At 40.7% G+C, this 72,089-nt stretch overlaps 3 protein-coding genes and 1 long non-coding RNA gene across 6 annotated transcripts in view; 2 read left to right on the top strand and 2 right to left on the bottom strand.

Moving 5' to 3' along the window:
- Positions 1–21,376: 21,376 nt before the first annotated feature.
- On the top strand, positions 21,377–39,636 carry LOC138980636 (putative amine oxidase [copper-containing]). Of its 3 annotated transcripts, XM_070353557.1 has the most exons (11): positions 21,388–21,479; positions 22,889–22,936; positions 29,758–29,939; positions 31,863–32,015; positions 33,361–33,730; positions 34,130–34,519; positions 35,068–35,416; positions 36,088–36,435; positions 36,630–36,828; positions 37,479–37,997; positions 39,113–39,636. In XM_070353557.1, the coding sequence occupies exons 3-11, from the start codon at positions 29,808–29,810 to the stop codon at positions 39,389–39,391; spliced, it is 2,739 nt and encodes a 912-aa protein (XP_070209658.1). In that variant the 5' UTR covers positions 21,388–21,479; positions 22,889–22,936; positions 29,758–29,807; the 3' UTR covers positions 39,392–39,636. The 3 variants fall into 3 exon arrangements, with proteins under 3 accessions (XP_070209666.1, XP_070209658.1, XP_070209654.1); XM_070353565.1 differs by lacking the exon at positions 22,889–22,936 and having other exon boundaries at positions 21,377–21,479; XM_070353553.1 differs by lacking the exon at positions 21,388–21,479 and having other exon boundaries at positions 22,789–22,936.
- Positions 39,637–42,057: 2,421 nt separating this feature from the next.
- LOC138980726 (aquaporin-10-like) lies at positions 42,058–59,015 on the bottom strand. Its single transcript, XM_070353634.1, has 7 exons — positions 57,820–59,015; positions 47,394–47,520; positions 46,577–46,714; positions 45,986–46,104; positions 43,774–43,991; positions 43,104–43,264; positions 42,058–42,582 (listed from the first exon to the last, which is right to left on the bottom strand). Exons 1-7 carry the CDS (start codon positions 57,898–57,900, stop codon positions 42,548–42,550), a joined length of 879 nt encoding a protein of 292 aa, XP_070209735.1. The 5' UTR covers positions 57,901–59,015; the 3' UTR covers positions 42,058–42,547.
- A 6,328-nt stretch (positions 59,016–65,343) lies between these two features.
- Positions 65,344–72,089, bottom strand: part of LOC138980714 (aquaporin-7-like) — a 23,134-nt gene continuing 16,388 nt past the window's right edge. Inside the window, exon 7 of the mRNA XM_070353624.1 lies at positions 65,344–66,844. Coding sequence (XP_070209725.1) covers positions 66,753–66,844 — 92 coding nt within the window. The 3' untranslated portion in view covers positions 65,344–66,752. The remainder of the gene's footprint in view (positions 66,845–72,089) is intronic.
- LOC138980736 (uncharacterized) lies at positions 67,890–70,907 on the top strand. The gene is made up of 2 exons (XR_011460430.1): positions 67,890–69,851; positions 70,440–70,907. It is a non-coding gene; the product is annotated as an uncharacterized lncRNA (long non-coding RNA).

Raw genomic sequence — 72,089 nt, 5'->3', positions numbered from 1 at the left:
ATATACAATTTATAAGTAAAGTAATACACAATACTTGTACATTATTTTTATGAATAGGACTAATCAGTTTATACCAATAGCAAAGCATTCTACATTTCATATTAACATCTAGTGGATATCTTCCAAGCAATCAAATTAATGTAATAAATAAACAATGATAAAATTGAAGTGTATCGTTCTCTTGTTAAGTTGTAAACTGTTGTGTGTGTGTGTGGGGGGGGGTGTAGGGTGTGTGTGTGTGTGTGCGTGTGGGGGTGGGGGTGTGTGCGTGCGTGTGTGTGTGTGTGCGTGTGCGTTTGTGTGTGTGTGTGTACGTTCAAGCATTCTGTGTCTGTATCTGTTTCTGAATCCACACTTCCCCATCCAATGTTTCGTGCGTGTGTACAAGCCTTAATTCCCAGTGTGTCACAGCAGCTGTGCAACAAGCAATACCATTGTCGTAATTAAGCTTTTGTTTCTGTTTCACTGATCAGCCGATACAGCTAGTATCTACCTTAGTATTAAAGATACCACGCTTCCCGTGTAAACCGTATTTCATGGCACGGTTTGGGTGCAGTGTGTGTTCCTCATAAGGTTAACGTTTCACTTTTTGCTTTCCATGTGTGTGGCATCTCAATTCCACTTGGACATATATTGAGAATACTACATGGCTTGCTGTGTCGTACCAGATTTACACGAGATGTTTTTTAAAATATTGAACTGCGAGCGAAAGCGAGCTGTTCACTATTTGAAAAAGCAACGAGTGTGAATCTGGTACGACACAGCAAGCCATGCAGTATTCTGTCTATCTTACATACTGTACTTACGTTTATTTTACTGAAAATGTCCTGCAGTCGAGGCAGCTAAATTGAAGACGCTTGTTTTGGAACCTCCATCTCTTCTAAAAGCCTCGTGCAATCTATTACGTCAAAGCAAAGAAACGTCACTCTGAAAATGTGGCGTGACGTGTTAGTTCTAAAAATGTATCGAGGGTAATTTGCGAGCGCAATTTTTCTTTCTATAATGACGATTGTCTCGGTGACTTGGGCATCATAAGCAGTGGAAAAACAGGTCCCTGCCAGACTTGCTTGACATGACCTCATTTACATGATATACACACGTGTGATTTGAACGATTATTATCTCACAGGTGTCTCTCTCACGTATGTAGGATAAACCAACACTCCACACCGTGATTGCTTCCTACATGTGTAGAGTTGGACTTTCTGTCGACTTCGTTTCGCATCTTAAGCCCGTGTCATGCTGGAATATTAGTTCAGCACTCACGCACACATTCTCACTAAGCAAAAAAAGCAGCCAAGATGTTGATATTTGGTATGTGATTAGGTGGAGTTCAAGTTTCAAGTTCAAGTTTTTTATTAGTCCATAACCCCTGGGGGCATTTTGAACAATAAATACAATCAATACAATCATGATATATGCTAATATAATAAATAAATAAAAATTAAAAAGATTATGAAAAACTGTTACAGATTCTATTAATAAAGTCCAAAATATTCTTTAGCAATTTCTTTTTGTTAGTAGCAAACAACTTTTTAAATTTAAGTGCATTAGGTTTTTTCCAATAGTAAGGTGGTAACAACTCAGCTCTTTCTTCTTTGAAAAAATCACAGACAAATAAATAATGGAATTCATCACCTATGTCTTGTGATACACATTTGGTGCAAGTTCTTTCTGACCTCGGGATGTTAAGGTAACGTTCTTTCTGTACAGGCAAATTGTTGTTTAATGTTCTGAACTTCATCATTGCAACACATTGCTGATATGGCAGGTGTGTGACATAGTCTTCACATGCAAAAATATCTTTAAACATTCGATAATTCCAAAACATATTTTTTGTTCCAATTTCTGTAAACCATTTATGGATATACTGGTCATACAAGCTTCTTTTTACTTTCTGTTTAAACCATGCGCTTGAATATTGAACATTTTCTTGAGAAGTCCAAAGGCCAGGGAGACCAATTTCATTTAAGGTTTTTTCAATAAAACATAAATAATCAGATTCAATCATCTTGTTGATATACAATTTATAAGTAAAGCAGTACACAATACTGGAAAATTTATTTTTATGAATAGGACTAATCAGTTTATACCAATAGCAAAGCATTCTACATTTCATATTAACATCTAGTGGATATCTTCCAAGTTCACCAAATATCATAGCATTTGGAGTTGATTTTTTTAGTTTGAAAACAATTTTATAAAAACGTAATTGAAGTTTAGTAGCAAGTTCGCAGGAACCAAAACCCCATACTTCACATCCATATAGTAAGATTGGAGCAATCATTTTATCGAACAGGTCAACTTGTATGTCCACAGGCAGTGACAATTGTCTACACGTACGCAAAAGAACAAACATTGCCCTTGAGGCACGATCATATAAATTCTTCTGTGCGACTGAAAATTTATTATTATAATTAATTTTAAGGCCCAAGTACATTACATCAAACACTACTTCGATTGAATTGCCATTATATGTAAACAATGGTTTATTTCTAATTTTACCTCTGGAAAAAACTATAACTTTCGTTTTGTTTACATTAATATTTAGACGCCATTTTAAACAGTATTCGTGCATTTTGTTTAGACATTCTTGCAGGTTTTTTTCAGACTCTGAGCAGATCACAGTATCATCCGCATACAGTAATAAAAACATTTGAAACAAAGCATTTACATCAGTATCTTCCATTCCTACCACAATAGCCTCCCTTGACATAGTTTGTAAACCATTACTGTTTTCCAACAGAAAAGGCTTTAGATCATTTAGAAATAGAGCAAAAAACAGCGGTGACAAGTTTTCCCCTTGTCTAACTCCACACAAACTGGGAAAATATCCAGAGCACTCACTATTAACTTTAACGCAAGACTTGGCATTTTCGTACATATTTCTTACAGTTTTTAAAAACTTCCCATTAACATCAGAACTAACTAATTTCTCCCATAAAAATGCACGGTGGACTTTATCAAACGCTTTTTCATAGTCTACAAAAGCACAAAACAGTCGCTTCTTTTTGTTGAGAAAAAAATTTAATATACAATGCAAAGTAAAAACATGGTCTAGTGTTGAAAAACCTGTGCGGAAACCTGTTTGTTCTTGACCTAATTTATTATTACTCTCCAAAAAGTTTGATAACCTAGCATTTAAAATTGCACTGAAAAGTTTTCCGAAGCAACTGAGTATAGTAATTCCTCTATAATTTGTGGGGTCAGCTTGGGAGCCTTTATTTTTGTACAATGGAATAATTTCGCCTACAGCCCATTGTGTTGGAACCTTTCCTGACTGCAAAACAACATTAAACAACAATACATAAATATCAATCATTCGATCATGTGACGCTTTTAAATACTCATTAATTATTTTATCTTGACCGCATGCCTTATTGTTTTTCAGCTTGTCTATACATTTGATAACTTCCTCCTTTGTAAAAGGCGCATTAAGAAATTCATTACTTGCTTCATTTAAAGGTTCATTACTATCATCCGTTTCATTTTCATCACACTCTTGTAATTTATTGAAATGTTCGAAAAACTCCGAACAAGTTGGATAGTTAGTTTTGGAATTATTTTTTTTATTTTTATTTTTATTTAGAAGATTCCAGTATGCTTTCGGGTCATTACTTCTTAATTTTCTCAAAGTTTTAACGAACTCATTATGATACAACTTGCATTCCTTTTTAATTGTCTTTTTGTATTCATTAAAAGCACTCTTTTTTTCATGTTCATTGAACGCATTTTTAAAGCGTCTTGCTTTATTTTTCGCATGTAAAAATATTTTTCTTTTCTCTTTGCATATTGCACTAAACCATGGTTGTTGGAGTTTGAATTTCTTTGAACGTGTTTTTTTCGTAACTTTTTGTTCTTTAATTACACCGATTTTCTCAGCAGAACAATTTAGAATATCACAAATCTTATTAGTAACACTATCAACGTCATCTGTTGTCGTACTCTCACTTGTAGCTAGCATATCTTGTAATTTAGTTTCAACAGTATAAATATCATCCTCATTCAGATTAACTACAAAAGCTAACTTGGTCCCATTGTTATTATCCCATTTTGGTTTTGTGTACTTGTTGCCCTTTTCTCTACTTTTAGACAGCAAATCTTCATTTTTGGTTTTTTTCACATCGTCTGCTAGGCAATCATTAGCGCGTACTTCATTCTGTTTTAATAAATGCAAAACAACAGGACAGTGTACGTCAGAATAAATTTCACAAAATTCCATCACAGAAAAATATTTAACTTTCGAGAACAGATCTTTTGACAAGATGCAATAATCAACAACGCTCTTATCCTTACATGTGCATTTACCAACCCCTGTATCATCGCCAACTCTACCATTAGCAATAACTAAGTCAGTCATTTTACAAAAATCAATCAATTTAAAACCAAGGTTATTAGTATTATTATCCTGTGAGGCCCGCTCACCTATTAGAGTACCAACCTCATCAGAGTCAAACAAGTCATTATCAACAAAACCTTCTGAATGCTGATCATCTTCATACAACAGTTCACTCAGATGACCAGTGCGGGAATTTAAGTCTCCTAAGAGACAGACATAATCATTATCTACCCCAAACTGCATGTACACCTCTTCTAATTCAGCATAAACATCTTTATTATGGTAAGGTGATCCTTCTGGGGGAATATATAAAGCACAGAAAAGGGTGTCACGGCCAAGTATTTTCTTATCTAACTTAAAAAATAGCGCATTCTCACACATTTCTACATCCAAAAATCTATACCATATTTTCATCTCTTCTTTTATCTTATGTGACAGCTTTTTTTCTTCAAAAATAGTTATATTATTAGCAAACACTTCCCGTATTAAAACTAATACACCACCTGATTTTCTGCGAAATTTTCCTCTATTCTTATAAAATGCTATGTATCCTGGAATGTTAATCTCATCAACATCATCAAGTTTGCTCTCGCTAAAACAAATAATGTCATATTTAGCAATAAATTTTACAAATTCAGGAAATTTTAGCTTTGAAGTGATTCCACAGACATTAAGCGCTAAGCATGAGAGTATATCAGGGTTATCCTCAATACTATATTCAGAACTAAAGGAATCTCCAATCTCACTATTACCATTATGTACATCTATTTCAACAGTAGATTCGTTACATACATTCTCAACATCTAACGAGTCAAAGTGCACATCAACATCTGACATTAAAACAACATTATCCATTTCATGTGCATTGCCAACATCCAGAGAGTCATGCAAAATATAAACATCAGAAGCATTTGCATACACATCAACAACATCAACATCATCAGTATCACCACAGACCTTCACCACTCTCTCTTCGCCTCCCTCTTTACCGCCATCATCACCCCAGTCACCGTTAAATGCTAAGTCATGCACATGATTTCCAATTTGGGGTATTCCTGCAGCACCATCATTCACACGACCGTTATCTGTAAAGTCATGCACATTGTTTACATCTTGGTACATGCCTACAGCATCATCCTTCGCACAACCCATATCTGCAAAGTCATGCACATTGTTTTCCTCTAGGGACATACAAACAGCCTCATCACTTTCACAACCCTTATCTTCAAACTCATGCACATTGTTTTCTTCTTGGTGCGAACACACAACATCATTCTCACAATCATTCTCTAAATCATGCACATTATTTTCATTTTGGGGAATAAACCCAGCATCATCATTCTCCCAGCCCTTATCTTCAGTAGCATGCACGCTGTTTTCATGTTGGGTCATAGCCACAGCAACATAATTCTCGCAACCCTTACTGTCAGAATCATGCACACTATTTTTATATTGGGTCATACACACATCAGTATCGTTCGGAGGGATGCTCGTATCCAACTTACAACGTCCGCACACATCTGTGCCGGTGTATGCAGCATGAGAAGATAGGTATCTTTAACCTTTATCTATACAATTTCCACTTTCTCCTATTCTTTTGTTGTACGAGCGAATAAATGATATTTGGTGGAGCCGATGATATAAAAGATATACGCGTGCCATCTGTTACGTGGGATCATCAATCAAGAGGACTGCGCACGTTCGACGTTTACTTTCACGGACTGTTGGTTTTGCTGTGTACGGTGTATTGTGTGCTATGTATATTGTTATACTACTGTGCCACCTTTGGTCATGATGCGTACTTTTGTCATGTTGGGAAGCCTGCTCACAAATTAGGCGCCGTGAACAGCACTGTGCAGTGCATAATGCTTGATATTTGTTTGTGCATGTATAATTAATACTTCTGGTGTCGTTAATTGAGAGTTGAGTCGTTGTAAAGAACAGCAAGTTTAACAGTATTGATCACAGAGCAATTGTGCTTTTTGTGTGACAGAGAAGGACAGTGTGTGTGTGAGTATGAGTGTGTGTGTGTGTGTGTGTGCGTGGAATGCTACGAAATGGAGTTTTGGATACGGACACAACCGTGTTTTTTTGTGCTTTTTATAAGCATATGACGTGCACGCACACACAGCACACACGCCCTCACACGAAGACACAAATAAATAACACACACACACACACACACACACACACACACACACACGCACACACACACACGCACGCACGCACGTACGCACGTACGCACGCACGCACGCGCGTGTGTGTGTGTGTGTGTGTGTGTGTGTGTGTGTGTGTGTGTGTGTGTGTGTGTGTTTATGCGTCCTTGTAAAATAAAGTTCAGTGCAGTTCAGTTCAGCTCGCGGCGAGCATTGCCTGAGAAACGCTAATTCCTCGCCACACTCGCCAAATCTAGCGTCTAAGAAACGGAGGACTGGCTGAACAAGAGCAGTAGACAACATTGAAAGGAGGAAGGCCCAGCGACTGTGCTCTCTCTGCCTGTGGATTAGGTCAGCACGTTTTTCGCGTGGAATTGCGTTAAGTTACCGCACACACGTAGGCAGTCTCCAGTTATACGGAAAATAGCAGATCGCTATCATATGCACACACACACACACACACACACACACACACACACACACACTTCTTATTCCTAGCTGAAGGAAAGCAAGTTAGAGTGCACACCGTTCAGTTCACTCCTTGCACGCATATGAAAGCCGCTGTGCGGGTTTGTTGCTCAGGTTTGATGAGTTTAAATACAGGTTTTCTTTTGGGAGCAAGTGCCCTACATTCTATTCGACGGATGACAGATTCTGTGTAATTTATTAAAGTATAATACTTGTGAAAGTCCCCCCCATGCCATACCTCTTTCAACCGATACCCCCATCCCTTCTCCCCGTCGCAATCCCCTCCCCCATCTTAAACTTGTTTGACGAGTTCGGGATATACCGTATAGGACATTGCTCTAAGAAATAACATCTTGTTTATTGTACTAATTTAAATGGCGATAATTATTTGAGACCCCTCCCAGCTTGACAGCTTGTTACACAAACATTCTTTAATCATAAAAGCATTCTTTTTTCATCAAGTCAAGATCAGTACAATTCGAAGTTGTGAAAGTTTGAAAAAAGAAAAGCCCGGAAGCAGGGTCTCGCAAGGGTCGTAGCAGACGACGGTTTATGCATATCGCCGTTCCTCTCAACAGTCAAAAGCCATCGCTAGAGTTCTTGTGAACCACAGCCGTTTGTTTCTTGCATAAAAACGTGCTATTGTAGATAAGCTCACATCGAGTCGCATTCAAATGACTAACTGACGACTACATTGTGAAAAGGGGAAACTGGATCACACGGGTTCACGATGGCTCAGGTGTAAGATAAACCACGCAAAAATAAATTCTTTGAAAATTGTTCGCTCTTTACGGAGGGCACCCAGGATGTTCTCAATCGGCGAGTGTTTAAATGAAAGGGTGTTTGTACTGTGTGTAAAAGCCTGACCGTATCTATGATGGTTTACGGGAGGCTTACTGTGCCTTTGAGTGATAAAGTAGAAAGGGACATTTTAAAGGCACACTCAGCTTCCCTTAAACCATCAGTTTCTGGTCACATGACACCGTCAGGCTTTTACACACAGTACAAACACCCTTTCGTTTAAACACCCACCGCTTGAGAACATCCTAGTTGCCCTCCGTAAAGAGCGAGTATTTTTCAAAGAATTTATTTTAGCATGACCAGCCGGATTGTCTAGTACCACAATCGGACGCCTCGTTTTGACGCTAGAACTAACTTTTAAAAACTAAATAATAAATTGACAGCTTGTAACACAAACATTCTGAAATCATAAAATATTTCTTTTTTCATCAAGACAAGATCAGTACGTGACAACTCGAAGTTTTGACAGTTTTAAAAGAGTGAGCCGGGAAGCAGCTGCTAGGTCACGCAAGGTCGTGCTGCAGACGAATGTTCTGCACAGCGCTTGCTCTTTGAATCCAACCCCCGCCGATAAGTTCGTGTGACTCGCAGTCGTGTGTTGCATTTTAGATTCAGAGGTACACATTTACGTGCTATTGCGGATACAGCGAGTAGCATTGAAATCACAAACTGACGACAACATAGTGAAAAAAAAGAAATCGTGTGACACGGGTCCACGATGGCTCAGGGGTAAAATAAACCACGAAATATGGTGTGTGGTTTACGCAAGCTAAATAGCCATTAAAACGAACTGTGTCATGTAATGCTGTTCACTGCTATTGCAAGTGTGTTCCATAAGGTTAGAACTGCGAACATTTAAATCGTTCTGTAAACCATTTGAGGCAGACTGGGCTTCTATAAGGTACAGTTCTCTCTCCGTAAACGATTCGGCCAACCATCTGAGATCTGTCCAGACATTGACTTCGAATAAAACCATCGTTCCACTTGGACACATACCAAACGTCCACTGCCTAGCTTCATTCTGTGCAGGGTGAGAAGTGTTTGATGAATTATTCTCGCAAGTGGCTCTTCTGTTTCCATGCATCTATAATAGTAGGTGACGATGTGCATACACAACAGATGTTACCTGTTTATCAAAACAATGTGTTTGCTTGTATCTCTTTGTTTGTCTCTGCATCTGTCTCTGTCTCCCCCTAGCTGTCTCACTGTCGCTCTCTATCCCCCTCTCATCTTTCTTTCTTTCTCTCTCCTTCACCCAACCTGTCTCTCTCTCTCTCCTTCTTTCCCAGCTCTGTGTGTGTGTGTGTGTGTGTGTGTGTGTGTGTGTGTGTGTGTGTGTGTGTGTGTGTGCGTGTGTGCGTGTCAGAGAGTGTGTGTGTGTATGTGTGTGTGTGTGTGTGTGTGTCAGAGTGTGGGTGTGCATGCTTGTGTGTATACATGTGTGCGTGTGCGCGTGTGTGTTCGTGTGTGTTTGTGTGTGTGCGTGCGTGCGCGCGTGCGTGCGTGCGTGCGTGAGTGCGTGCGTGCATCACAAGTGTATCAGTCTATAGTTCTGCATATGCATCGGTCCTTTTTGTCGGTATCAACGTTTGTGTGGCACTGTTATAGATGAATGGCGGTAATCCAGCATCATTCTGTGTACTAAGCTTTCATTTGTTGTTTGCATAATTAAGTGTATATGTTGTTGTGCACCATCGATTGTACCTGCTGACTTGTACGTGCATGAATGCAGACAATTAAAACACGCGATCTCGCACACACAGGTTATTTAAATGAGCCCATTGACATAGTGTTTTACTTACCAAATCGTGTGTTTTTCTTCTCCTTTTTATCCTTTTATTTGTGTTTGGGGTTTTGTGTGCTTTGTTGTTGCTGTTCTTTCTGCGCTTTGGTGCATATGTTTGTGAGGAGGAGGAGGGGGAGGGGGGTCCACTTGTTTTTCTTAATACTTATACAGCGACAAGAACAAATGCCATGCAGAAAAAAGCGCTTGTACTTATTGATCATGATATTGAAGCTTCATGAAAAAAACAGCCTTCTCGTTTCCATTAGAAAAAAAGTTGTTTCATACTCGCTGACAGAGATAAAAGTTTGAAACTCAAAATGTGTACAAAATATTTTGTCTTGCTGAAAATGACATACTATCGAATAATTCTGTCCTCTTTCAGCTATGTAGACTTAAAACGGAGCATGCACTCTACCCATGGACTGCATGGAAGAAAAAAAATACCTTTAAAGTTTAACGGCGCATTTAGGACAAAGGCGTGAAATCGTAACCGTCGCGATATAACCTTCGTGGTTGAAAACGACGTTAAACACCAAATAAAGAAAGATAGAAAGTGAAATCGTAAAAGTTTAAATGCACACACATGTAGCAAGCTACCCTGTGTTGAAAAAGGATTGTGAAGTGTAAGTTAACACTGGCACATTCCTTACTCCTGTGTAACCGGTTCAGGTCACCAGCTCAGATCTGGCCAGGATTTTTACACAGGATGAGACCATCCCTCCACTTTGACACATATCAACACTGTGACCCTCCACCACGAAATGAGTCGCATGTCACCTCGCGCGGTTCTGCGCTAGGCTTGATATAAGTCCGGAGAGTGTCTGGTAACAGTGTGAGGGTCACCTTAGTCACAGGCTTATAACTCAAACATTTTTCGCTCTTTTCTAAAACGGGTTTCACCACTGGATAGAGCATAAAAAACTCTTTAGGAAAATGTAAAAATATGAAAATCATGCAAAGGTGACATGCGACTCATACCGTGGTGGAGGGTCACAAATACTCTGCCACACTGCTTCCAGTGAAGATTGGACATTGTTTTCCTAATTGATTCCGCAAATTCCAACTAGTTTCTGGTACGAAATTGATTGGTCAGAAGATGTCCACCCTGCACTCAACGCAGTCAGAGTGCTGGTGTAGGTGTGGTGTGTGATCTAGTGGGTGGATGGTCTTATTCCATGTAAAAGCCTGGGCAGTTCTGTGATAGTCATCCTAAGTTCTGTGATAGTCATCCTAAGTTCTGTGATAGTCATCCTAAGTTCTGTGATAGTCATCCTAAGTTCTGTGATAGTCATCCTAAGTTCTGTGATAGTCATCCTAAGTTCTGTGATAGTCATCCTAAGTTCTGTGATAGTCATCCTAAGTTCTGTGATAGTCATCCTAAGTTCTGTGATAGTCATCCTAAGTTCTGTGATAGTCATCCTAAGTTCTGTGATAGTCATCCTAAGTTCTGTGATAGTCATCCTAAGTTCTGTGATAGTCATTTCACGGGGAGGACTGTACCTTTAACTCAGAAACGACCCAGGTGTCGCCGCATAAACGTGGAATTGCTCCCCTGTAAAAAAAAAAGAAAAAAAGAAATAAGAAAAACGAAACAAATGTTCAAAGAGGCCTTGTGAAGTGTGTGTTGAAGGGGTGCTTGTGAAGGAAGCGCCCACCTGTCCAAGCATGTAGCCTTCTTCATTGGATGTGGGAAACAAGCTAGGTTTGCTTTTACATCTTCCAACTTTTTTTTGTCACAAAGACTATCACTATCACAGCTGTGGAAGTACTCTGCATGTAAGTTTTGACATTGTTGTAGTTTCTCTGCCTTTGTGCTCACACACAAAAGGGGATGCACGTGTCTGAGGGTACTTAAGACATGGCAGTAAATCTTAAAATACGGATATATATATATATATATAGGGAGTCAAAAGGTGCAAAGACACACACAAAGGAAAAAACACCCAGACGCAGAAACACGAACTCACACACACACACACACACACACACACACACACACACACACACACACACACACACACACACACACACACACACACACACACACACACTAACACACACACACACACACACACAAACACACACACACTGACACACACACACTGACACACACACACACACACGCACGCACACACACACACACACACACACACACACACGCACACACACACGCACACACACTGACACACACACACACGAACACTCACACACACACACACACACACACACACACACACACACACACACACGCACACACGCACACGTGCATGTTTAACACATCTCAGCTTCAAAATGTATTATGTAAACATCTGTGATCTTCGGTCTTTCTTTCTAAAAGGAAGATTACGGCTTCACAGTTCACCCGGTATGTCGCCATGCTTTATGATCAGCGAATGCTGTCACATTCTCTTTTGATACAATCACGTTCTGAATGTTAAACATTCTGCAGACGCCCTTGGGTGAACTCTTCCATTCAACGTGACTATTATAAAATAAGATAATTCAATTGTTCTTATTATCTCACTGGATTCTGTCTTTGTCTGTCAGTCAATGAATTGGATTTGTAATGAGCGTGTGTGTGTGTGTGTGTGTGTGTGTGTGTGTGTGTGTGTGTGTTAGTGTTAGTGTTAGTGTGTGTGTGTGTGTGTGTGTGTGTGTGTGTGTGTGTGTGTGTGTGTGTGTGTGTGTGTGTGTGCGTGCACTACCAACACCAAGACACTTACCATTTGACTTTATACTTAAGTAAATTGCGAAATATTGTTATGCTCTTGTGGTATCTACTCACCTTTCTTCAACCCAGTTTAAAGCAAAATAGAGTTTTCTAACGAAATCTCAAGAAGGACACATCTATTTGACTTTTCCTTTGTAAACTTACATCAATTGGCAAACTAGTACTTACCGGCAACTAAAAAGACAGATAGCTTAAGTAGAGCGACAGTGTAGAAAGGTAGACGGCAGGACAGAAATATGGACGGACAGGTATGCACACAGACACAGAATCTGTCTGGTAGTCTCTTTTTTTATTTTTGTTCTATTTTTCAACCTTTTTTGTTCTATTTTTCAATCTTTTTTGTTCTATTTTTCAACCTTTTTTGTTCTATTTTTCAACATTTTTTGTTCTATTTTTCAACATTTTTTGTTCTATTTTTCAACATTTTTTGAAGCACTGAGGATAGCAACGATTATAAAAAAACCGAGTGTTATGGTAAACAGCAGCCATTAAGCAACAGGAAAACCCTGGCAGAACACAGTAATTCCCCTTGAGGAACACTTGAGGAAAAAGGTGCTACCATTGTATTTTCGTAGAAATTCAAATGCATTCAAATTTAAACATCTATTTGAAGTTATTGAATTGGATGTGTTTTGTTAAGAATATTTTGAAAGAGTTCTGATTAGTTGTTCACGTCTTGTATTAAAACAAACACGAAAACAGAAACAAATATAGTCCTGTTAAAACATTTATGATTAAAATCATTTAGTTATGAATTAAGTTTAATTTATTTCCGGTTAGTTTTGAAGTGTTGTGTCCCATTATTACATATCTTTTTTGTTGTGTTTATTGTAAAAAAATAAAAATTAAAAAAAATGTTATGTAACCCTAGGTTGTTTTTTAAATAAATATTGACTTGACTTGACCTTACTGTGTTCTGCCGTTGTTTTTAACAAACCCAAGTTCCAAGAAAAAATCGGCGGAAAACAGTAAGTCCACTAACTTGCTCATATTTTTTTTATTCAACCACTTTTTTGAAAATGAAATACAGATAGAACTGCAGAAAGCAACCCGACGCTTTCTTCCCGTAAAATGTCCAGTAAAATGTTTTTGTTTTGAATATAAAGCTAAGAACAAAAAATCTTTTGGACTGGTTTTTTTTTGGCCAGAGGTGGGCAGATCTTGTGTCACTTTTAATATTTGTATATACTGCATATAACAAGTATTGCTCGAATGCGACAAACCTCGCTGTACATAATTAACTTTTCTGTTGCTGAAACACGAAAACACGCAGTATACAGCAAAATAACGATTGATGGAAATGTTCGATGGAATCAAAACAAAACACTAAAAGGACAATGAAACTGTATTGCAAACATTGCTTTGCATTGAACAGAAAGTGTGGTGCATTCGGTTTGTGTGTGGTGTTTATGATAATGTTCCGGTTACAACCATAAACGAACCACCGGCTGGCAATTTGCAAATCAGAGGCAATTGAGTTTGATAGAATTGTATTTTATCAATATCATTAAAGTGAGTGTAAAAGCTCCCCCCCAAGCCCCCCCCCCCCCCCCTTTCGTCTATCTAAGGGAAAGTCGCCAATCCTGGAACAGTCGGCCAACTGGGAACACCTCAATATGCGATCAACGGGGAACAATTCATGAACAATTGTTTTACAGAAATGTCTAGTGACATTCCTTGATATTATTCCAGAAACAAAATGACTACCGCGACAACAACAAAAAAATGGTACGTTTTTTAAACTTTTCTTCCTTCTTCTTCTTATTTCTACCGTCTACAATTCGTATTATTACTCTTTATCTATATATGCGTTCACGTATAATGTTGATTGCTGTGATAAACCTTCATAGATTTGCAATAACTTGAACGGAAAAAAAGATTTGAAACGTCACGTGTATCCAACAGAAAAACGCGAAATCCATGCAGATGCCATGCGGCAATGATGGAACACATAAGAGAGGCAAACATGGAACAGTGTTCCAGCTTTGCCGCATTCTGTTCCATCTTACCCTCATCAAACAAGAAACAGAACACTGCTGTTTAATTCACGTATTCAATTCTCTTTTCGGTTTTGTTGTGTTTTTCCTTTCTATAAGTTTTATTGAATGAATGATTGATTTGTTTGACAGTTTTTTGAGACCCGAACGGTGGTGGTTACCAGAAGAAATGGGATGCGCTTTGTCGGCAGTTAAAAACGGAGATATGGGTTTGCGTTGCGCATCAAGAGCATATGGTGTTACTGTCACAACTCTTAAAAGTCATTTAGAAGGAAACAAACACATTTGCAAAAGAAGAAGTACATTTCACAGGAAGACCTTCTACATTAACACCGGAGATAGAACAAGAACTAATCAATAGCATTCTTGAAGCTGAAATAAATTTGCCAACGTCACCCCCATCGTTGTTTTGTACACTGTACATGGAGATTCTGGTCATTATGATTGCTTGGTGTCAGCAGCAAATGTAAGCTTACCTGCTGCTGATGTCCTGCAACGCACAACCACAAGCTCGTCGAAGAGATCATCACGAAAAAAACAATCTTCTCCTTTCAAGCAAAAGCTGGAGATTTCACTTGCAAAAAAAAGCGTGCAGGTCAACAGAAAAGAGGAAAGAATGAAGCTACAAAATCTTCTGCTCAGAGAAACAAAAGGGGAATATCTTCTGATCAGAGGGAAAAAAGGAGAACATTCTCGACGATGCGTTCTATCCCCTAGGGAAAGCACTTGGTACTGCTTCATGTGTGGCACCAACTCCCCTGAGAACATGATACAGTGCCAGAGGTGCACACAGTGGCCACACGAGGACTGCGCTGACAGCAGTGGACAAAAGGACTTCGAAATCTGTACTTAGCAATTTGTGTGTGTCTGCAAAATCAGTTCTTAAATCTGTTCTTAGTTATTTGCTTTGATACTTTATGCGTAATGATTTTTACATTTAGCCAATTGGGCAGGTAGCCCTTTTATATCTATTTGTCAACAGAAGAGGGGTACAAATGAAGCTGCGAAATTTCGTGGTACTGCTTTATGTGTGGCACCAACTCCCCTGAGGATATGTTATAGTGCCAGAAGTGCACACAGTAATCACACGATGACTGCGCTGACAGTAGAAGACAAAGGACATTGTCTGCGAAATCGGTTGTTTACCTATTTTTTCCTTCTTTGTTTTTAAGGTTTTGTTTTTCAGTCCTTTTTAGACCTAGCCCTTATTTATCTTTTTGTTTTACATTTAAGGCTTAAATTGTTATCCGATTTATTATTTCCTTGGTAAAAATCAAAATATGATGTTGAAAAAAAGACATTCACATAAAATGGCTTAATCAAAATGTTATGACGTATTTATTTATCTTGCAATTGTGTGTGTGGCAATGTGTCCTTGTTTGTGTGTGAATGAGAGTGTGTGGGTGTATATGTGTGTGTGTGAGACACAGACAGAGCTAGAAAGAGAGTCAGGGTGTGTTTGTATGTGTTCCGAGTTTGACAACACAGTGTTCATCTTTACACACCCATGCGTCCAACCTGGAACAAATGCAGACATTTTTATTATGATCAGTCTGATGAGTTGCGTGACTTTTATTTTATTTCATGTTGTTCGTTTATTTACTGATAGAGTCTAGTATGTGACAATATAAAGAACGCTTTGCAATATCAATTTTTTTGTCTGGTACGGCTGTTTCTCCTTAACTGTTCCAGGTTTAGCGACTTTCCCCTATGTGTCTGTCTGTTTATCTAGCTGGCTGTGTTGCTGCATGACTAGTTGTCTTGTCGCTGTGTCTTTGTCTATGTATTACTGTCTCTATTTATCTCTCTGCCTGTCTCTCTGTCTCTGTCTCTGTCTCTGTCTCTCTCTGTCTCTCTGTCTCTCTGTCTCTGTCTCTGTCTCTCTCTCTCTCTCTCTCTCTCTCTGTTTTTTCTCTCTCTCTCTCTCTCTGCCATTTATAATCATACAATTGGAAGGACAGGCAATACATTTTTTCACGAACGGAAATGATCCTGCAGACTTTGTTGTTCAGTCGTCTTTGAGTAACATTTCTGTTGTTGTTGTTTCGAGCCAGGTCTGTCGCGAAAAACGTTTATTTTTGCCGTCTTTTCAGCACAAGTCACGCGACGTTTTGGTCACGTTGTTGACAGTCACAACATTCATTCCACAACAATCTGACTCATCTGACTCGAACTGACAAGACAAAACAGTTTAATTCAGGGTTGGGGTTCAATACAGAAAGAGAGGCGGTGATGGGTGAGGGGCCCTCGCTTCTGATGTAATGGATTGTCTTTTAAACCTTCCTAAAGACACCCCCCCCCACCCCCGCCCCCTTGAAATAAAATAAAATGTCCAAAGATAATAGTCCGACACAGACATATTTTCTGTACTACGAACCCACCCCACCCCACCGCCATATCGTTATTTAAAGTGCTTTTGGTGATAGCACGTCTGTTACTTTGGTCCGTCTGGCTATTTTTTAGACTAAGAAGAGTGACGTTAACAGTAAAGCAAACCCTTCAACAGTTCTACAATGTCTACAATTGGCTTTGATTTTTCTATCTATCTATCCCCCTTCACCCACCCACACTTTCTCCCTCTCTGTCTCTCTGTCTCTCTGGCCCTCTGTCTTTGTCTCTCTGTCTCTCTGGCCCTCTGTCTTTGTCTCTCTGTCTCTGTCTCTTACTCTCTCTCATTCTCTCTCTCTCTCTCTCTCTCTCTCTCTCTCTCTCTCTCTCTCTCTCTCTCACACACACACACTCTCTGTTTGTCTGTCTGTCTGTCCATCTCTCTCTCTCTCTCTTTCTCTCTCTCACACACACTCTCTGTCTGTCTGTCTGTCTGTTTGTCTGTTTGTCTGTCTGTCTGTCTGTCTGTCGGTCCGTCTGTCTCTCTCTCTCTCTCTCTCTCTCTCTCTCTCTCTCTCTCTCTCTAGGGGCTAAAACAGAACCCTCCAATTACAGGCCAATATCTATTTTATCGGTTTTATCATAGTTTGTGCCGTTGAATGTTAGAGCAGGTTTGATTGCAAATAATGTATGCTGGTGTAGTACACCTGTGTTGATGTTGTACCTATTCAAATTGTTGATTTATGCGCTGGAAATGTTTGTAGGTTAGAAAGAAAGAGAGAGAGAGAGAGTCTGTGCCGTGGAACGATAGAACATGATTGAAAGCCGATAATGTATGTTAGCACTGTAAACTTGTTTGTCGTTGCACCTATCCATATTGTTAATTCATGCGCTGGATATGTCTTTATGTTTAAGAGAAAGAGAGTGAGAGAGTGAGAGCGTGCGTGCGTTCGTGTGAGTATATATGTTAGAGAGAAAGAGATAAAACCGGGTGATTGTCCATAAATACAAACACACGGCATGTATTACTGACCCCCACCCCCCCCCCCCCCCCCCTCCCCGTTGAAATGAACCTTGTGTGTTTAATCAATAAAATGTCTTACGTCTTACGTCTTACGTCTCTCTCTCTCTCTTACAAAAATCTAGTAAAGCAACACTGCAAATACAAGATACTTCTTACACCAAATCAAAAATAAATAATGTTTTATACAGCTTCGCTTTCGGAGCTCCCGTGCACGTGCGCGTTTGCGTGCGAAGAGGTGTCACATATGTTTTTCGTGTTCACATCAGTGCTAATGAATTCCGTGATGAATATTTTATATCTATCCCGGCAACAAATGAAGGGAGATCAAATGATGTTTTATTTATGTTCTTGCGTTTTATTTTGTATATTGTAATGCTGTGATACACCACACCTGAGTTTCTCGTTCAGATAATAAAGTGTTCTATGTCTACGTCTATGTCTATTTACTTTCCCAGCTTCTGGTATATGGAAGTTGTGTACGTGTAGGTAGGCTAAGTATTTTTTATTAGGGAACTTGCTGTAAAGGTTGGATGGTCTGTTGCTCGTTCAATTTATTTGTTCGTTTGATCGTTCGTATGTTTGCTGGTTTGGTGGTTCGGTCGGTCAATATTACATTTGTTTGTTCGTGTGTTCCTTCGTTCGTTGCTTAATTTCATGTTTTCGTTCGTTTTTCTGTTACTATGTTTGAATGCGTGCTTTTCTGTTTCTTTCCGTCTTAATGTCTTTGTTTTTGCTTTTTGTTGTTGTTTGCAACTGGCTTTAATAAAATTATTATAATAAGGCTTAACAAATAATTGGCTTTGACGCATTAATTTCTCTCTCTTTTTTCCCCTCCTCTTCCTCCCCCCCCCCCCCCCCCACCCCGCCCCCCCCCCCCCCCCCATCGCTCTCTCTCTCCATCTCGCTCTCTTTTTTTTCTCTCTCTCTCCATTTCTCACTCTCTTTCTCTCTCTCTCTCTCTCTCTCTCTCTCTCTCTCTCTCTCTCTCTCTCTCTCTCTCTCTCTCTCTCTCTCTCTCTCTCTCTCTCTCTCTCTCTCTCTCTCTCTAGGGGCTAAAACAGAACCCTCCAATTACAGGCCAATATCTATTTTATCGGTTTTATCAAAGCCGTTGGAACAACATATCAACAAGTTTATTCTGTCACATTTTTACGAAAATGCTTTATTTCACCCAAATCAGTCCGGGTTCAGAACTCATCATTCATGCCACACAGCACTTGTTTCTTTAGTTGATCAGTGGTTGAGCAAGATCAACAAAGACAAATTATGTGCTGCTCTCTTCGTTGACTTTGCTAAAGCATTTGATGTGATTCCTCATGGCCTACTTCTCAGGAAACTCGCGCTGTACGGCCTCAGAAATGAAACAATATCGTTAATCAAGTCTTTTGTTTCTGATCGAGTACAAGCTGTGTGCGCCAACGGCTCTATGTCCAGCATGCAGTCGGTAGGTTATGGCATTCCTCAGGGATCTGTACTCGGCCCTCTTCTCTTTACGATTTACATTAATGACCTTCCCCTACACATAAGCAGTAACTGTGAACTCTTCGCTGATGATACCACTATTCACAATTCCCACTCAAATGTGAAGGTATTGTCAAAACAACTTCAAGAAAGTGTTAACGAGCTTTTAGCGTGGACCGAATTAAACCACATGGCTCTTAATCCAGACAAAACAAAAAGCATGCTTATTACCACCAGACAAAAACGCCAAAACTTAAAATCTAAACTTCCACCTTTAACGATTGATAATCACATTGTTGAAGAAGTTAATAAACACAAAGTTCTAGGTGTTATTCTTGATAACGATTTATCGTGGACTGATCACGTTACAGGAGTTTGTAAAGTACTCTCCAAGAGGCTTTACTTGTTGTCCAGAATAAAACACTTCTTGAACAGGCATGGCAGGCAACTTTTCTTTAACGCTCACATTCAATCGATCATTGATTATGCGTCAACACTATGGGATTGTGCGAGTGCAAAAACTCTGAAACCTTTATTTAGTATACATAAAAGAGCAATCAAAGTTATTTTATTACAAGTCTCGGTTTCCAACGAAGACTATAAACTTTTAAACATTCTTCCTCCTAAATCAAGACTCATGTACAATAAAGGCGTTTTGATGCATAAACTCATAATTGGAAGAGCGCCTGCACCTCTTTCTTCTCAATTCACTTCCCACAATTTAAGAGACCCGACAAAAATGTATGCTCCTCGGCCTCGTATAGATCTTTTTAAGTCCAGCCTACTCTTTTCGGGGACTAATCTTTGGAATTCACTTCCAAGCGGTCTCAAACATTCTGTCAATGCCAAGACTTTTAAAGACAGATATTTATCATTCCTTATACATGGCACATTTCGTTCTCATTTAGCCTGAACATGTATATTGTTGATGCCTTATTTGTACATTTTACACGTTTCAGTAGATAAATGTACATAATTAATTTCATAACATGACTTATGTAACGATGCTACATGCTATTACTTGCAACGTAGTTGCTTCATTGACTCCTCAGTTTCACGGATTTTTTCTTCCCTCGAAGTTTCACACGTTTTTTGTTGCTTGAAACAGTTTTCATTATACCTTTGACAATAATATGTCATGTTCGTTTGCATGTATATTTTTGTTAGTTTAGTCTGTTAATCGTTTGCTTGTTTGTCGTTTACTTTTATTACTTCTTTAATTGGTATTCCAACATTTTTAAAACGTATTATCATCAGATTAAACCCTCCCATGGGCGAGGGCTGGATGTAAAAAAGCACCTGTTTGCTTATGCCATTACCCTCGTAAATAAAGAATTTGTCATTGTCATTGTCATTGTCATTTGTCTCTCTCTCTCTTTCTCTCTCTCTCTCTTTTCCCGCACTGCCAGTCTCGGTGGTCTATTCATTAAACGTTTATCTATGGCTGCTCATCTCAGATCGTATACACAGACAACAATATCTTATGCGTCCACGTAAGTAAATATTAATGTTCAAGGTGTGCACAACAGGACTTCGAACTACAAATTCGGCTGTTCGGTTGTTGTTGTTGTTGTTGTTGTTGTTGTTGTTGTTGTTGTTGTTGTTGTTGTTGTTGTTGTTGTTGTTGTTGTTGTTTCTTCTTCGCTTTGAAAAGGTTTATTTTCACGACACAAATTAAAATATGTTTTGAAAAAAGTACTGTGATTCACAGACTGAACTCTACCTGTGCTTCCAAAATAACGGACAAAAGCGCAAAGGAATACCGTGTGAGTTTACATTCTCGAAAACGGAGGCTGTAGGTTCCAATAATATAACAAGTCACTGGACACGGACACAGGTAAAGACAAAAGACCAACACAAGGTAATGTTCAAGAATAGTGATCCAAACTTTGGGAGGATGTCGCAAGGTGAAAATACACACCTTGCAGACAGAGAGAACTGCGGTAGTGAGTTGAAACTGAGCCAAACTCGTGGGGAAAAGCGATAATTTTGACGTTGAAGTTTTATTTTTCCAACTTTATTTTCATGTTCAAGGGACATAACGATACATGGTGGACTGTTGAATATTATGTTACCTCTCTAGTTTTACAACTGCGCTAATACCAACAACAACACTACTCGCAATATGCAACCACCTTAATATGGCTACTCCAGCATTTCACCAATAAACTCGTCCCTTGGTTTCCAATACCTGTGGTTCGTACGATATCCGCGTGCACATGGTCTGCGCATGCTCCAGTGGAATATATGGCCCTCTGAGACCTGAAAGAGCAGATTTCCAAAGCTTTTATTGTCACCACTGGGTTCACATTTGTGTCAGCTTGCTTCCAAATATCACAGTAGATCACTCCTCTGTCAGAAATCATAATGAACGCATCTTCCTTCTCAGGTAGGCTAATATGGAGCATTTTGGTTTGGGGAATGCGAGGCTGCCTGTCTGTCTGCTTGTCTGACTGCTTGTCACGTCAACTTGTCTGTCTGTCTATCGGTCGGTCGGTTTGTCGGTCGATCGGTCCTACTTTCGATCTACTGTTTCTTTCTTTCTTTCTTTTTTTCTTTCCGTCTTTCGTTCTGCATGTCTCTATGTCTGACTCTCTGTCGTCCTTTTATTTGGTGCTGTTTATCAATTGACCGCTTGTTTAAGTGTGTATTTCGATTATCTTCGTCTATTCGTTATTATTTTATTTGTTGTTGGGATTTTTATTTGTGTGTGTGTTTGTTTGCTTGTTTGTTTGTTTGTTGTTGTTGTTGTTGTTGTTGTTGTTGTTGTTGTTGTTGTTGTTGTTGTTGTGTTTTCGTTCCTCTCTCTCTCTCTCTCTCTCTCTCTCTCTCTCTCTCTCTCTCTCTCTCTCTCTCTCTCTCTCTCTCTCTCTCTCTCTCTCTCTCTCTCTCTCTCTCTCTCTCTCTCTCTCTCTCTCTCTCTCCGCCTTTATTTCGTCAGTAAAAGTATTTATGTTTTGTTACAGTAAAGATTATAATATTCTCCTTTTCAAACGATGATTCGCTTTCTTTGATTGTTTTTGTTTTGTATTCATGTCTTTTCTCTGTTTACGGTGGATGTTTATATCTTTATCTCTGGAGTTTTATTATAAGGATTTTTTTCGACCCTTTGTGGTTGTTTCTTTCCCCTTTTTTTTCATTTTTTTTCATTTAAAGTCACAGCTTAGCGTGTTCAAACACAAGTAAAGGGAAGTTTAAGCCATAGGAATCTGGATTCCGCAAGACATTACTTAAAGGCACAGTCCTTCCGGTAAAAACTGTTCTGCTCACCACGATGGTCAAAGCTTTGTAAGAAATACATTCATAAAAACAACGCTCTGCACAGAAAGCAGCCCGGCTGTTGGTCGAGTGTATGTGTCCAAGTGGTGGGATGGCCACTTCCTGCGTAAAAGCCAGGCCAGAGCCGAGCTAGTGAACCGAGTCGCTTCCGCGGGAAGGACTGTGCCTTTAAAAATGAACCCCTGCAGACTTCTGAAGCTGAATTGTTGATACCTTGACAGTTATGATTTTCTCCGGTCAATAAAGCATATCTCCTGTTGACAAGTCGAATTGTCGATTAGATTATACCCTGCGGGGACATTTATCGCCCCAAAGATGCTTTTTGTCTTGCGTCTCGTGTCTTTCGTAATGGTCTTTTGCACCGCATGTGTTGTGTTTGACTTCAAGTTGGGACGTTTCTAAAAGGTTCTGTCACGAACCACACAGGAGAGAGAAGCTCAGTACTTGTAAGTGGACATTTGTCTCGGTGACAACACAAGGAGTAAACAAATTTCAGTAACAAAAATATTTTGATTTCAGCACAGTGAGGAAGTGTGGCGTTTTCTTTGGGAATTAGCACAAACACGGGTAGGTGACATTTTAGTCAAAATCTGTCTTTGTTAGAGTACAAGAAGGAGAGGTAAAACTGAAAGTGAACATGTTGTCTTGCTTACGGCACTGAAAGGAGAAGGCAAATTTCCCCTTAAAAATGTGTGTTGTTAATAGCAAAGGAAGGAGAAGCAAAATGTCCAATGAAGATATGTGTTGTTCATAGCTGAGGAAGAGGAGAAGCGAAACTTCCAGTGCAAATGGTGTTTGTTGTTTATGTGAACAGCTCAGATCATGGGTCAATAAAGTGTTACACAGATGGTCAAAATTAAAGTACAAGATATTGCACTGGAAGTGGTACTACACTGTTGCTTAGTGTCTGTATGAAGCTACAAGGTGAACATAGAAAAAGAAAAACACGATTCTTGACTTTGATGGGCTTTTTCTGCTCGTAAACACACATTCTTCTACTCATCACAGCATGCCCCATTATTGAGTTTAAAACACCAATTAAATTTGCTTTGAATAAAACTCACAATTTTACAATAAGAATTTAGAGACCTGAATCAATAAGGTATATCATACTTAGTTTGACTTTTGCAAAACTAAGTAATTACACATTTAATTGAATCAGTCAGACCGACGGAGACATAGAGAGACAGACAGAGGGCAAACAAAAATCTGAGAAAGAAACCCCTTTAAAAATGTTACCATGTTTGAAATGAAACATCGCAAGGTGAAGCCATAATTCATCACCTTTCAGTATGACATCATGAGCGTGTTCCACACTTGAAATGACGTGCTTTTGGAGCTTGGAAGTATAATTTCCATTCAACGATCCGAGTTTGTTAAGTTTGAGCATATTTTCAACGTCAAACACCATTAAACTATAAATATTTGGAATCAGAAAATGATAAGGAATAGATAGAAGTTGTTTTTGAGTGTCTTTTTTCATAAATAGAAATAGTGGTTATTTATCGGTTTTCTTAATTTTTAAGCATAATTATCAATACAAAACAACACAACTATATAGTTTTAGATACAAGACGCAATAGGGAATACACCAATATAAATTTTCTGTTTTAAATAATAGTTTTAAAAAATTTGAAAAAATGACATATTTCGAACAAGCATTTCAATAACAAAACTTTAAGTGACCAAGCTGAAATGCAATCCCATAATCTGGCCTAAATCTGAGATTGTGTGATAAGAAATTCGATCAAATTGATGAAAAACTGTAACTGTGAAAGTGCTGCCTCGACCTTTTGGCAAACGGTAAAATATGACGTCATCAAACTGTCCTATCAATAAACGGAAAAACCTTCTATGAGAAAATCCAGTCAAAAATATCCATATCAAATTTCATAAAGATCCACTCAGTAGTTTTTGAGATATGATCTGCAGTGTGAAAAAAAACAATCTCACGCCCAAAACGCAAACTCATTTGGTCGTGTTCTGCCGATACTATAATGTTTTTCTTTCCTAAATCACACTATAATAGTAGCCCTTCCCAATGTCTATGCTAAAACTGACTTGTCTGTGTTGTCAATGATTTTGCTACAGCGTGAGAACAAAACGTCTAAAAATATCTCACGCCCATAACGCTGTGACACGAAAACTCATTTGGTCGTGTTCTGCCGATACTATAATGTTTTTCTTTCTTAAAACACACTATTATAGTAGCCCTTCCCAATTGCAATGCTAAAAATGACTGGTCTGTGTTGTCAATGATTTTCTGCGAGAATGCGATCTATCTGTTTGTCGCAAAGACCGTGTGACAAGAAAGTTATGAGCGGAAGACAAATCTGCTGAGTGCAATTACGTTTCAGAAGATAGTTGTAAGTTGTTAAAACAGTTTATCACTCAGACACACAAAGGAACACTATAACTTTATTATTCAGGCCATATTTGCTTTCCTTTGTCATGTATGAAAGTACTGGCATTGGTTGAAGAAAGTGACCTGTCGCTGTGCAAGAAATTTGTCGCCATTTTCCGCCGTGTTTTGTAAATAAAACGTGTTTACTACCCACACATACAAAACGATGCTGTTGGTTCTTTTTATTTTCTTATTGTTTGATTCATGCTTAGCAGTTTAGTATGCTTTGTTTTCTTCTCAATTCAATGGATGGCTATAAAATAAGCATTTAAATGTGAAGGTGTTAAAATTACCCATGATCTGAGCTGTTCACTTTAAATAGTAAGTAAAAAAAACAAGCAACATTTCCAGTGAAAAATTATGTTGTTTATAATAAGCCTGCAACTCTATTGCAAAAAACACCATTTGCACGTGCATTGGGTTGCCCCTAAATAGACAGTGTTCGGAAATAACTATGTCGGGTTTGTATGGGTTGTGAAAGAGGGAATACTCTTGCTTTTATTGAGGCAAACTTTCCCGCGTGACATTAAAGGCCTGTCACTTGCGAGGGGTGTGTCTGAAACACGTGGACAAGGAGCACGTTTGGGAAACTTGCCTCAGTGAAAGAAAGAGTATTCACTCTTTTACAACGCATACACACCCGAGTTACATCCAGAATTCGTCTATTACACTCGTGATTCCGTCGATATGATGACGACAATTCCAACATAACAACAACAACAACAACAACAACAACAACAACAACAACAACAACAACAACAACAACAACAACAAAAGTAATACAATCAAGCCTGCAAATATGGTGAAAACCATGTATTCCCAACAACAACAAACATGTACATAAATTATGCACACGTCTGCTGACGAGTTCTTACGTGTCAGTGCGATAGAGGAGGGATCAAAGGTTTAAAAGACAAACAACAACAAAACCTTTCTTCTCGTAGGCCTATGCGTATGCCCGTCCAGTCCTTGACATCCCTCCACGTGGACACATACCATAAATCAGCAGGCTGTGCGCTACCTGTGCAGAGCTAGTATTTTTGATGAATTAAGTGCTCCGACGTGTCAATTACAACATTAACTCTGCAAAATATTCCCACCCTTCACTGAACGCAGGCAGACTGCAGTGTGTTGATGTGTGTCAAGGTGGAGGGATTCTCCCGTACGCCGGCCGGGGGTAACGGTTATTTTATGCCCTCACGGTAAAACCATTAAGGGCATGTTCCCGGGGTGAAACCCTGATAGTAGTTGTGAAAAAGAAAAGAAAAATCGAGGTGGACAGGATCGAAGAAGAAGAAAAAACTGTCTATAAAACCACGCTGTGACTGTTGTAGTTGGATCGAGGCTATAGTGGTTGTAAGTTGGATCGAAGCTGTGGTTGTTGTAGTTGGATCGAAGCTGTGGTTGTTGTAGTTGGATCGAAGCTGTGGTTGTTGTAGTTGGATCGAAGCTGTGGTTGTTGTAGTTGGATCGAAGCTGTGGTTGTTGTAGTTGGATCGAAGCTGTTTATTTTTTAAGTTGGATCGAAACTGTGCTTGTTTTTTGTTGGATCGAAGCTGTGGTTGTTGTAGTTGGATCGAAGCTGTGGTTGTTGTAGTTGGATCGAAGCTGCAGTGGTTGTAGTTGGATCGAAGCTGTGGTGGTTGTAGTTGGATCGAAGCTGTGCTTAATGTAGTTGGATCGAACCTGTGTTTTTAAGTAGGATCGAAGCTGTGATCGTTGTAGTTGGATCGAAGCTGAAGTTGTAGAAGATAAATGGAGGCTGTAGTTGTATTTTGAACCAAGATGTAGATGCAAAACGTGTTCGTGGTGTGTATTTGAAGACCTTGACCCAGGCTGTCCTATGCCAGAGAAAGCCTCAACGAATTTATGGTGATGTAGAAAATGGTCTATACCATTATGAAGGTAACATCTAAAACAAAAAAAACGCGAGGAGCTGTTGGCTGAGATAAAAGTAGAACAATAATGACTGCGCGTGAGAGTGAGACATGTCAAATGAGGTAAAAGTTATTAGCTTATAGAGTAATTGCATTTGTTTCCCCGACAATCTGTTACCCGTTTTATTTGTGAGTAGCCACGTACGCGTTAATTAACTGTCTCACGAAAAAGCACATTTTGTATTGTATGCCGTGTGATTTGTTCAGATATCATACGCAGACGCGTGGCTCAAATGTACAATTCCCGCAAACACATGTCCGAGAAATATTACTTGCAAATAGTGTAGTAGGGAATAAAATATTCTACGGTTGAGGGCAGGTGGTTAAAAGAGTAGGCTGTTGAGTGTGTGTGTTTTTTAATTCAGCTGTTAGTGTTTTGGTTTGGTTTTAAATTTGTTTTTGTTTTTTGCTTTGTTTATTTATCTTTTATTCATAAAGGGAAAAAGCTCGAGAGCACAGAATTTCAATATAGCTCAATCGCTTTTATTAAAACGGTTAATTAAAACCAGATGATTTGTAAAACAATTGTGACGTATGTCACTTTACTGATAATATTGCTTAAACCAACCCAAACAAATATAAACCCTTGGACCCTTTTCATTGCTATTGCTCACCTAAGCGCCCCTTTTTTTCTACAAAGATAGAGAAAGGATAAATGATCATGGTTTCAGCAGATAATGTAAAAACATTATTTCAATCATAAGGATTTTCTAGAAACAGAATGTTCGCAAACAGAAGGGTTGTACATGTTTTTGAGAGCATGCGTGTGTGCGTGCGTGCGTGCGTGCGTGCGTAACTGCGTGCGTGCGTGCGTTCGAGTTTGTGTGTGCGTGCACGCACATACACACACTGTTGCAAAGTAGCGTTTAACGGGAATAAATACAGGAGGAAGCAGGGGGGAGGGGGGGTTGCAGAAAAGAATTCCGTGATGATATGCTTAATTAGATATGATCATGTCAATCATGTTTACTTTTTTGCTGTTTCATACAACTGTTGAAATGTTTAAAACCTCCTCCGAAAATCCACATGCACAAACATCTTCCTGAATTTGTCAAATTCAAACTACGCTAAAGACAGAATCTAATGAAATTCGACACAAAGGTATCCAGACTGACATTTAAGGCACACTCTCTTTTCATGCGATATGTTAATATTCTGCATTTTTGAATTAATAATTTAAGATTGAGGTTTGGAAAACGCGACACAAAAAGTACAAGATTTAAGTGGGGAAAATCGAGTTTGTTGAAACAAGTGTGCTAAAATAGAGATAATTGCCCGACAGACCTTATGATACAGACTTTTGAATATGATGACATGCCGAGAATCAGATAAACGAGGGTCTGCTAATTAGATGGGGCATCTGAGCGATTCATTACAATCACAGAACCTATTTTTAAAGTGGTGTCAATTCCTTTTGTGGCGTTTGTTATATTGATGTGTTTCTATCTGACATTGAAACGTGTCTTTCCGATATGGCAGATAAAAGCAAAATTATATAACGGCCTAGCATATTCAAAAAGAACATACATTTGAGCGCATACATTTGCGTGAATGGACTACTACACCGCAAACACAGAACGAGCAATGCTGTACGTCATCATTTCACCTTCGACCTTGGTCGGTAACGATGATACAGAAGACGATTATGCTCCACTCGGACCGACAGAACAGCTGGTTTAACAACAAGCCACCAATCATCTTATGTCAGTTACTGATATATACGGAGTTTGTTAAAGGAAGGCATTTTCATTATCGCCGGTAACGTTAGAATTAATCCTTTTACATTTGTACGCGATCGGATCTGTACCCTCCTGTACTTGGGTGTCTGATTTATTGGTAGTAGTGGCAGGATTTATGGCAGTAGGAAATTGTCATGTCAGGAGAGGTAGACACGTGTTGGGGGAGGGGGCAAGGTGTCGGGGGTGGGTGGGGAGGGTTTTCGAGGAGAGGGATGAATAGTAGCTGGTTAAGCATGAAACAACAACAACACTACACATCGTTGGAACACACACAAACACACACACACAATTGCGCGCGCGCGCATGCACACACACACACACACACACACACATATATATATATATATATATATATATATATATATACATACACACACACACACACATATATATATATATATACACACCCACACCCACACACACACACACACACACACACACACGCACGCACACACGCACACACACACACACACACACACACGCACGCGCGCGCGCGCGCACGCACGTACACACACACACACACGTAACGCCTGTTAATGGTGTCGGACAAATAGGCAGGCAGAGAACAATCGAGGCAGGCACACAGGGAATATTATTTCCATATTTATCCCTGTTCTTTGCCAATGAACCTTCTTAGTATCAAAGCAATACAAATGTCACTTGAAACAATTATATTCCTGTATCGGTAGGTATAAGCATAGTCTGAATATCAGTAACAGTATTATTCTTTTGTATTAGTTTATTGATAGTATTCTGTGTTTTAAAACTGTTGTTTGGTGGTGTGTTTTTTTTTAGTTTGTATGTCTGCTTTTCAGCTGTCAGTGTGTCTGTCTCTCTGTACGTGACCGTCGGTTTGCATTTTTGTCTTTGTAAGTTTATTTACATTGTTAACCATTTGCAGAGATGATTGAATGCTTAGGGTGATTCGGTTTGTTTCTTTCCTTCTTTGTGTGTTTGTTTGTGTCTTTGTCTTTTTGGTTGTTTGATTAGTTCAAACAGGATTTATTTTTTCTAATTATTCTGTGCCTGTCTGTCTGTCTGTCTGTCTGTCTGTCTGTCTGTCTGTCTGTCTCTCTGTCTCTGTCTGTCCCTTTCTCTCTGTCTGTCTGTCTGTCTGTCTGTCTGTGATCTCTCTCTCTCTCTCTCTCTCTCTCTCTCTCCTCTCTCTCTCTATCTCTATCTCTCTCTCTCCCTCTCTCTCTCTCTCTCTCTCTCTCTCTCTCTCTCTCTCTCTCTCTCTCTCTCTCTCTCTCTCTCTCTCTCTCTCTCTCTCTCGGCTGAAAAATATAGTTTGACTCTCATTTTCAGACTGAACCGACTAAAGCCCTGATTAGTGTTGCGCGTTGTGACGTCACAAGATGGCTGCCAGACGGCCGGAAAAGCAGGCCCTGATGGTCGGATCGGAGTCCGGCTCGGATTCTGACGTCACAGAGTTTGGTCCACCGTCAAGAAAGGGTCAATCTCGCTCGGCAAGAAACGGAATAGCCTCTGTAAGTCTGAAGGCAATCATTTTAAAGTACAGGCCTTCTTAAGCATTTTCATATTTGTGTATGTTTTGGTCAGGGTCTTACATGGGTCAAGGCCATTCCTCTGCTTAAACACAAACCAACGCTCAACAGTCCAAATGCTGTTTGTGCAGTGTGGCATATAGATGTCTGAAAACACACGCACTGATATACTTAGCAGAACGGTTTTAATAGGAAGAACTGTACTTTAAAATGATTGCCTTAAGACTTACAGAGGTCTGTGGTTTTAAATAGGCTGTTCGTTTTGCTCAGTGTCTCGGTTTGCGGTTTTCGATGGGATAAAGCCATTCCTGCGCCTAAACACAAACCAAAGCTCAACAGTCTAACAGCTTGTTGTGCAGTGTGGCATATAGATTTCTTAAAAGCCACACACTGATATACTGAGCAGGTTTTCATAGGAAGGACTGTACTTTTAAATGTTTGGACACACATAGAGAATACTACATGGCTTGCTGTGTCGTACCAGATTTACACGAGTTGTTTTTTTAAATATTGAACTGCGAGCGAAAGCGAGCTGTTCACTATTTGAAAAAGCAACGAGTGTAAATCTGGTACGACACAGCAAGCCATGTAGTATTCTGTTTATCCTACATACTGTACTTACGTGTATTTTACTGAAAATGTCTTGCAGACGAGGCAGCTAAATTGAAGATGCTTGTTTTGGAACCACGATCTCTTCTAAAGTCTCGTGCAATCTATTACGTCAAAGCAAAGAAACGTCACTCTGAAAGTGTGGCGTGACGTGTTAGTTCTAAAGATTCATCGAGGGTAATTAGCGAGTGCAATTTGTGTTTCTATAATGACGTTTGTCTCGGTGACTTTGGCATCATAAGCAGTGGAAAAACAGGTCCCTGCCAGACTTGCTTGACATGACCTCATTTACATGAGATACACGCGTGTGATTTGAACGATTATTATCTCACGGGTGTCTCTCTCACGTATGTAGGATAAAGAGGTTGTTCGTGTTGCTCATGGTCTCGGTTTGTGGCTTTAAAGATTTCTATATCCCACTCTGCACAGAAAGCAGTTGGACTGTTTGTTTGTTGTTTGTTTGTTTGTTTGTTTGTTTGTTTGTTTGTTTGTTTGTTTGTTTGTTTGCTTAACGCCCAGCCGACCACGAAGGGCCATATCAGGGCGGTGCTGCTTTGACATATAACGTGCGCCACACACAAGACAGAAGTCGCAGCACAGGCTTCATGTCTCACCCAGTCACATTATTCTGACACCGGACCAATCAGTCCTAGCACTAACCCCATAATGTCAGACGCCAGGCGGAGCAGCCTGTAGATTGCCAATTTTAAAGTCTTAGGTATGACCCAGCCGGGGTTCGAACCCACGACCTCCCGATCACGGGGCGGACGCCTTACCACTAGGCCAACCGTGCCGGTTTTAATGTGTGTAAGCGCAGGACTGGCAGGACTGGCCTTATTCCATATAAAACCCTGAGCAAAACATCCAACAATATATAAATGTTTAGTCTGACAGCCTTTGTTTTCACAAACGTAATTAGGACGTTTAAAAAAATATTGCTGAAAACTAATTCTTTTATGTTTTTTCTGTGATCTACTTCTACTTACAGTAATGTTAAAAAAAAGTTTTAAAAAATTAAAACAAGTCATTTGCTTCATTTATACAAAGAGTTTCTCACCTTACTTTTTTCTGCAAACAAAGAAGTATGAATTAGGTTTCTTTTCTCTGATCATCAGACATGAATTACCTTTATCAAGGTCATTTTGGAAATATTATGTAATCCTAACGTTATAGTAGCTGCAGAATAAGAACTGTAAAGACATCGGTTGCAGATAGAAGCAACGAAAATAGATAACAAAATTACACGCCGGTTCACTGATGCGTATTAATGAGCATTTAACGTTTATTCTTCTGCAGAATCTCCGAGGCCTTCACAAGAGTGACGGAAGCAAAATCAATGGACAAAACACAAAGACGTTTGCACTGGCCGTGTCGGTGATTATGAACATCGTTTTTGTCATCCTGCTCATCGTCGCCAGAGCTCAAAGACCACCATCCATTAATCACACCGTAAGTATTAAAACCTGGGCAGTCTGGTAGCTTAGTTGCTTGAGCGCAGGAGACTCACAGGTCAAATGTTCGAATCCAGGCTGGGTCGGATACGGGTTTACTTCATATGTTTCTTTGAGAGATAGTATGTATGGTCCACCACAGTTGCATCAAACGTGGTACGTGCAAGAGCTTGGCGAGATTGCCAGAAGTGCAGGTGGCTGGTCCCACTTAAACACGCACGCAGGGAAGGGGGGGGGGGGGGGGTGCGACCCGAATTAACATACATTGGGATAATAATGTGTGGAATGTGATGAAGGAATAACATGAATGGTTGTTTAGATGTTTGCTTGCTCCATCAGATTATGTGTTAGTTTGCTTGGTTCCTTCATTCCTTCCTTTTTTGCGTAATTCCTTTCTTGATTCCTTTTGTTCTTGTGCTCGTTCGTCTCTGTGTGCGCTCATCCTTACTTAATCCGTCTATCTGTCTGTCCGTTCGCTCCTATGTTTTTCATTTTCAAAACTATAAACTCTTACACTCGCCACACTAAAATACACACACACACACACACACACACACACACACACACACACACACACACACACACACACACACACACACACATACACACACACACACACCATTCATCCATCCATCCATCCCCCCATCAACATCACCGTGTTTATTTCTGAATCCTTACCCAACCTCCAACCAAATCCCCACCCTTTTTTCTGTCATCGACGTGCCTTCCTTCCCGTTCAAACTACGCATTCCTGTCGTTTTTGCTCATCCCTATGTATATCTTATGATCTAGGCTAAAGGTTATAAATCGATCAAGTGACACATGCAGTGACAGTAAAGAAGATATCGGGGTATGCATGTCATACCTGTGTCCGCCTCGTTTCCATGGGTCAGTGCACTCAATGTCTCCGCATTCATTTTTTTATGATCACCAAAAGCAACACCTTAGATGGCATGTTTGCAAACCATGTGTTCTCGCGGTAAGAGACTTTCCCTTTCTCCGATGTATGAATATTTAATTTGTCGCTAACTTAAAAAGTGAACATAACTGTTGAAGTCTGTCTATTCAGTTGCCTGTCTGGCTGGCTCGCTCGCTGTCTGGCTGGTTGGATGCCTAGCTGGCTGACTGGCTGTTTGTCTGGCTGGCTGGCTGGCTGGCTGGTCGGTCGGTCGGTTTGTCGGTCAGTCGTTAGGTTGGTTGTTTGTTTGATAGTGTGTTTGTCCGTTTAATTTTCTTTTAATTGCGAAGTGTTTCGTAATTATAGATAGGTAGCCGCAATGTTTAGAAGCCAAAAGTAATGTTGCCTAACATCATTTCTTTCATTTTTTGAATCTGTTTCTCAGATTCCCCCTAACAATGAGAATCAGCAAGGATCTCCAGGACACCACCAAAACACCTCCAACTCCACAATGAGCAAACCGTCATCACCATTGCACCACACACCATCACCACCCACATCAGTTGGCACACCAAAACCGGACCCAGAACCATCAACGGATCCTGGCTTACCCAATCCGCCGCCACCCAACCCGGCGAAAATGGATTGTGTGACGTCATCAGTCACGTGTGGTAAAGCCAGCGAGCACGTGCCACCGCCCGTGGATGACGGTTACGTCAACGTGTTCAAAGATTTGACGTCAGAGGAAATCCAAGCTACCCAACAGTATTTTCTTCGTCAGCGGTCGCTGAGTATACAAATGAGTAATAATCAAGGTAAGCATTTTATAATAATAAGAAGTAGAAAAATTTGAAGAAGAAGAAGAAGAAGAAGAAGAAGAAGAAGAAGAAGAAGAAGAAGAAGAAGAAGAAGAAGAAGAAGAGATTATTATGTCAGATCGGATTACTTTGATGAAAAATTATGCATTGATAAAAAAAATCGTGGTGTGCTGGTCTGCAAGACTAATTCTCTGAATAACTTACATTTTCTTTTTGCTCTCTTTCTGAGCAATTGATGTGTCTAGGAATGTTTCAATGAACCTAATATTTATCAAAACAAAAGACTATGTTAGCATTCATCAGTGAACTAATGCTCCGTGAACTTTCAGAACATGTTTATTTTTTATGTATAACTATCAAAACTCTCCTTACATCTTGTTTCCATTTTTTTTCAAGGAAACTACATCGCCAGCGTAGAATTGTACGTCCCAACCAAAACCTCCACCCTCGATTTCCTCGATAATTCTCGCCGCCAGCCTCCCAGAGAAGCGTTGGCGACCGTATTTTTCGCGAAAAACACGCCTCCAGTCGTCCGGCAGTACGTCGTAGGACCGCTGCCTCGCCCCACGTACCACAAGATCAACCCTCGTATGACCAAAGACGTCCCTGCTGCCAAATTTACGGTGTATCGATTCGGGGAGGCGAAACAGTTTATAGCTCAACAGACGGGTCATCCGGAGGTGCAGCGTTTGCTGTGGGAGAGTTTTGGTGCCATGTCTAACTGCACCGGGAGCTGGAAAGACCCGTGCATTATGTTCTTAGGACAGAAGATCAGCTTCGGATTGAGTGAGTGTTTCTTGTTTATTTAATGTAATTCATTGTACTTTGTCTTTGAAAATCAGAAATGTGCCTTCATGCTACAGTTGCAACCGGTGGAGGTTTTGTTTTTCTTTTTTTGTATTGAGTCTTTCTACATTTAAATGTGTTACTTTGTGGAATAAACGTCGGGAATCTAGTGATCATTTGAGCAGTCGTCAGACGTGCTACTATATCTCTGTTGCCATTCAAATTGAAAACAAGCGAGAAACCACTTACGTCAGTGACTTCAAAATACAAAGAATACATAATAATAAAAAAAATATACTGCCTCGCTTTGAATGTAGCAACGGAATGGAGCATGTGTATCAACTGGACACACTAGACTGCTGTCGTGCTACTGGTCAGAGAGTAACAAAAATTGAACTTCACACCCGATGCATTGTCGCAGCAAAATCCTGATTTTCAAGTCAACCTTTTTACCACTTCCAACTGAATGAAACGTTCTTCAGACGCTGACAATGTTTGGAATTAGTACAAGATAACAATGCGCCTACTCTTTTGCTTTCTTTTTACAGTGAACAGGACATCCTTCTGTTTCCCTGCCTACTACAACGCAGAGTTCCCAACGATCCACCCGGTGCCTCTCCAAATTGTTATCGGCGAAACGCAACCCGGACACTTCGCTGTGCAGTTCGTCTACTACGCTGGGTCCACTTTCTCCTCCTTTGCTGAATTGATCGCCCGTTATCAGGAGGGTAGCATCCACAAAGTGTCAAGGAGGTACCCGGTTAATGTACCCGGCGAGAGCTCTGTGGCCGGGTCTCTGAATCTCAGGGGGGACCCTTTTCCCAAGACACCGCATCCGCCGCCGAGACAGTACGAACCGAAGGGGTCTCGCTACAGCATTGTCGATCAGCATGTCAAGTAAGAGTTATCCCGCTTGTTCGACGAGAACTAAAATGGTGGCAGTTTTTCTTGTTGTCCAGGCCGTGGTGGTGATAATAAAAGTTGAGGTTGTCTTCGCAGTATTTCTTCTTCTTTTTCTTTTCTTTTCTTCTTCTTCTTCTTCTTCTTCTTCTTCTTCTTCTTCTTCTTCTTCTTCTTCTTCTTCTTCTTTCGTTGGTGTAAATTGTAGAGAAAGATACGGTGATATTGAGTTTGATTCCATGCCTTGGTGCTGACTATTGTTGTCCAGTTTTCGGCAGCTATATATGTGGTGAGCTCAGAACCTATTGTTTTAGAGAAGAGAGAGCAAGAGGAGAATGTCAGAGAGAGCGAGACAAAGAAATGGAGATATAAACTGGAGAGACAGTGAGCGAGATAGAGAAACTTGCGGGCAAGTCAGCGTTCGTGTGTGCATGTGGGATCAACTGAAAAGGTCCATTCCTTGAGTGAGAAATTCAAGTTTTACGCCCTCACGGCAAAGCCATTAGGGGCATGTTCCCGGGTTTTAACCCGACTTTAGATGAAATACACAAGTGTATGCGTTGTGACCGCAAGTTAGATGATTATACCTGTGATATATTCTAAAGTACCTTAAAAACTGAATATTTCTTTGACCTTCCACTGCAGTAAACCCTGAACTATCTGTGCAGGTACCTGGAATGGTCGTTCAACGTGCGAAACTCAGTGGAATCCGGGCTGCAGGTGTGGGACGTCACTTGGTCAGGGGAGAGAATTGTGTACGAGCTCAGCTTACAAGAGATTGCCGTTCTTTACGCCGGGGCAAATCCTTCCTCCATGTTCGCGCATCTGTCGGACAGTGCCTTTGGTCTTGGAGACAATGCCAGGAGTTTGGTTCCAGGCGTGGATTGTCCGGAACATGCAAGTTTTATGTCCACGTGGATCCTCAACTCCAAGAGCCGCGTACCCAAGGTGGAAAGAGCGCCCAACACTGTCTGTGTTTTTGAGCACAACTCCGGCATTCCTCTGCGAAGACACAGGTTGGTGTGTTTTGTTGTTGTGGTGTTGGCGGTAGTGGTGTTGATGATGGTGGTGGTGGTTTTGATGTTGGTTGATAAATTGGTTGGCTGTTGTTGTTGTTGTTGTTGTTGTTGTTGTAAATGTTTTGTTTTCTTGTTAATTAAACGTTCCAAAAATGTAACCTTTCTTGTTTTTTTAATATTTTTGTGCAAAGGTTTGAAAATGACTGGAAGACGTATGGTGGATTAGTGGACCACTACCTGACCGTTCGCACCATCATCGTGGAATACAACTACGACTACATCGTCGATGTCGTCTTCCACGCCAACGGCGCGATGGAGACCCGTGTGTATGCCACTGGCTACATCATGTCCCAGTGGTTTCGCTACGCAGAGGACCCTTTTGGCTTTAATGTGAGTTGCTGATTTGCTTGGGGGGGGGGGGGGGGCCGGGGGGGGCGGGGGGGGGGGTGAGTTGAGGAAGTGTTGATTGTGATGTTGGTCTTGGTTCTTTGTTGTTGCTTTTCTGTCTTTCATCACCAATGTCCTGCCTTTTTTTCTTCTCCCTCTCCTCTTTCATTGTTTTTTCACGACTTACGATCACCATAATCTGTTCTTCGTCTGGAATCTAGTTTATGGGAGTGTTAGTTATTACACCTGCAGTGCAGAACATGAACAAAGTGAGGAAAAACATTGTAAACGTGATGATCACGGTGTTGCTATTACCGATGATGGTGGTGTGGTGGTGGTGGTGCTGCTGTTGACAATGACGACGAACGTAATGTTGATAATTGTTACAACAACGTCGCAGCTGCCAAAGACGGCGATCTCCCAAGTTAAACTATGTTCAACACAAACAGCTGACTGATTGACCAATGAGTTTTACGTCATCTTAAGGCCTATTAGGACAAATGTACATCCTTTTAGGACCAACTGGACAAACAGCTTACATCGTCATAACAGCAATGGTATCATGTTAAAGATGTATGATCTATTTTTAAGATAGTATCCGTTTTATTCTGTTTCATTTTGAAGATTGTATCCGTTTTATTGTAACCGTACAGGTACACGACGATGTGGTGGGGTCAGTTCACCACCACCTGTTCCACTTCAAGCTAGACATGGACGTGGGCGGCGTTAGCAACAGGTACGAAACGCTGGACTTTGAGGCAGACGAGCGAAACTGGTCGTGGCTGTCCTCTTTTAAACCCTCCGCTCTCTCCTCTTCTGGAAAATTCCAGCAAATCTCCTACAAACATCACGTCAGAAAGACCGAGAAGGACGCTCTGTACCACTACAACTTCGACACTCCCAAGTACCACGTGTTCTACACGGACAAGGTGAAGAACACGTTCGGAAATCCTCGGGCATACAGAGTTGAGGTTCGTGGCTTCTCGAAGCAGTTTTTGCCAGATGCGCATCCCGCTGTGCGCAGCCGGAAGTGGATGCAGCAATGCATGGCGGTAACGAACCGGAAGGAGGAAGAGTCGAAAAGCAGTTCCGTGTTCTCTATGTACGACGCTGACGATCCTGTGGTCGACTTTGAAGACTTCTACAAGGATGACGAGAGCATCGTAGACAAGGTGGGTTAACTTTTATGAGAAGAAAACGAGACTACGACTACGACGACGACGACGACGACGATGATGATGATGATGATGATGATGATGATGATGATGATGATGATGATGATGATGATGATGATGATGATGATCATTGATCATGATCATGAGTATGATCGCTGTGCCTAAAATAAAGTGAATTTAGTGTTGACTATTGAGTCATAACTTAAGCTGCCTTTATCTAGCATGTTCCGTCTTTTTGTCCTTAAGAGCCGTTTGAGCCTAGCTTAATAATTATGAGGATGTTACGTGATAGATGAGCACACAGACACATCTCCACCAGAAAACTGCGTCCATCCTTCAATCAGCATAAAGCTTAAATGTCCCAGTGAAAGAACTAGTACAGTGGCGTAACGGTTCTCCCGAAACATAATTGATCTCTTTAAGGCCATAAGAACACCTGTTAAAGGTTGTTTTAGTCCTATGTTCCGATGCGGGTATTTGCGTTGCGGACCAATATGAGATCGCCGCAAGGATATACTGGCAGCGCTACCAATGCAGATCTCATACCGGATTGCCAAATATGTGATCGCATACTGATAGCGCTACCAATGCAGATCTCATACCGGATTGCCAAATATGTGATCGCATACTGATAGCGCTACCAATACTGATCTCATACCGGATTGCCAAATAATTATGAGATCGCATACTGATAGCGCTACCAATACAGATCTCATACCGGATTGCCAAATAATTATGAGATCGCATACTGATAGCGCTACCAATACAGATCTCATACCGGATTGCCAAATAATTATGAGATCGCATACTGATAGCGCTACCAATACAGATCTCATACTGGATTGCCAAATAATTATGAGATCGCATACTGATAGCGCTACCAATACAGATCTCATACCGGATTGCCAAATAATTATGAGATCGCATACGGATAGCGCTACCAATACCTGCTCGAGCCGTTGGTCGTATCGGGTCCGCCCGGTTTATGGGTATTGGTTTTGAAACAATTAGCTTTTATGGTTGTTGTTATAAAAAAAATGTAACATGTTTTTACTTTGTTTACGTACATATATAACATTACAACATTTTAACTTATAAATCTCTGATTTCAGGATCTGGTAACCTGGGTGACGGTAGGCATGCATCATATCCCTCACACGGAGGATATACCCAACACACCCACAGTGGGAACAGAGGCCTCTATCCTGCTCCTCCCCTTCAACTATTTCCCAGAAAGCCCTTCCATGCGGTCACGTGACGCTGTTCGCGGGAAACACGACAGCCTAGACGGTGTGACGAGATTTGAGACCTACGGGACAGAGACAGACTTCACGTGCTTGCCTCCTGTGTATAGTTGGCTGAAACAGTCACAATCAACGGATTATCCATAAAAGAAAGAAGAGCGATATTTAAAGATGGATGGATGAAGCAATGGTGGTAGTTCGGTGGAGGTAAGGGATTTGTGTAGAGCATGAAAGAGAGAGAGAGAGAGAGAGAGAGAGAGAGAGAGAGAGAGAGAGAGAGAGAGAGAGAGAGCTAGCTCGCAAGCAGCAAAATGACATGGCGCCTGTAATTATGACGTGTGTGTGTGTGTGTGTGTGTGTGTGTGTGTGTGTGTGTGTGTGTGTGCGAGCGTGCATGTGTGTGTGTGTGTGTGTGTGCGTGTGTGTGTGTGTGTGTGTGTGTGTGTGTGTGTGTGTGTGTGTCTATGCGCATGGATGTGTGTCTCTGTGTGTGCGTACGTGCGTGCATATGTGCGTATATATGTGTGTGTTGGTGTGTGCGTGTGCCTGTGTCTGTGTCAGTCAGTTCTATTTAATTGAAAGGTCTTGAATGTAGATGTGTTCTGTTATAGTACACTGTCTTCCAGTTTATTACAAATTCTTATTCAAGATGAACACAGAATTATCTTTGCCTTTGCCACTGGTGAATCAAAACTTCATGGCTCAAATGTGCAATTTGTTTGATCGCGTGATGTGTATTTATTTTCTAAGACGTGCTTTGGGAATGATGCTTTAGGTTTTACCTTTTAATGTTTGTGACTACGATATGTATTAATCGTGAAATTGTAATTACATGCTGATTGTACAATTTGCACAACTATGAGCGATACACAAATGTAATAAATGCGATGTTGCGGTAATGTACAGGCGAATCAAAAATTATGCTTTGCAGGTTAACTTTGAATTAAAGATTCGCTGATTTGTTTGATAGTGCAATGTATGTGTTCTGCGCGAACTTAGAATCCGGTTTCATTCTAGAATGGACCGGGTCCAGGTTGGAATTCTAACCCTGCGCAAGTACAGGGGTGCCATTCTAGAATGAAACCCTTGTTGCTGGTCCATTCTAGAATCGGCCGTGCGCAAGGTTAGAATTTGGGTCCAAGTTGGAATAGTCATTTCAGTTAGACTATCACACAGCCAAAGCCACAAATGTGGATTTTCTGTTTGTTTTTGTTTTTTGTGTGTTTGGTTGGGTGTTTTTTTCGGGTTTTTTACACTTTACTCAAAGACATCGTGAATTGGGATTGTGATGTTCTGAAAGTGATTACGATTTTGAGAGACACTCAGCACTGATCGCTACGAACGGAAATTTCCGGACTGACAGTGTTTTGCCGATCTCGCTTGTAACTTTTAATCTTATTCATATAGGCCCTACATGAAGTTGGTCTTCTGAATTGTGAAGATATAATGTCAACTTTTTTTTAAACCTGTGACAACAGCTCTATAACTCACTCTGTCCTTCTGTTGGTCTGTCTGTCGGTTAGTCGGTCTGACCGTCTGTCTGTCTGTCTGTCAAAAAAATTGTCAAAAAACCGGACATTTCCGAGAAGGAGACAGCGCTGACATTGCAAGCGGCCGCAACCGGCTCTCATCACAAAAACAACTGCCCTGCAAACATTACCGCCCTGGTAGTCCCCCTTGCTATGGTCTGCCTTTGTCTGCGTACTCAGGAGTGTCAACTTTCTTGACATGACATGACATCGCAAGATCGCCAAAGGATTTTTTTCAGGGGTAGACAAATCAGCCCCATTTTATCAAAGGGAAGGTGCAGGTGGAGATAATTCAAGAGAAGACAACTCTGTCTTACCTACAAACATTACGGCCCCCTTTATTCAAGGGTTTCATTCTAGAATGGCACCCCTGTACTTGCGCAGGGTTAGAATTCCAACCTGGACCCGGTCCATTCTAGAATGAAACCGGATTCTAAGTTCGCGCAGAACATATGCATTGTTTCGATGTTACAACAGGGAACATTTTATGCAAAAAGTTACGTTTTGAAAGTGATACGATTGTAGTGTTTATCGTAACATATTCATGTTACTACCTACACAGTGTGAACAAGTATTCCGCGAGTTAGAAAAAAAAGTGATTCAGTAAACTAAAACGGACTCGGAGTAAATGATTCAAGCAATGTATTTGTAAGTTAATGCACCTCGGAATGATGCAGAAAATCAGTGTTCAAAATTCCTTCCTTTTTTTTTTGTAGTTTCACATGAAAAGTGTTTCAAGGATTTATATAATTACGGTTCCAAAGCCATCATGAAGGTGATGAAAACTTTTCCTAGCATTGTACTTTGACTTAAAATAAAGGGCTTCCGACTCGATATACAAGTATAGTTGTGTTTGCGATGGAAAGTGAGATGTATTGTTTGCTAGTGTTAACAACTGCAAAGTCTGACTCTTAGTTCTGTGAGTGGACAAATGCAATAACGGTTGTATGTATTTTTTTGACTAGCCAGACATTCTTGATTTAAGAACGATTTGAGTTACTAACACATGCTAAATAGACCTTTGTCGCACACACACACACACACACACACACACACACACACACACACACACACACACACACACACACACACTGTCTCTCTGTCTATGTCTCTGTATGTCTCTGTCTGTCTGTCTGTCTGTCTGTCTGTCTGTCTGTCTGTCTGTCTGTCTGTCTCTCTTTCTCTCTTTCTCTCTCTCTCTCTCTCTCTCTCTCTCTCTCTCTCTCTCTCTCTCTCTCTCTCTTTCACTGCACTTACTCGTTTTAGACCCTTGTGTCAGTGTCGTTCCAATCCCACGAATACATTTACTAAAATAAAATACACACTGACAATTCCGCATGACCACTTGGCCAGTACAAATGTCTAACCACGTGTCACACTGTCCGGACAATACCTGTCTAATATGCTTTGTTATGTCCGTTCCAAGATCTGGCAGAGTTTCACCCCAATCCTTCACATACAATATATTCATGAATATACATGTCATTTCACGTAATCGCTGGGCCAATAGAATTGTCTGCCCTTGTTTAAACACCGTCCGTGTTTCGTATTCATGTCCGATATGTATTGTTATGTTCTTTCTAAGATTAGGAAGAGTTTTATCCTGATGCCACACATACAATAGATGTACTAAAATAATTTGAGTTTTACATGACTGCTGGCCCAGTAGAGTTCTCTGTTCATTTTGAACACCGTTCGTGTTTCGAAGTCTTTCCGATATGCACTGTGATTGTCTGAAGCGTTGAAATGTGGTTCAAACTCTGACATGCGTGAGTTATGAGTAAGACTCCTTTTCTGATGGGTGCAACTCTGCAAAACAGAAAGTAACTGAAGTAAGTTACAGCAAAGCTGCAAGTGCATGTTTCCCATAAAACAAATCGTCTCTGTTTACGGTATGGTCGAAAAACTGAAATACCTTTGCTTCTTTCAGCGATTAGAAAATGGTTAGGTTATGCAAATTTCAGATATGATTATGAGAATGGCTAGTGAATTGGAGAACCGGTTGGTTGGTTACTTGTCTCCTTGCTTGCTTGCTTGATTGATTGAATGTTTGCTTGGTTGCTTGCATGCTTCACGCGTTTTTCGGTTATCAAACGGCTGTTGGTTGATTGGTGTGTTCGTGCACAGTTGACATTCATGTTATTTGTATCGCTTTAGTTCGTTTAACTCGTTTAACGTGCAACAAAAACTAGGGTGAGGCCCTAAAATATGCGCGCAGTTTGTCAACACCTTCTTATACAAACATGCGACAGTCAACTACAGTTTGACAAACCCAGTTGTCAAACAAACAAAGAAACACAAAAATGATGACCAATGCTAAGCCCGCTTACCTATCAATCGTTTTCTAATGGGTTCTAGTTCCGCTTCCGGTGTGACGTCATCAACATCGGGCCAATGAAGGCCGACAAAGATCTGATAGAGATGGGCACCCAGTAAAGCCCCGATATGTGGCCCCACGATCGGAACCCAGAACCAGTTGTAGTTTCTGAAACTGAAACAAAAGAGGAGAAATGTATTGGTACAAGAAAAACAACAATAGCTCAGGGACATTTTCAGTGCACAAATAAATAATTGACAAAAATCGGATTGGCGATGAAGTTATTTTGTTCGCAGTAGACTGAATCAGAATTAAAATGCGACTTAAAGGAAATTGATATAGTAGTCGTTTGTTATATTCTGACGAGTGGGTTTTATACACGAGATTAAGACTTCGTTCTGTGTGAAAAAAACAAAGAAGGATAGTTGTCCACCACGTCAAAATGTTGTCTATGAGAGCATATTTACTTGACTGACCGACAAATAACCTAGAATAAGAATGCACACAGATATAAAAGGGGAAAAAACGCACAAATAAACAAAAACAAAAAGAAAGGAAAAGACAGAGAAAGAGAGAAAGAGAGAAAGAAAGGAAGTAAGGAAGGGAAAGAAAGAAAAACAGAAAAAATGAAATAAATTGAGAAAGAAAAGAAAGAAAAAGAAAGAAAAAAGTTTGACAGGAACCTGAAGGGTGCGCTGCCCCATCCAGCCAAGGCAGTGAATGCTCGGGGCGCCAGGTCACGTGCGGGGTTAAGGGCATACCCACAGTTGAGGCCAAAGGTCATCCCTATGACGACCACCACGCCCCCTACACAAAATGGCGTCAGAGCGGAGCCCGGTCCGAAGTGACGCGAGTCTGTTAGAGCCATGACGCAGACCAGCAAAATGGCCGTGCCAAAAATCTGCGATTAAAAATTATAATCATATTGGAAAAAGTAGTGTTAACTAATGTGAACTCGACGCGTTCCTCGTTCGAACAAGTTAAAAGTTTGCATGGGTAAGACGTATGTATAGAAAGTCATATAAACGAATAATGGAATGCTAATTACCTGTCAATGGCTTTGGGGCTACCAACAATAGACAGTTTGATCTTTTTGGGACACGAATCTGCACCAGCAAAATATGGCTTTCCCCCAATATTTGCATAGAAAAGAAAATATTAACAGCTATTGTGTTTTCAGCGTAGCAATAGGGTCCGATATTTAGACGAGACAAGTATAATGCCGACGAGTCGAAGACGAGTCGCATTATACTTGTTCGAGTCTAAATATCGGACCCTATTGCTACGCTGAAAATACAATAGCGATTATATAGCCTTGATTTGCTGTTCCAAACTTACAAAATGACAGTTTTTGCGTCGATGCGTTGATCTCAGGTTTTGATAGCAGACGCCGTTTCTTATGCGCATTAGTTTTGCGCAGGCGCCACACTGACTTTGGAAAAAAAACCTCGATTTGACAACACAGCTGTCGTTTTATTAGTTCATTCGTGTACAACAAAAAGAAGTTTGAGTTTGTCTAATTTTGAACAAGACTAGGCCTACTTATGAAGAAGACCAAAACACAACATCAACATAAAACTAGAAACAACTGAAGAACTAGGATGCAACAAGGGGAGGAGAAGAGAACAGCTAATCCGTACAATGCGAGCAGACGGCAGCGAAGTTTTCAGTTTGGGTGAATGGCATTTATACTTGTCTCGTCATGAAGCGAATTTTTCAACCTCAGTTATAAACGACTACATGAATGTTAGTGCCATGGGTTGTACATCAATAATTCAGAGGGGAAGTGGGGTATTTAGTGTGGAGTTACGAGATAAGAAAAGCCGAATGCGAAAGTTTGTGTCAGTCAGCAACTGAGCTCACACAGGCACACAAAAACGGCTGTTCCGTTTTACTCCCCTGTTTGTACATCTTTCGACTTTGGGCATTTTGTGGTGTTTAGGGACAGAAAATAATTGGTTTAGTCCTGTTTCATCGGGAAGTTAGCAGAAAAGGGTATGCTATCGACATTTGTAAAGCTGAAAAACATTCCCGAGAAGAATTTCAAGTTGTCAGTGTATGCTGTTGTCGATTGTTAACATCGTGTGGTACAGGTGGGTAAACCGGAACCATGCGTCTTTGTTATTGACAATATGCTTTTGGATATTGGCAAAAATGGCCGACTTCCGTAGCATTATGCTTTGATGATGATATTGAGACCATCCAATCACAGCCCCCGAATTCCCCCACGTGTCCATCAGAATAGCTAAAAAAACACTTTGTTGTGCATTTAAACGTTCCACGGAAATCAAATAATAGCTCAAACTTGCTGATTGATCATCATTTTACTGCTTTTTAGATCTCTTTTTGTGTGTGGGGGGGGGGGGGGGGGGGGGGGGGGGGGGGGGTCTTCAGCTATCTGTCTGTATTTCTGTCTGCATATGTCTGTCTGACCGACTGGCTGAATCTCGGTCTGACTGTCTGACTGTCTGTCTGTCTGTCTGTTCGTCTGTTTGTCTGTCTGCCTATCTCTCTGTCTTTCACAGCGTATTTTTGGCATCGAACTCTGCAGTGAGGCCTGCTCCTCAAAAACGACTTACTAGAGAAAATAAATAAAAGGCGGTAACCGCTGCCAGATGAAAACGCAGTTTTCTCCCTTGAACTCAGTTCGTCGAACATACTTTACTTGTACGGAATGGAATGAAGCTGCTTGCTACAGTACTGGTGACCATCCCGCGTGGACAAAGTTGAATTGATCAATTAAATGAGAAGATAGAGTTTCTCACTCTCCGTCATATGGTTCAATTTTAAAAGACAGAATGCTTAGTTGCTTGCCGGCGCTAGTGCTTGCTTGCCCGAGCACAATCATGCTTCCTTTTGCGGATGAACCTTGTCGTCGAGATACGTAGCACATACCTGGTCCCCCAAACCGGTCCAGGTAGACACATAGGGCTGGGGGTAGGTGGACCAGATCCCCGCTGTCGCGTTCACCCCTGTCACCTGGCGTACACCTCCGTCATAGTGATGTAAGGCGTCTGCAGATTTGCGGAATAATATGATTATTTGACCGGTGTATACAGTCATATAATGCACTAATAAAATCAGTAAGGCAACACTAGAATAACAAAATGTTAGGCCTACCACCAAGTGCAAATCAGAGTACCGTGTTTTAATTGACAAAGCGTAGATTTGGGTATTTGATTAGAGACACGGCATGAACAATAATTGCATGTGTATTTGTCCAAGAACCTCCGCACAAACACACACACACACACACACACGCACACACACATACACACACACACACACACACACACACACACACACACACGCACGCACGAACACACACACACACACACACACACACACACACACACACAAAATAAACCAAACCCTGGACCAACAAAAAATAGACACATTACATTAGACGCACGACATCCGAGAAAACAAAAACAAATATTGATGACCATATACTAATGTTGTCCAAAGTGTTATATATGAACGTACCCATATAGACTAGAAAGACGACGACAGCGGCGAGGAAACTACCCAGATACTGTCCCAAAGCGTAGATGGGTACCTTCCGCCAAGGGAGACGACCAAGCGTTGCCATGGCAACCGATACTGCTGGGTTAATGTGACCCCCTGAAAGATGCACTTTGAATTTACGATAACTGATGAAGGAGCAAGATTGGGGATTGCGATCAATGAAAGAGAAAAAAACTGAGAAAAAAACTACTACGAGCGTCGCAAGGTGAACATTTTAACATGCATTTCTTCTTTGAAAAACGGCAAGGAAAACGTAAATGGGCAAGCTTTAGAAGTCTATCTTTCAACAAATAAAAATGTGTTGTTTATTATTACTGCAACATGTGTTACGAATGACTTTTATTTTTAATGAAATGACAGGATAATGAGAATGGGGTTAGTTAGGGAGAGGAAAAAATGAGAGCTTGTCTCATGTGGAAGATAGCAGACGGTGACATGACAATCATGTGCTTCTTTCCGTCGGTAATTATGCCAAGAGGGAGGCAGAGGCAAAGAACAATGACGGCAACGCGAGGACGAAAATGATAACGACGATTAAGATAAGATGATGCATGCATCGTCATCTTCGACGATGAAAGACAATAATGATAAAACGAAGGCGACAATGAAGCTGACGACGATGACGATGACGACGATGACGACCACGACCACGATCACGATGATGATGATGATGATGATGATGATGATGATGATGATGATGATGATGATGATGATGATGATGATGATGATGATGATGATGATGATGATGATGACGAGGAGGAGGAGGAGGACTCACCTGATACCCCAACAGAAGCATACACCCCTAGAGCCACCCCAAACCCCCAGGACCAGTGGATAGACATGTGTGATCCTGCTGTTTCTTTGCTCAGCACCGCTTGGGCCACTGACCCGATTCCAAATATCTGCAGGGATAGCAAGAGAAACTGTGGTATTGATAATGATATTATAGTACTGAACTACGAGATGTTCACACAAAATCAATACTAATTAAATGTACGGCAATTGTTTTACTACGATTAATGCTAGTCTGTCTGTCTGTCTGTCTGTCTGTCTGCCTGTCTGCCTGTCTCTCGGTCTCGCTCTGTCTATCTGTCTGTCTGTCTGTCTGCCTGTCTGCCTGTCTCTCGGTCTCGCTCTGTCTATCTGTCTGTCTGTCTGTCTCTCGGTCTCGCTCTGCCGGTCTGTCTGTCTGTCTGGTCTGTCTGGTCTGACTGTCTTTCTGTCTGTCTGTCTGTCTTTCTGGTCTGTCTGTCTGTCGGTCTTGCCTGCCTGCCTTCCTGCCTCTCTCTCTCTCTCTCTCTCTCTCTCTCTCTCTCTCTCTCTCTCTCTCTCTCTCTCTCTCTCTCTCTCTCTCTCTCTCTCTCTCTCTCTCTCTCTCTCTCTCTCTCTCTCTCTCTCTCTTATGTTTGTATTTTGATTTGTTCTTTATGTGTATGTATTGATAATGATATACATGCAAATGATTGGGACAATTCCTCCCCACATTTTTTTTCTCCCTTTTGTTATTAGTTGTTTTGGATGTTTATATGCAATGCATTATTGCAACTATGCTGCAATTTCCACACTATATTGTTTTTCCCATTTTTGAGTGTGTATACAAAACCATAACCCTTTTCCTTATTACTATTTACATTATGTACGTCTGTAAGAAACAATAACCTTGTCAATTTTACTATCTATATTCTGTGCGTCTGTATTAAGTGTTTGTATAGGGACAGGTTGTAAGATTAGGCTTTGCCTAAAACCTCTATCCTTTGGTAATAAAGTTCAGTTTCAGTTTCAGTTTCTCTTTCTCTCTCTCTCTCTCTCTCTCTCTCTATCTCTCTCTCTTTCTATCTCTCTCTCTCTCTCTCTCTCTCTCTCTCTCTCTCTCTCTCTCTCTCTCTCTCTCTCTCTCTATCGTGATTTCTTAAAATCAGTTGGCAAGGAAGCAGAGTATAGAGAACAGAGAAATAAAGTAAACTCACTTAAACGAACAAAAAAGATTAAGTACTTTCATGACCTAGCGTCATCAAAGCAAAATTCAAAGAATACATGGAAAGCAATAAATGAACTTACAAATAAAACGATTGCCAGTCATTCAAGTTGTGTTAAGGACATATCCCCTGATGATTTAAACACGCATTTTTCTAAAATAGCTGAAATTTTTTTTACAAATGACAAATCCAATTTGAACAATTTGAAAGTGTTAGAAGAATATTGTGAGTCGAAACAAGTTTCAAGTCAAGCGAATATTCCTCTACTTACAGTACCTGAAGTTTTTTACGCACTTACACACCTTAAGCAAACAGGCTCCCGGGGAATCGACGGCCTCGATGGTAGGATTCTTAAATTGTCAGCCCCTGTAATTTCTGAAACACTCACTTACCTTTATAATCTTTGTTTAGACAAAAAATATTTCCCAGTCGCCCTGAAACAGGCTAAAGTCATTCCTCTGTTTAAATCAGGTGATAAAAAAGACCCATCAAACTATAGGCCAATTTCAATATTGTCTGTTTTATCAAAACCACTTGAAAAACACATTAACAAACATATTCTAATGCATCTTAACCAAAACAATTTACTTCACCCTAAACAATCGGGTTTTAGAGCTAACCATTCCTGCCATACTGCCTTAGTTTCTCTTGTTGATCAATGGCTGGAGAAAATAAACGACAATGAATTATGTGGTGCCATTTTTGTTGATTTTGCTAAAGCCTTTGACGTTATTGATCACACGTTATTACTGAGAAAATTTGCATTGTATGGCGTCGGAATCGAAACTGTCAAACTTATTAGTTCATTTCTCACCGGCAGACAACAGACTGTACTAACAAACGCCTCGGCGTCGAGCATGCAAGAAGTAAAATACGGTGTACCACAATTATCGGTTTTAGGACCCCTCCTCTTCTCTATATACATTAATGACCTCCCCCTACATATTCAAAATGTATGTGAACTTTTTGCAGATGACACCACAATTCACTCCAGCAACACAAATGTAACTCGCTTATCAGAATCACTTCAAAGGTGTTTAAACCAGTTGACAGAGTGGACTGAACTAAACCATATGTCTCTTAACCCAAAGAAAACCAAATATATGGTCATAACAACAAGACAAAAACGCCAGAATATTTGTTCAGCTGGTCCTGCTTTAATGATAAATGGTGAAATAGTGGAAAAAGTCGACCATCACAAACTGCTGGGTGTTAATATCGATAACAACTTGTCTTGGTCAACCCACATAGAGCAACTTAGTAAAGTGGTGTCTAAGAAAGTGTATCTCTTATCTAGAATTAAACACTTCCTGAACTGCCAAACCAGAAAGTTATTCTTCATTGCTCATATTCAATCTGTTATTGATTACGCATCCACTCTATGGGACTCCGCAAGTGAAAATTCCTTAAAACCACTCAGCAGATTACATAAAAGAGCGCTAAAAGTAGTATTACTAAAGCACACTACCCTCACAGAGTTAGACTACATACATTTAGGGATCTTACCTCTAAAGTCAAGACTGCTTTTTAACAAAGGAATCTTTATGCATAAAATTATATCCGAAACTCTACCCCAAACCATTGGTTCAAAGTTCTCTTTGAAGAATTCACACCACCAGGCCTTATGAAATGTAACACTCCTCTTCCTAGGATAGACTTATTTAAGTCTAGTCTAGTTTATTCAGGTGGCCGTCTCTGGAACGCTCTTCCGAATGCCTTACGGGAAGCTACCAGCACAGATTCTTTCAAAAACAAATATATATCCCATTTAATGAAAATAGTATATTCTTGATTGTTATGTCCTTTGGGACACAGTCACTCACTTTTGATTTATTGTTTTGTTCACGAAATTATGATGTTCTGCATAATATCCATTGTCTTACAGAGTTGATGTACTATTGCATAGTATTCTGACTCTAATTTACTTGCAAATTTTTGCTTTGCACCTTGTCATGAACATTTATAAACTACAATGTTTCATATAATGCACTTATGTACATAAACTTATACTGTTTTACTAATTATGTAAGTATGTAGTAGTTATTATAGTAGATTTAGTCCCTCTTTAGGGCGAGGGCCAGATGCAAAAAAGTATACCAATGCTTATTCTGTTACCCTCGTAAAATAAAGAATTGTCATTGTCATTGTCTCTCTCTCTCTCTCTCTCTCTCTCTCTCTCTCTCTCTCTCTCTCTCTCTCTCTCTCTCTCTCTCTCTCTCTCTCTCTCTCTCTCTCTCTCTCTCTCTCTCACGAACAAAACGCTGTTGATTTTGTTTCCAAAATTACTTTTAGCAATCAGATAAACAGAGATGCAAACGCATTCTACAAAATGAAGCTTCCCTCTATCACGGGGGATAACCGGTCAAATGCTGAACAGAAGCCGAATGCCGCTCATGACACGTGTGAAGGCAAGTTTTGTCTGTTTTCTAGGTATTGTTTGATTTATGTCGGGATTTAAGGTAAGCTACTGATTCAGCGATGACTAAATTTGTTTCTCGATGCATAAAAAGTCAGGGAGCGATTGATATTTGCCCGTAAATATCCTTCAAAGCTGAAAATATCCGCGATCGAGCACCGGAAATGGCTGTTCGATGGGTTTTGCAAGTAGAAATGTGCTTTATTTCACCAAATCATCTCGTATTTGGTATGGGTACGGGATTCTAGAGGACGAAGGAGTCATAAGAGGTGCTAAGAAGTGCTATTTGGGAGTAGAATAAATCTTCCGAGACAGTAGACAAGAGAAGGTCATATTTGAGAGAGGAGCGCGTAGGCCGATTGTCTTTCCGACAAGCGAATGATACAGCAGATTAATCATTCGTTTTGACCAGAAACCTAGTCTCTAGTTTTTATGAATGAGTTTTTTAATTAAAACAATCACGAGAACTCTCTCGCTTAGCCTAATGGCTGTTCGATGGGTTTCGCAAGTAGAAATGTGCTTTATTTCACCAAATCAGCTCGTATTTGACATCGGTTTGGTATATATATATATATTTTCTAATCCTACCGCGAACTGGATAGCAGACGCGGCACGACTGTTGCACCACACTTTGAAGGGGATATAGCTCAGTTGGTAGCGCGCTGGATTTGTATTCAGTTGGCCGCTGTCAGCGTGAGTTCGATCCCAGGTTCGGCGGAAATTTATTTCAGAGTCAAATTTGTGTGCAGACTCTCTTCGGTGTCCGAACTCCCCCCCCCCCCCCCCCCCCCCCCCGTGTACACTACATTGGGTGTGCACGTTAAAGATCCCACGATTGACAAAAGGGTCTTTCCTGGCAAAAATTGCTTAGGCACAGTTAATAATTGTCTACCTATACCCGTGTGACTTGGAATAATAGGCCGTGAAAGGTAAATATGCGCCGAAATGGCTGCAATTACTGGCCGTATACAATTTCATCTCACACGGCATCACTGCAGAGCGCCTAGAACTGTACCCACGGAATATGCGCGATATAAGCCTCATTGATTGATTGATTGAAGTAATCCCACACTTTGAAGTAAATTACTTCAAAGTGTGGGGATGTGCCCCACACTTTGAAGTAAACCCATTTTTTACTTCAAAGTGTGGGGGGATCTTCCCACACTTTGAAGTAAACTCAGTTTTTACTTCAAAGTGTGGGGGGATCTTCCCACACTTTGAAGTAACTTACTTCAAAGCGTGGGACTTTTGCATCGCCTGTTTGAGCCTGATGATTTTGTCAAAAAAAATGGCAAAGTCTTTTGGATGAGTGAACAGAAAAAGTGAGCGAGCCAAGAAACATAGGGATGTTTGTTATCAGGCTTTAAAGGCATATGTACTCGATGACTATACACGCTAATTGCTTTACCAACAGCTGGAGACATGCTAAATTAAGTTCCCTGCAAAATATTGTGGTCTAGGACCCCTTCAATGTTGAGATATGTTAATTTTCATTTTGATCTGGATCGTCCTATTTATAGATTTGGCAACACATGTAACGTTGATGCAAGGGAGCTAACACCGCGGCTTTGTTGACATCCTCACTTTTTCAGAGGCTAGAACAAGCTGTAATGCATGTATTATGGTCCGCGCATGGTGACATATCGTCATTTTATTCCCCCCTCTGCTTCTTTACCTCTGTAAACTTGTAGAGCTAGTTATTTTTCGATAATGACCCAGCAACCAAACAAATAACGAGCCAGCAACAGCCTGAATCCTCGATAGTGCAATGGGTTGAGAAGCTGTTCTGTTTCGGTACTACTTTTGCGACTGAAAAGTCCCGAACGCTCTATACGTACGAAGTATACATCTCTGGAGCAAACAATACAAACATACCGCATTTAAATTAACAACTACAGGCCTGAACACATGAATCTCCATATAAAATCCATGAGTTCGGTTGTTTTCTGAATCTAGATCTGCCGTGCACAAACCGTTCATCACAAGCAAATTCCCAAGGCAAGTAACTCATACTCTGGCGACAAGAGTAGTTCCCCTTCTTTTAACGCAGTTTCTTCGACAACACTGACTGCAATCCGACGGTCAGTTTTCAACAATATTTCATTTTATAAACAGATCACACGCAACCAAATGCACACATCTCATCAATTTAAACAACATAAAGCGGTTTCATACACTATTTTCCCCAGAAAACTGAACTTCATACAGTAATTAACGTTGGAACACGGGTGCAAAAGTTCGTCTGCTAGTCCCATTTGACGAAAGAACATTTACTTAGCGATACTAAAACATAAACAGAACACACAATATCTGCCTTTACCGCCACAGCAGAATAACAGCATATCTGTGTACTTGATTTTAGTCCAAAACAGGGAAACTGAAAAGAAGTGTTAACAGAATGGAATGATTTGCACGGAACTATACAACCGCGCATTAATCGATCGCCTGCGCAGATTGACTGGTTGAGTGATTCGGATTCGATCAAACTTTCGCACAAAAACTCCTGTTTTTTTGGAATAACTGAAGAAAGGAGGAATAAATAGGTTACACACCTCGTCTCAGTGATTATTAAAAATAATGGTCTCAGTTCGCGGTCATGAAAAAGCTCGCTGAAGCTCGCATTTTTCATGATCCGCTAACTTCGACCATTATTTTTAATAATCACTGAGACTCGGCATGTAACCTCTACATATGGTCTTATGGTGCGTTTGACATCGATTATGGGCAAACTACACTTTGTAAACACGGGAGCGCGTACATATGCCTTTAAGCAATGTCCCATTGTTGAGTATGACGAAAACTCGTGGTGACGATTTTAAAACATGTTGGGTCACGCATGGTCCAACCTTACATGGTCCAACCTTACATGGTCCAACCTTACATGGTCCAACCTTACATGGTCCAATCTTACATGGTCCAACCTTACATGGTCCAATCGTGCATGGTCCAATCTTACATGGTCCAATCTTACATGGTCCAACCTTACATGGTCCAATCTTACATGGTCCAACCTTGCATGGTCCAACCTTGCATGGTCCAATCTTACATGGTCCAATCTTACATGGTCCAACCTTACATGGTCCAATCTTACATGGTCCAACCTTGCATGGTCCAACCTTGCATGGTCCAACCTTACATGGACAACCTTACATGGTCCAACCTTACATGGTCTAACCTTACCATGTCCAACCTTACATGGTCCAATCTTACATGGTCCAACCTTACATGGTCCAATCTTACATGGTCCAATATTACATGGTCCAACCTTACATGGTCCAACCTTACATGGTGCAACCTTACATGGTCCAACCTTACATGGTCCAATCTTACATGGTCCAATCTTACATGGTCCAATCTTACATGGTCCAATCTTACATGGTCCAATAATATATATGGACCATGTAAGATTGGACCATGTAAGGTTGGACCATGTAATGTTGGACCATGTAAGGTTGGACCATGTAAGATTGGACCATGCGTGACCCAACATGTTTTAAAATCGTCACCACGAGTTTTCGTCACACTCAACAATGGGACATTGCTTAAAGTCATATGTACTCGATGACTATACACGCTAATTGCTTTACCCACAGCTGGAGACATGCTAAATTAAGTTCCCTGCAAGATATTGTGGTCTAGGACCCCTTAAATGTTGAGATATTTGAATTTTTATTTTGATCTAGATCGTCCTATTTATAGATTTGCCAACAGAGGTAGCGTTGACGCAAGGGAAATAACTCCGCGTCTTTGTTGACATCCTCACTTTTTCAGAGGCTAGAACAAGCTGTAATGCATGAATATGGTCCGCGCATGGCGACATATCGTCATTACATGGTCTTATGGTGCGTTTGACATCGATTATGGGCAAACTACACTTTGTAAACACGGGAGCGCGTACATATGCCTTTAAAGCCTGATAACAAACATCACTATGTTTCTTGGCTCGCTCACTTTTTCTGTTCACTCATCCAAAAGACTGCCATTTTTTTGACAAAATCATCAGGCTCAAACAGGCAATGCAAAAGTCCCACGCTTTGAAGTAAGTTACTTCAAAGTGTGGGAAGATCCCCCCACACTTTGAAGTAAAAACTGAGTTTACTTCAACGTGTGGGAAGATCCCCCCACACTTTGAAGTAAAAAATGGGTTTACTTCAAAGTGTGGGGCACATCCCCACACTTTGAAGTAATTTACTTCAAAGTGTGGGATTACTTCAAAGTGTGGTGCAACAGTCGTGCCGCGTCTGCTATCCAGTTCGCGGTAGGATTAGAAAAAAAAATATATATATATACCAAACCGATGTCAAATACGAGCTGATTTGGTGAAATAAAGCACATTTCTACTTGCGAAACCCATCGAACAGCCATTAGGCTAAGCGAGAGAGTTCTCGTGATTGTTTTAATTAAAAAACTCATTCATAAAAACTAGAGACTAGGTTTCTGGTCAAAACGAATGATTAATCTGCTGTATCATTCGCTTGTCGGAAAGACAATCGGCCTACGCGCTCCTCTCTCAAATATGACCTTCTCTTGTCTACTGTCTCGGAAGATTTATTCTACTCCCAAATAGCACTTCTTTGCACCTCTTATGACTCCTTCGTCCTCTAGAATCCCGTACCCATACCAAATACGAGCTGATTTGGTGAAATAAAGCACATTTCTACTTGCAAAACCCATCGAGCAGCCATTTCCGGTGCTCGATCGCGGACATTTTCAGCTTTGAAGGATATTTACGGGCAAATATCAATCGCTCCCTGACTTTTTATGCATCGAGAAACACATTTAGTCATCGCTGAATCAGTAGCTTACCTTAAATCCCGACATAAATCAAACAATACCTAGAAAACAGACAAAACTTGCCTTCACACGTGTCATGAGCGGCATTCGGCTTCTGTTCGGCATTTGACCGGTTATCCCCCGTGCTCTATTGTTACTGACGCCTTGGCGGTTTCTATACAGCCGTCCATCGAGTTTACGGGAATTTTATGGGAACGAGCTTCACCGTGTTATATTAGCGAGAGGCCACTTCACAATGGTGGTACGGTGCTCACGCGATCACGAGTGGGCTCCGAATGATGTGTTGACATGCTTTTTCAACATGGTCATATAGTTTGGTGTTGCTCCTCTTTAACTGTATAAATAGGGACGCTCCAGAAGGTTTCAGGTTTTGCAGTAATGCCTTCGCAGACAGTTATGTCAATAAAAGGCCTTTATCAATATGTCTTTCCATCCGTAACATGTTTGATCGCATGCAGCTCCATATGGTTTTTTTCGGCCGATTCGCCTTAAATTTCGATTGACATTTTCTATCCGTATGGTAAATCTTTGAGGCAAATGTCTTTCCAATCGCTACACAGACAACAAGAGTAACCATCACTGCATGATCAAACGCTAGTATTTTGAATGTTAGCACCGGGGCTTTGTTTTTTTAAGAATTTGCTTTGCCTACAAAAATTGACGCTCAACACAGTGATGAGTGGAAACCCTGAGTCAGATAAAAATTCAGAGTAACGAATGTAAATCAAGTTCAATCAAAGGAACAGAAGACACTCGTTTTATGTAGACAAGCAGACAGCCAGGCAGACCGGCCATCAGTGATGCAGATACACGCACATACCAATACAGGCCAGCTGACCTACTGTGTAATCCAGTCATACACTGACCGACTGACTGATTAATTGCTGACTGATTGCCAGTAGGATCGTCACTAGCATTGCGTCAACCTTGCAGCATTACTGCTAATTGATTGGCGAGTGTATGTCAGGAGGGCGTTGTGTGCTTAGATACATGTATTAGTGTAAACTAATGCACTTGGAAAGGGGTTTTACGACGAACAAAACATCTGCCGCAAAATCGATGCGAGACGAACTGCATATATTGCATGATTGTGTCAGTTTTTGTTTTGATTTTGTGTGTCATTGTTTTCCCTGTACTATGTTATGCTTTATATGTCTGTCTATCTGTCTGTCTCCCTCTATCTCATCTGCCTCTCACTCTTCTTTCCTTTCCCTTTCCCTCCCCCCCCCCCCCCCCCCCCCCCCTCTCTCACTCTGCACGTTCATGTTCATATGCGCGCGTGCATCTATCGATGTGCACGTTTAAATGTGTGTGCGTATGTTTGTGCGGCGGTAAGTGTTGAGTGTCGTGCGAGTTGAATTCTGGTGTCCTCAATGGTTGGAGGTCAAACCACATGCTGCGTAATCAATATTTGAAGTATAAGTGTGCTGATTCTGCTGATTGTGTGTGTGTGTCTCTCTCTGTCTGTCTGTCTGTCTGTCTGTCCGGTGGATTGCTTCGACATGTTCACACCTACATATGAGACATACGTTAGGTTAAATATCGGATCATTAGAGGTATGTGTTCTGATGTTATGCAATCTTCCGGAAAGTGTTTTGAAACCCGTAAGCCTACCATGTCTGTTGACTTACATCCATAAAATGCATGACTTCGCATCCATACAGACAAATGATTGTTACAAGTAGGCCAAATATTCATCTGAATATGACCACTCGGCCGTAGGGTTTTGGTAATCCCATTACTTAATTACTGGTTGAAACAAATGCAATGTGAAGAGTTTCATTATGCAAGGCCGACAGATTGACTAATGTATTAATTTCGCTTTACGCAACTTTTTGTTAAGCTGAACTATCATCTTAGTTATCGAGGTCAAGTATCTAGGTACTACTAATGATAACTTACACTTCTTAATGTTTATCTTAACACAGGTCGGTCAGTGCATTCCGACGCAGAGATAATCATAAACAGCAATCTACGTTCAACATATGTTCCAAACCTTGATCCAAAATACTCACCATCAAAATGAAAGTTCCCAGTAACTCTGCCAGGAAGGCTCGCATACTTGGACAGTTTTTCAAACTCAGTACCACCGACATATTGAATCCGTCGAACTCGTAGAGACAGAGAAAACTTCAAGAAACTTGCAGACCGCCTCATCAATGAAGAGTGCACGTGAAAATCGTGCGCTCTTGCCGGGTTGCAGTGTCTGTAACTATCACAGTCAGATATTTACAAATTTGAGATCGTGTTGTGTGGAGGTTCAACGGCTGTGAATCACAATGTGATACAGGGACAATAATTTAATTCTGTTTTATTACTGTGTAGAGTTTCAGCTTTATGTTTCCCAGTCTCTGCTTCAACACTTTGGGTCACGATTAGAAAAAAGTCAACAAGCACATGTGTGTCTGTCTAAACATAGCTGTCGTATGGTGTGATGCGTTTTACAACTCTCCACTCACAAGAAACGGCGGTGACGTATTAATGAAACATTGCTGGCTTAACCCTCTCGACAAGGTCAGCACTGACCTTGGTGATTGGTTGTTTTGTTTTGTTGTTGTTGTTGTTTTTTACCAGCACACTCACTTGCTGTTTTTTACTCTCTCAAATAATGTGTGTAAAAAAGACACATTACTTGTTTCAACACGTGTATGTTTTTTTTACCTCGTGTGCCCTACAAAAGTACTCTTCTCACGGCTTCAACCTGTTAGGCCTGTACACAATAAATCAACACAGTTTCAGTCTTGTTTAAAAGCCATACAACTTTTCTTCCGTTATCCTTATCACCCGGTCTCTTCGCGCAGCAGGTAGGCTAATAACGATACTCACAATGAAACTGAAGAAAAAAAATGCAACACACAACTTATCTTCCTTTATCGTCTCCTCTCTTCTGCACAACCGCTAACAGGGTCATAACCACGTCAACATGTGAAAAATGCAGCTAGCTCACATTGTAGACATCCCTCCTCTAAATCTTCCTCGTGTTGGCTTGTATGCAGCGCCTGGGACAGCAGCTGTGTCGACCACGACTAAAATGCAAGCAGGTTGGGCTGAATTAAGACACGTAGCTACTGGATGCTAGGTCAATATTCCGATAGACCAGCCACACTTTAGTTCCTCGGAGTAGGGTGTTTGAACAAGGAAGGCGAAGGCAAGGGCGGCTCTCTCTTTGCAAAGTTCACCAACTTTTTTAGAAAAACTTGCAGGGCATTTGAATGGGCCTGGCATGGCACTCAGCCTCTGTGGTTTGCATACGAATCAGTCTCGCCAGCCTTGACCACTGGGTCAAACTAGTTGGTATTTATGTCTATTTGTGTACGCCATACGCGGTGTATGAAAGCGGCCAGCGTGTGAATATTTAAAGGTAGTGTACCTCTGTTTGGACAATAAAAGGTCGGTCTGAGAGATACGCCAAATGTATTGCTCCTACAGCCGCCACCATTGACGTATTTCAAAAAGCCGATATCATGACTTCGTACAACATTTTTACTGCGGAGTCAATTTTTCGTGGAGTAAAAATTTCGTGTTACACCGGCACATAGGCCTATATGTCCTTGTCCTAAGTTTAACTTCCTCAGCAAATGTACTCCCATACAATGGAGCCATTATGCAACCTTCTGGGTTAACTGCGGCAGACAAGTTGTCTCAACTGGATTAAACTCCGAGCGAGCATTCTGTGACAATAATCATCTGACGTTTTAAGATTATCTACTCAAGAAACCGGAACATGCTGCATTCATACAACTTTCACACTTATGTGCGCTGTGCTTAAAATTGGAACACTGTAATGAGTGTTTAGTTGATTGTGGCACATAGTGTCCGTGACTCCGTCTGCAGAATAATGGACTACAATATGACATAACATAATGAGATAAATACAACGGTCCTTACCAATATAACCTAATTAATACTTAAAAGAATGCAAGGATAGGTCGACTGCTTCTCTCTCTCTCTCTCTCTCTCTCTCTCTCTCTCTCTCTCTCTCTCTCTCTCTCTCTCACAGTCAGTCTCTCTCTCTCTCTCAGTCTCTCTCTCTCGCTCTCTCTCTCTCTCTCTCTCTCTCTCTCTCTCTCTCTCTCTCTCTCTCTCTCTCTCTCTCTCTCTCTCTCTCTCTCTCTCTCTCTCTCTCTCTCTCTCTCGTTTAACCACATATCAAGCAACAGCACTTCCATACCTTGTATTATCTTTCACAGGATGTATGGCACGAAAAATGACACTTAAATGCGAAAGTGTGTCCCTGTATTCTCTAAATATCGCAATATTGACATGACATTGTTTTTAAAATGTCCTATAACCCATTCCCCATCGCCCCAGTCCCACCCGTTTTATATGAAGTCTTATATCGCGCGCGTATCTTCAGACTCGGACTCAAGGCGCAAGGATCTATTTCGTTTTAACGAAACACCAAACACAACTTGCAAAATGCCATGTGTAGACTACCAAACAGATGTCTTCAAATAAGTAACTAGGTCTATATAGTACAACAAGACAAAAACTCGGTCATATTATGATAACAGCCTCTTTAATCCATCTGCCACTGTCTCTGCTTGGGACCATTTATAAACTCTCTGTCACCAGCAGTAACTCTAATATGTGACTCTTTTTATTTCCGCGTGTGAGTAGTAGGCCTACTTTCGTCACCTAACGGCTTCTGTATAATTGCTAGGCATGTTTGTATTGTCTGTGTGTTTTTGTGGACTCTTCACAGCTGCATGTGGTCTTTGGGATTTGGGCTATGGTTAATGGTGGGTGGGTGTTACAAGTAAGTAACTTGGATAGATCAGTGACACGAAAATATAATCAGAGAGACTGGGGAGAGAGAGGGGGGGGACAGGGAGAGAGAGAAAGAAAGAGAGAGAGAGAGAGAGTGGAAAAGAGAGAGAGAAAGAGAGAGCGAGAGAGAGAGAGAGAGAAAGGGGGGGCAGAGAGAGAGAGCGAGAAAGAGGGGGTCAGAGAGAGGGAGAAAGAGAGAGAGAGAAAGAGGGGGGCAGAGAGAGAGAGAGGGATAGAGAGGGAGAGAGAGGGAGAGAGAGAGAGAGATGGTGGTGTTGATGGAACTTTATTTTAAAAGGATATGGTTATAGCTCTACGCATTTTCTCACGACCCGTTCTTATTGTGTGTGTGTGGATGTGTGTGTGTGTGTGTATGTGTGTGTGTGTATGTGTCTGTGTGTGCATGTATGTGTGTGTATGTATGATGTGTGTGTGTGTGTGTGTGTGTGTGTGTGTGCAGTGTGTGTGTGTATGTGTGCGTGTGTGTATGCGAGTGTGCAGTATGTGTGTATGTGTGTGTGTGTGTGTGCGTGTGTGTGTGTGTGTGTGTTTGTGTGTGTGTATGTAATGTTTGAGTATATGTGTGTGTGTGTCCGTCTGTCTGTCTGTCTTGCTATCTGGTTGTCTGCAGGCTGCCTGGCTCTATGTCTTTTTTGTTTGTTTATTTGCTTAACGCCCAGCTGACCACGAAGGGCCATATCAGGGCGGTGCTGCTTTGACATATAACGTGCGCCACACACAAGACAGAAGTCGCAGCACAGGCTTCATGTCTCACCCAGTCACAGTATTCTGACACCGGACCAACCAGTCCTAGCACTAACCCCATAATGCCAGACGCCAGGCGGAGCAGCCACTAGATTGCCAATTTTAAAGTCTTAGGTATGACCCGGCCGGGGTTCGAACCCACGACCTCCCGATCACGGGGCGGACGCCTTACCACTAGGCCAACCGTGCCGGTGCTCTCTGTCTGTATCTGTGTTTATCTAAATATGTTACGTCTGTCTGCTTTGTTTTATGTTCGTTTAAACAAAAAGCGCAGTTGATATTTCAATGAACCAGACTGTACATCGTAGGACTTCCTGGCCACTACATTTTATTTCAGTGGTATGAACATCATATATATGTTTTTCCGGCGTAGATCCAGAACCCTCTGTTTACAGTTTACTGAACGTATGCAGTATAGCCTTACCGACCACGTTCAGAATACCTCGTACGGAGAAACCGTAACCGCTGTAGTGAGTCGATCAGCAGGTTCTCAAACTTTAACCTCTTCAGCGACCTTTCGTCTTACCTTAGTTCTTTCAGTTTGCGGGCACATGTTTGTCCTGAAGGTGTTGTTTTCACTTGAAGGAGTCATAGTTTACATTCTGTGCACAGTGCAAACACCATGCACGGGTTCTCTTTTTAACCGCTGTTACCGAGCAAGAATTTTGAAGAGGGAAGACCTTACGACAGTTTGCGAGTGATCATGTTTAGAAGGTTAAAGTTGCATGGGAACATGTGTGAGAGTGTGAGGGTGCCGTGTGTGTGTGTGTGTGTGTGTTGTGTGTGTGTGTGTGTGTCTGTGGTGGGGAATGGGGCTGTGTGTGCGTGTGTGGCTGGGGGGAGGTTGTATGTGTGTGTGAGTGTGGCGGGGAATGGGGCAGTGTGTTTGTTTGTGTGTATGTGTATATGTGTGTGTTTGTGTGTGTGTGTGTGTGTGTGTGTGTGTGTGTGTGTGTGTGTGTGTTTGGCCCTACAGTAGCAGAATATGGGGTATTTTCATTTATTATTTTATTTATTATGGAATGCTTATATAGCGCGAACCACAACTGTGCTCTCCGCGCTTTACATATTCTTCGATCGACTGACCGCGGTCAGGCACTTTGATAAAAGCTCCTGTTATGGTTACCGTAACAGCTAGACGTAGTACAACATTACAACTATGGCAGGCTGTATCTTCAACTTAGCTGACATGTCTTAGAACGGAATGAATCATAGTACTTGATGATAAGCTTTTCAATCAGCTGAATGCAGCTCAGACAGTCAGTCAGTCGGTTCAAAGTACTGAGACTAACAGTCCAGCTTTCACGAATATGGTTTCTAATGCATTACAAACCCGTATGCGCGTCAGCACCACCTTTGTTCCTCTCCTTCAGTTTGTTGTTGTTGTTGTTGTTGTTGTTGTTGTTGTTGTTGTTGTTGTTGTTGTTGTTGTTGTGGTGGTGGTGTTTTTGTTGTTGTTGTTGTTCTGTTTTTTAGTTTTTGTTTTTTAAGCTATGACTGGTTTGCTTTTCCAATTGTACTCTTCTTTGTTGTTTTTGTTCTGTTTTTCATTCATTTATTTGTTTCGTTCGTTATAAATGTTCTCTTAGTTTCTGTTCTTTTTCGTCCACACTAATTCAACGTTAAATTACCTGAATTGGGTTTGTGTTCAAATAGCTACAACAAGGCCGTCTCACGTGCAGTAAAACACTCATTTTTGTCTTCAAAACATCTCCATTGATAGCGCGCAAGATTAATCTTCCTGCGCAAAAGAAAAATTTTCGCGACACTTTGGTTACCATGGAACGGCTCAGATTAATAAGGACGGGCAAATATGAAGTAGGCCTTAGTATGATGAATCGTTCTTAAAGCGATAATACCCCCCCCCCCCCCCCCTCCATAGAGGTATTTCGCACACCTAAACATAACACACACAAAGTTATTTTCCTATATAAACACGAATTAAGCATGGATTTCAATAATGATTAGGATACTAATGTATTTGGTCCGCCATCATGTTAACATTTGTTATGTACATACCAGGATTACTTAAAATAAGCATTATATGCTTGAGTTAGTTAATTATCCTAAAAACCATGTATTGTTTTTGTCATGATAATAATTGAATACAGTTTTGTTAAAACCCAGGGGCGGATCTGGGGGGGTGCAATGGGTGCAATTGCACCCCCCCCCCCCCCCCCCCAGCGGGACAAAAAAAAAATAAAAAAAATAAAAAAAAATGTATCACCTGAAAATAGCACTTTACACGCTCAGATTGCACCAGATTGCACAATTTTGCTTCCTTTTTAAAACAAAATTCCGGGGGGGCATGCCCCCGGACCCCCCTAGCATGCTCGGCGCTTCGCGACATCGGTTCGGCGCTTCGCGCCTTCGCTGATAAGATACAAAAAACAAAAAAAAAGAACTCTTTGCACCCCCCCTTTCAAAACCCAGATCCGCCCCTGAAAACCATTAGGATACTTTCCTTTTCAACAATGATGTTACACTGTCAAAGACTTTCATGCACCAAGAAAGCATGGGGTTTGAACATTTCTCCGTGAAATCCGGCCCGAAAAGGATGCATTTTTTTCTGCATAGGTAGAGAAGAACAAGTCGCATAAGGCGAAAATATAACATTTAGTCAAGTAGCTGTCGAACTCACAGAATGAAACTGAACGCAATGCAACGCAGCAAGACCGTATACTCCGCATCGTCAGTCCACCGCGCACGGCAAAGGCAGTGAAATTGACAAGAAGAGCGGGGTAGTACTTGCGCTGAGAAGGATAGCACGCTTTTCTGTACCTCTCTTTGTTTTAAATTTCTGAGCGTGTTTTTAATCCAAACATATCATATCTATATGTTTTTGGAATCAGGAACCGACAAGGAATAAGATGAAAGTGTTTTTAAATTGATTTCGAAAATTTAATTTTCATATTAATTTTTATATATTTAATTTTCAGAGCTTGTTTTTCATCCAAATATAACATATTTATATGTTTTTGGAATCAGCAAATGATGGAGAATAAGATGAATGTAAATTTGGATCGTTTTATAAAAAAAATATTTTTTTTACAATTTTTCAGTTTTTTAATGACCAAAGTCATTAATTAATTTTTATGCCACCAAGCTGAAATGCAATACCGAAGTCCGGGCTTTGTCGAACATTACTTGACAAAAATTTCAACCAATTTGGTTGAAAAATGAGGGCGTGACAGTGCCGCCTCAACTTTCACGAAAAGCCGGATATGACGTCATCAAAGACATTAATCAAAAAAATGAAAAAAACGTATGGGGATTTCATACCCAGGAACTCTCATGTCAAATTTCATAAAGATCGGTCCAGTAGTTTAGTCTGAATCGCTCTACACACACACACACACACACACACACACACAGACAAACACAAACTTGACTAAATGTAAAAAACACTCCTTGTCACATTGTGCGCATTTTTGGGGGGAAAAAAGGCACTGCGATAAATATATATTACTACAAACAACCGCCCGATATCAACGGGCAAGACGGTTCTTATCAGAGGTATTTCTCAGGACCAGAGTCGAGAGAGGGAGAGAAAGAGAGAGAGAGAGAGAGAGAGAGAGAGAGAGAGAGAGAGAGGGAGAGGGAGAGGGAGAGAAATATGCGTATTTCTTTTTCTACCCTCCGTACCGTTCCAAAGTCCGTTTTTGTTTTGCAATTTTTATTTCAGTACGAAGAGCTTGTCACTGTTTCATTAGAGACACAAACTTGTCTGTTCTTTGCTGTTGTTGTTAATGCTGTTGTTGTTGTTGTTGTTGTTGTTGTTATTGTTGTTGTTGTTGTTTATTTTGTTATGGTAGCCATGCTCCTAGTCCTGTAGGCCTACTGTAAAAGAACCTTCCCCACACAACACCCCCACCCTAACCCCCAGCCCACGCCCCTCTACGTTTTCAGAACTGTCATCAACGTGGATTTTAATTCTTTCATCACCAACTCGGCAACGAACAGTTATACATGTAAAGACAATAAACAAGCTCAGTCACAAAACGAATTCTTCTTGCTTTAAACAAAATATTATTTATTGAAGTAAAAATACAATCATATAAAAATACACGTAAAAACTGTAGTGATCCATAACAAGTTTATACTTGTAAGTGTACAATAGTTGAGTCATACAAAGTAATACACAAAAGTATTTGAGCGAAACGCTGCGTGAGAGAATGTAACAGTAGAAAACGAGTCCACGATGGAAAACTCTGGTATGCGAGAGGGACAGAGAAAGACAGAGTGAGAAAGTCAGAGCGACAGAGACAGGCAGACAGACAGTTAGACAGAGAAAATCGACGAAAGCTTGTCAAACAAAAAAAAACAACGAACGACTTTAACGAACAAACCGACATGCACAAATTATGAACCGCATTGCACAAGGTACATTCCAAGGTAAACATTTTCGACAAAATTAAAATAACTTGACAAAATGTGTACTGATATTCAAAAAGGCAGAAAACGGGAATGTCTCGTTTTGTAATCTAGAGTAAACTTATATACTGTGATCAGGCGTACAGAAGAAAGAGAGAAAGAAAAAGAGACATAGAGAGACACACGGACAGACAGACAGACAGAGACTATAGACAAACCGAGAGACAGCGGTGGGAGGGGCGAGAGAGACGGGGGTGGGGGGAGAATGAGATAGAGAAAGAGACAGAGACAGACAGAGAGGCCTACACACGGACAGACGGACAGACAGACAGAGACTATAGACAAACCGAGAGACAGCGGTGAGAGGGGCGAGAGAGACGGGGGAGGGGGGGGGAGAATGAGATAGAGAAAGAGACAGAGACAGACAGAGAGGCCTACACACGGACAGACGGACAGACAGACAGAGAGACAGACAGGCAGAAAAGAAAAAGGAAGCAAGCAAGGAAATCAAGCAAGAATTCAACAATTTACTTTCTCTATCTTGTTATTCTTTCTTCTATTAACACTATCCATGTGATCACTTAGATCCTTCAAGCATACTTACGAGCCTATAGATAGCTCCGTCGAAGGTCATTAAACACACAATAATGAAAATCAGAAAGGAATGAATATAAAGCAACGTAACAAGTTTTACCTCGCCAGCTGCATGCGTCACATATTATAATACAGTAGACTCCGCTTAATAAGGTCCCCTTGGTGCAGGACAAAAGTGGCTATATTAAGCGGGTGGATTTAATAAAAGGATAAGCATAAAACATAAGGTAAAATCCGTGCAGTAAGAGATTGGCCTTAAAAAGCGGGTGGCTTTATTAAACATGGCCTTATTAAGTGGATTTTACTGTAGTAAGCCAACGAGAACATTGAGATAAAACCATTTAACACCAGGAATGTCCTGTCCACAGACAGACTCGTTATAGCTGCCTTAAAGGTGCGGAGCTGCTTTACAAGATCAATAACACAGTTGTCTTTTTCAGCCGACTTAAAGCCTGGCATCAACATTGCAAGACATGCTGGATTCAGTAGAAATGGTCTCCTTGGAGTTTATGTGTAGCTTGTCCGGCTGTGATAGTTCTGCAACGGTCAAATCGAATTATTAAATATTCTAGACAACGATTACAGTATGAGACAATGGAGAAGAAGAATTTTGTTTGAACATAAGAAATGTAAAGCGCTATTTTAGAATCTGAAAAGTCAACGGACGAAGTAATCGCTCTAAAATGCATACGATATGTGCAACAAGCGTAAGTGAGAGTAATGCGGAAACAATTTACTGGTACCTGAGAGAATAAAAGAAGCACTGAAATTAACAAGCGACTTGCATCCACTATATACGGGTGATTGGCGCAAGCTCATATGTCCCTTATTTTCCAAGGCGATATAACTAACACTTACGCACACAGCCATAAGGCCTAACAAACAAGAGGCGAAGCCTTCAAGGCTCACGTAAGAAATCGACAAACAGTAACACAAACTCAATCACTCGTCACACATACACACACACACACACACACAGTAAGCGGCATAGTTGACACTGTGCAAGAAAGCGAGACACTAGATCTAGATCTGAATGGCCGATTTCGAAGAAAAAACTAGTCTCGGCCCGCTCAAAATAACAATGACCGAGACTTTCAGTAATTCCTTCGCGTGACGTCTAACCCTCTTACGTCATAATGTGACGTCTTCAAATGTTGTGACGTCTTCAAATGTTAAAGTTTCTACCACAGACATACATACATACATACGCACGCACGCACGCACGCACGCACGCACGCACGCACGCACGCACGCACGCACAGACAGACAAAAGTTAGCATCGCATAGGCTACACTTACGTGAGCCAAAAATAGGTGTGGTTACGGTAACCCGACCTACCCTATTTTTAAGGGCCGACCCTATAACTTTTTATTACATTTGTCACAACAACAACAACAACAAAATATATATAATATAAAATAATATAAAATGCTAAGAGATTTTAACAAATCTCGGAAGAAAGTCTCTGCTGACTTTCAATTGTTTCTTTCACAATTTCTGATGTTTTATAATGTGGTCACCGTGAAAGTTGCATCGCCTTTAAAGCGATCCAATTGAATAAAGCAGAAAACTTCTTCTTTACCAAGTCCTGTGTTGAACAGCAGTGAAAAGTTGACCGCTTTTCCTGTTTAACCTTTTCAAAATTAGATCTAACTTGTTCGCGTATCCATTTCTGGATCTGCAGGCTGGTACAGAGTTACCTCCCTTTAGGCTTTTTCAAATTTCCCTTGTTTTAACCTAATTTCTTGGTTAAAACTTGTCTAAATTTCTAAATTCTTTCTTAATAAATATCAATTCTACACTTTGGCCTTAAATCAAAGTGTTTCCCTTCACAGATATCCTCTTGAGGTTGTCAGATGAGGGTAGTCTCCCATGCCAACAGAAGCTACCATTCAGAGAATGGTTTGCTTCTTAGTTGGATACCATGGGTTGACAACTCTCGCCATTAGTACCACCTGACCACTGATGAGACACAATAGTGTCGAAACACGTGTCTGGTCTAGGTACAAATACAATGGTCCTCCTCAGGACTAGATTACCTTGCGATACGTCCCACACAAAGGGACTTTGCTCTGTAAATCTCGGTCCCCCTTGAGGAGGGTCTGATGCTCCCAATAGGCTGTCTGTGAAGGGATACTTATTTCTCTCTCTATCTCTGCTAAGAGATTTTAACAAATCTCGGAAGAAAGTCTCTGCTGACTTTCAATTGTTTCTTTCACAATTTCTGATGTTTTATAATGTGGTCACCGTGAAAGTTGCATCGCCTTTAAAGCGATCCAATTGAATAAAGCAGAAAACTTCTTCTTTACCAAGTCCTGTGTTGAACAGCAGTGAAAAGTTGACCGCTTTTCCTGTTTAACCTTTTCAAAATTAGATCTAACTTGTTCGCGTATCCATTTCTGGATCTGCAGGCTGGTACAGAGTTACCTCCCTTTAGGCTTTTTCAAATTTCCCTTGTTTTAACCTAATTTCTTGGTTAAAACTTGTCTAAATTTCTAAATTCTTTCTTAATAAATATCAATTCTACACTTTGGCCTTAAATCAAAGTGTTTCCCTTCACAGATATCCTCTTGAGGTTGTCAGATGAGGGTAGTCTCCCATGCCAACAGAAGCTACCATTCAGAGAATGGTTTGCTTCTTAGTTGGATACCATGGGTTGACAACTCTCGCCATTAGTACCACCTGACCACTGATGAGACACAATAGTGTCGAAACACGTGTCTGGTCTAGGTACAAATACAATGGTCCTCCTCAGGACTAGATTACCTTGCGATACGTCCCCCACAAAGGGACTTTGCTCTGTAAATCTCGGTCCCCCTTGAGGAGGGTCTGATGCTCCCAATAGGCTGTCTGTGAAGGGATACTTATTTCTCTCTCTATCTCTGCTAAGAGATTTTAACAAATCTCGGAAGAAAGTCTCTGCTGACTTTCAATTGTTTCTTTCACAATTTCTGATGTTTTATAATGTGGTCACCGTGAAAGTTGCATTAGACCTTTTTCACTTAAATTTTGGCGCATGCGCTGTGAAGTTTATTGTCAGATCTACCGGAACTAGGGGGCAAAAGGAAAAATCGACAACGAGGCTTGGTGCAAAGTAAAGTGCGGAGACGACGAGACAAACTGTTGTGTTTACAACTGCAAGTGCAACAGTGGAATGAAGAAAGAGAAATACGGTGGACAGAATTTGTCATTGTATGGCTTTCCGATGGGTGCAAGCTGAGTGCGAAGTCGCAACAGCGAAGGACGCGATGGGTGCAAGCAATCCGACGACAGGGGTTTGTCGTACCATTGAAAAGTCTGCTCGCGTCACTTCGTGTCTGGCAATGGCACGGCTTTCAACGATGCCAACTCCTTTGACTTCGTACCCACCCTTAATCTTGGATTTGAGAGAACATCAAGAACAAGTGACTCTAGCAGAAGGACAAGGTACTGGTCGGAGACGTGACTTTGTCCGCTGAAGACCGACGACAAGCAAGCGGTTTTGCTTCCACCCCCAGTGTCAACGCTGAAAATATCATCGGATCTGGAAGAGACTCAGAGCCAAGTAAGCTTTGTTTGTTTTTATCAATTTATGATCTGCTGACTTCAAATTGTCTTCCTACATCAGTGTATAAGACATTTAACATGAATCGGCAGCCCAAAATGGATGCATAGGAAGGGTCACGAAACAAATGCAAGATTTTAGAAAACAAACAAACAAGATCTAGACATATGTCGACAAGCCGCGTGCATGCAATCAACCAGAGATCTGTTGCTACAGTATCTCTGAATCAACCGACTCTTGAATCGAGAAGATTAAGGAGGTTACTTGATACAGATAGTGATGCAGTTTTCAAGACATCGATAAAGCTCATGCTGAATCATTTTTTTTATTCCCAGAAATGCACCATTGAATTGATGCAACAACAAAAATAGCACTAGATTTCTACAATTTTGATTTTGCATAGAACACTCCAAAATAATTTCCGGGGAGCATCTCCCGCACCCCTAAGTTTTTTTTCAATTTCAGGAGTTATTTCCCTCATGTATTTTCATGCTTAAATGCTGTGAGTGTGATGCATGTGTAATCTGATAACAAGATCATTGATGCTAATTCTATTGCTAATGTATACATTTGATTTTGTATTTACAGAAGCAGCCATTCCTTTGCCCTCCGCATCTAGTGAGAGCTTAGGACCAGGGCCAGATCATGCCTTTGCAAAGAGGGACACGACTACATGTGAGGGTATTGTTATTGGAACACAGACTACCTCAAGTTGGCAGAGCTGCAGATGACAATTACATAACAGGCCTCTGTGATTAATCGTCTGACTGAAGATGTTTTTGGCTTGAAGAAAGACAACATGAAGGTGAAGGAGAACATACGCTCTTTTTCTGTTGATTCTCTACTGAAAAATGACACTGCAGTATGGTTTTACACATATGATGATCTTTCTGTGTGCATGTACCTACTTCGTAAAAAAGGCAGGTCTACATTACTGGGTTGATGAGCTGCCAAAGGCCACATCACTCCAAAGAGCAAGAAGCTTATTTTGTCATGTAATGGTTTATATAATTTACTCTGGTACTGTATAGAATAAAGGGCCCATTATCAATCAAATCTCTGGTCTGGTCTGAATTTGTTTCATAAATGATTGTATGTGAGCTTACGAACATAACGATTCCCACTTTAAATAAATGCGATCAAGATAATTAGGTAGACAACATGTCAAGAGACGTTTATTCCTTATTTCTTGTTATAATTGAAGGATATTATTATGCAATATACTGCTTTGTTTTTTAAAATGGCTTCAAATTGTCTCCCTTGTACCGACACTTTAGTACACAATTTGTGCATTCACTTGAGTTATTTCTTAAAGAAAATTACCCCCCAAAATTATTCAAAACAATCTTTGACATATCTACAGTTTAATTAAAAGAAAAACTGTATTTTATTTTAAGTGATAAATAAATATAGACAAATCTTGGGACTGTGCACAAACTGATCGGCTTGAACTCAAAAGTCGCAGCCAAGAATCTTCTGCAACTTTTGAGTTCAAGTCTGTCAGCTTGTGCACGGTCCCACAATCAGTTCAAAAAGAATTTTCCTTGATATAGCCTTGAAAAAAAAAGTAAGTAACAAATTTTGTACAAACAAATTTGTTCAAGGGAGACAATTGGAATCATGTTTTTTAAAATCGGTGAATTGCATTATAATTTCCTCAAAAAAATAACAAATAACTGTGAAATAAATTGAAAAAAAAGTGCTAACATTATTACCTTGATCAGATCGATGTGTATGACAAGGAATTTCTATGTTTGCTGATTTGGTTGTCCGGTAATGACTTTCATGCACAGGGCTTCTAAATTCACTCGCTCAAACGCTCATGTCTGCACCAACATTCACACACGTCCATATTCATAAGGGATGGTGACAACACGCTCTTGAACAACAAACATGGCACAAAACGAATGAACATTTCAAACATTTCGCTATTGAATGAAATCATCAGTACATGGATATCAAATCATAAAACATCTCACGTATATCTCCTTGCCATTCCGAAGTTGAAGAAGAACACAGTCCGGCATTACACACACTACACTTTCATCACTGAGAATCGCTGTTCACAACACATGTCCTCGGCTCTGATACGTTCTCCGAATAATGCACACAAGTCCTGGATGATGGTATAGTCCGTACGAAGCCAAAACACTTCTTACTATCCTCTGACACAAGTTCTTATCAGCTTCCACAATCTTCTGTCTTAACTGCAGGCATTTAAAAAATTAAACCTGAACT

The sequence above is a fragment of the Littorina saxatilis genome, linkage group LG1 (genome assembly GCF_037325665.1).
Source record: "Littorina saxatilis isolate snail1 linkage group LG1, US_GU_Lsax_2.0, whole genome shotgun sequence".
Taxonomy (NCBI): Eukaryota; Metazoa; Mollusca; class Gastropoda; order Littorinimorpha; family Littorinidae; genus Littorina; species Littorina saxatilis.
The sequence above is the reverse complement of the archived record's forward strand: the minus strand, read 5'-3'. Positions and strand labels throughout refer to the sequence as shown.

Excerpts from the sequence above, each read along its gene's own strand:
- LOC138980636 (XM_070353565.1), top strand. The coding sequence starts at position 29,808 with ATGGCTGCCAGACGGCCGGAAAAGCAGGCCCTGATGGTCGGATCGGAG. Across the intron at positions 34,520-35,067 it reads GAAGATCAGCTTCGGATTGA|TGAACAGGACATCCTTCTGT; the intron begins GTGAGTGTTTCT and ends TTCTTTTTACAG. Across the intron at positions 35,417-36,087 it reads ATTGTCGATCAGCATGTCAA|GTACCTGGAATGGTCGTTCA; the intron begins GTAAGAGTTATC and ends CTATCTGTGCAG.
- LOC138980726 (XM_070353634.1), bottom strand. The coding sequence starts at position 57,900 with ATGTCGGTGGTACTGAGTTTGAAAAACTGTCCAAGTATGCGAGCCTTC. Across the intron at positions 43,992-45,985 it reads GGACCGGTTTGGGGGACCAG|ATTTTTGGCACGGCCATTTT; the intron begins GTATGTGCTACG and ends TTTTAATCGCAG. Across the intron at positions 42,583-43,103 it reads CATTAGAAAACGATTGATAG|AGTTGCACCCATCAGAAAAG; the intron begins GTAAGCGGGCTT and ends TCTGTTTTGCAG.